The sequence below is a fragment of the Ornithodoros turicata genome, chromosome 4 (genome assembly GCF_037126465.1).
Source record: "Ornithodoros turicata isolate Travis chromosome 4, ASM3712646v1, whole genome shotgun sequence".
NCBI lineage: Eukaryota > Metazoa > Arthropoda > Arachnida > Ixodida > Argasidae > Ornithodoros > Ornithodoros turicata.
In genome coordinates, this window is record NC_088204.1 from 69,015,205 (window position 1) to 69,087,293 (window position 72,089).

Genomic DNA, 72,089 nt, shown 5'->3' on the forward strand with positions numbered 1-72,089 from the left:
CGGCATAGAAAAAAGTCGATTATAAATCGTGCGATACGATTTCTTCTGAAATATTTTGCACAGTTGTTGTGAGGAGTATTAGAAATCATAAGGCGGTGTTTCCCAGACATATGTTTTCGACCGGACTGTTACTTTAAGGGGAAATTGAAGGTAATTGAAACGGGTAAAGGTAATTAGTGCGAATTAAAGGAAATTCAGGATTACCTCAGTTACTTTCGGTAATTTAAGGGTAATTGAATTTATTGAATTGAATTGAAAGTATCGAACCGGAAGTCAAGTATAGACCGGAGGTGGACAACCGGAAGTGCAGAACCGGAAAACGAGTTGGCCCGGAAGTGGATACCGGACATGGAGTATAGAACGGGAAATGACAACCAGAAGTCGGGCTTAGACCGGAAGTGACAACAGGAAGTTGGGGTTAGACAGGAAGTTGATATCCGGAAGTAAAGTATAGACAGGAAACGTACGGCTAAATCGCCACTGAATTTTTTCTTCGCAGCTCACGCGACGTTTATACACATGCTTCAGCTGTGCCGCTGTACGTCACTCGTCACGTGAGCGGAGTAGTATACATCATGACGTCCTCTCTTTCTGCGATGCGCTCTTTTCACAAGGAGAATAGTTTTTAACAATGTAGGTTACCAACGCTCATCGTTCTTTCGCAGGAACTCATTTTATTCGCTGGAGAACATTCTGCACCGAAAAACAAAACAAATAAAAAATAAAAAATGGGGGTCACGTCAGTGCTGGTTTTAAAGGCCTAGGGGCACTACATAATGGGTTTAACAACAAAGATAACAGAAACAGACACGGAAATAAATGGGAAAAAATCAACCACAACAGAAAAAAAAACACAATGAAGTAAATATATATAATTAACAAAACCATAACAAGAAATGATCACTTCGATAAACGAGCATTCCAGAAATATAAAACCTGCTTTGCAAAAAGGTGTCATGAAAGGAAAGAAAAAAGTGATCAAGCGAATAGTGTTGCGTTGGTGAAGGAAAAGAAATGAATAGAATAGAAGGAAATTCTGAGAGTTAGGGTATATGCTGTATGATTTTACGTACTCAGAAACGGTGCGTTGAAACGAAGCATTATCGGCTATCTGCTTTCGCTTTTCTGTTCTTTTTTCTTTTTTTTTTACTTGAGGTGAGGCAAAAGCGTAAATTGCGTTTCAGGTAACTAGAGATTGATTTATATGGTATTACGTATGTGATCGTGGCATGATAGGTCCGGTGTAAGATGGGTATCATGATGTTTGTAGCTATCTTCTCTTGTTAGTTCAATTGATCCAAAAGTGTACACGTGGTTTATGCAGTCGGGTGATCTAATGATATTACCTTACTTTTGGACGTTTAAGTCGTTTTGAAGTATGGAGTGATCTACTTTGTTAGTTATATAGACCTGTATATGACACAGTCGTCTGCAAACAAGCGCTTACGGCTTAGAACTTATTAGTTCAGGAGCCACTAATATATATTCGAGAGAGTAATGAACCCAATATTGCCAATATGGAACCAGTATGGACCCGATATACTATTGCAGATGCCTACTATAATATTCAGAATGCGAATAAAATGTAACAACAGAGGCCAAAACTATGTTTACTATGCCTGAACATACGACAAAACCAGGCTGGCGACGTGTGCGGGCAGTTGTCGCGATAATCGTAGTCTTTTCCGCCAATCATGCGCATAGAAGATGCGGTTCAACATTTTTCATGTATTCTGAACAAAAAAAAGAAGAAGAACAAAAACGGGGTTCGACCTATATTCAGGTTGATACGTTATTTTCGATAACATGGTGTGATCAAATAAAAACGAAAAAACATGTATTTCCTAAGTCCTTCGCAGGACTTCCCAGCACTTAGACTTCGCACTCTATGAAACAGCTATGTATCAAGGCATAGGTTCAGATTCTGTTGCTGGTACTTCTTCCTAGAAGGACACCGGCTGGTTTCCCGAATGATTCACGACTGAATCGTGTCGGATCTTTCACTGTCTCGGATATTATGGAGTTATCTTCATCTGACAAGCCAAAGCAGCTGCAGCAGCAAATAAAGCAGTTGATTAACTTCTCTATATTCTTATTCTTCGCTGGAGAGCTCTGTTGAGGCTTGTCTGCATATCCGGTGACGAGGCAAATTACTAGGGCCACCAGCTTGAAATACATCGCTGCCCTTGAGAACGGCGTTGCTATCCGGGCAGGTGATTGGCGCAATGTATACTGCGTTTCGAGATGTAAAGGTTAACAGTAATGATGATGGCGCTTTACTGGAAGTGCATAATTAAATTGCAGTACTCTGTGAGAATACCAGTTGGTGCCATTCAAGAAGGAAGCTTACATAATAGGGCATAGGGCATCCTTGGGGATGCGTTTTCGTGTGGTCTGCACCAGGTTTCACACTACAACCACTGTAATGGCGGGTGCTTTAGATCATTTATGAATGTGCCAGGTTGAGTGCCCGACCTGGCACATTCACACCCGACCACATAATGGCGCCCCTGTTCACCTGGCGCCCATGGCACCTGTCCACACCTGCCACACCCTAGATACGCCACTGCTTCCAGGTACGTTTGGGTGACGCTACATCATCAACTCAGATCAACTACTCAGATTCAAAGGCTGCTCTTCAATGTATAGCCAACATGGGAATACGTGGATCGCTCGCCCCAGTTGTCACTGATATCCTCCATCAGGTTCAGCGTCTAAGCGATCACGGTCATCATATATCCCTGCAGTGGGTCCCGGGTCACTGTGGTTTGAGCGGAAACGAAGAAGCCGACAGAGCGGCAACGGCTGCCCAACAGTCTCGGACTGTTGTACCAACGGTGTTATCAAGAGGAGACAGGAGATCACTTCTGAATGAGCTCATCCAGCCACTAGCTCGCCAGCAGTGGAGTCGGGACATCACTGACAGGTCTCTCATGTATTCGGTGGATCCCACTACGTCCTTCTCAGTTCCTGACCGTTTACCACGCCATTTTACGTCCCTCCTGCACAGGCTTTGTCTCAGCTTTGCCTTCACTCCCCAATTCAAGTGCCGAATCATATACTGTGACAGCTGCCTATGCTCCAAATGTGGCGTTGTAGCGAACATTGAGCACGTCCTAATAGAATGTAAGCTCTACGAAACGGAGAGGCGGCAACTCTGTGCTCAGCTGAGTGGTGCTAGCCGACAGACGTTCAACCTGGCTGCAATTCTTGGCCCATGTCAGAGCCATGTCCAACACCGTCGAGGACTTCTGATGTTCTTGGAGTTCCTCTTGGCTACCGGCTTTCTCCAGACGCTGTAGGGTCCTCCCCTGCATCTCAAGGACCATTGGCGCTCCTTTCATGTGGCGCTTCCTTTTGTGCGACGTATAGCGTTGCGCAACCAGAGGACGGGAGTTCGACATAACTTCACAAAACTTCATTTTCATATTTCACATCGCATGCTTCTCGTGTAATGGGGTAGGGTACTGCTCTCAAGCGGTGAATCACCCCAGGCCATAGTCATGATTTTGTTGTTGTTGTTGTTGTTGTTGGGTGACGCTAGAGAAGGTTGGGAGACCAAGCGCAGTTTTTATTCCGGCGCGATGAAGGCGCTCAAGGGCCTGCCATTGTGTAGGCGCGAGGTCTACGTATGGCGCCACGTAGAGAATGCGTGACAAGATCAGGGCTTTGTGAAGGGTGAGCAATGACCGCGCATTGCAGCCCCATGATTTACCGCTGATTCTGCGTAGCAGGTTGAGCTTTTCTTTCCCTTGCAGATAGTCTCGTGCACTTGCTTAGACCAGCGCAGTGTGCTATCGATGGTGACACCAACATATTTACATGACGCGCATCTTGGGATGGGAGTGTTGTTAATGCTGAGGCTTGGGAAGTCTTTGGCCACGTACTTTCCACGGGGAATGCAGACCATGCATTTTGACTTCTCTGGCGACGCTTCCAGCCCTCTCGCAAGCAGCGCTGCATTGAGCCCGTTCAAGGCAATATCAGCTGTGTCACGAACTTTCTCCTTGTCCGTTCCCACAATGCGGAGGCAGATGTCGTCCGCGTAGATGGTGAGATGAAGGGCGTTCGGTGTAGGGCGGATTCCTCGGTGAACCCCTGCCATGATTAAGTTGAATAGTATAGGTGATAGAACACTGCCTTGTGGGACTCCTCGCTCAAACTTCTTCACAGAGCTAACACACCTGCGGACGGAGACGTCAAACGTTCTGTTGGACAGAAAGTCACATAGGTATCCCAGAAGGCGGCCAGTGACTCGAGCTGCTTCGAGCGCAGCGAAACATGCCGAGTGCGTTACCGAGTCGTATGCCTTCTTCACGTCAATGAAGAAAGCGAGAGCCAACTCATTGGACTCTCTCGCTTGCTTCAGGCTAGTAGCCACTTCAGCGATTGCGTCATACGCGCTCCAGCCCTTCCGGAATGCCGTAATGTGATCTGGGAAGCAATCGCCTCGCTCCAAGACCCAAGCCAGCCTTTTGTGAATTATACGCTCCAATAATTTGCCAACGCACGAGGTTAGAGCAATGGGACGGTAGGAGGACAGTTGGCTCGGTGGCCTCCCTGGCTTTAGGACGGGTATTACTCGAGCATGTTTCCAATCAGATGGGATGCATCCAGAGGTCCAGACGTTGTTATATAGTTGGAGCAGAGCGTCGAGTTGGTCATTGCCTAGGTTCTTGAGGGCCTGGTTAGGGATCCCGTCCGGGCCAACTGCACTGCGCCGCTTTAAGCCTTGGATGGCGGACTTCAGCTCGGACATCGTGTGGTCGTCGTCCGCCGGGGAATCATTTGCTCCAGTGTGGCTAGGAAAAAGGCGTTGGGTACTGCAACTTGCGACGCGAGCTAGATCACTGGCATAGTCTTCGGCTATGTTCTTGGGCTCCCCGTTTGACGCTACCGATAACGTGACAAGCGGGTCGACAGGCTCGGGAAGGCTTTCGATCGCTCGCAGGGTATACCAAACCTTCGTTGTTGGAGTGTGGGCATTGAGGGACCCGCTGGACTGTCTCCATTGGGTCCGCCTTAACTTCAAGGTATACCTTCTATGGGCAGCACAGACACGCCTGTAAGCGACCTAGTCGCCCTGAAGGCCGGTTCTCAGAGCTCGTCGCTGTGCTCGTCGTCGCGCAGCACGGAGGTTGAGGTATCGGAGGTCAGGGGGCAGGCATACTGGCCAGGTAGGATACTGCTTTTAAGCTATTAGCCAATGACGCCTTTACAGAGTCGAGCAAGGTATCTGCCGTAGAGCCGACCAGTCCTTCCCTGAACTTCACCCAGTTGGTAATAGTCTTCGTTTTCCTGGGGCCGTTACGCCTTCTTCCGCCTTCGCCTCTCGGTAGCTGCTATTGGAGCGAGAGCGTTCCCTTGCGATGTGTCGTTGCAACTTTAGGGATGGGCAGTCCCTTGATGTGGCGACATGACGTCCTTTGCAGTTTATGCAAGTGGGTTCAGATTCAGGGCACATCGGGCTCTCGTGGGAGGATCCGCAGTTGTTGCACTGAACCGTGCGCGGTAGGTACTCACGAACTTGCATGGTCAGGAGGTGAAAGCTGACACGCTTAGGAGGTTTCGGCCCAAGGAACGTTAGCCTCACCGCACCAGCGTCCCGTCTTATTCTTCTGGCTGCTATTAGAGGAGGGTCGGACTTAATGGCCTCCATAATTTGGCTGTCGGAGATGGAGGTATCAACTCCCAAAAGGACGCCATAGCATGAGTTGAACGGGCGGGGCTCATAGGCACGGACAGGAATGGAACATATGCGATTCAGCTGCAGGAGGGCTAATTTCGCAGCAGGGGCAACAACATCTACCGCTATAATGTTCTTAGCGTGATTCGGCCGAATCTCCTTAATTCTCCCGGGGAGCTCAGAAGTGAGGAATTGCGAGAGCTTTAAGTGGTTGAGCTTAGCTAGATTCGATTCCCGCTCCAGTGGCGCGAAGATGACTGTGGCTCCCTCGAGCGAGGTGATGCGTTCGATGTTGCGCTTGCTTGCCTTTCGAGCCCGTTTGACAACGTCTTTGAAAGGTTGATCCTCATCGGACGACTCGAGAGTGGAGTGGTCGCTTGAAGAGGCACCTCTCTTGACAGTGTGGCTGCTCGCGGGAGAGCCAGGTTCGGAGCTGTTCGCCTCTTCAGTAGAGGAATCCATCGGGCCCGCACAAAGGGCTCGCCGGGGAGCGGGCAGCTCGCCCGAGTCCAGTGCGCAGCGTCGGCTTGCAATATAGAGGATACCCGAAATAACCCCTGACAATAGCTATGAGTAATTCGCAGGAATCAGGAGCAGCAAAATCGTACGTCCGCACCTGTTAAAACAGAACTTCACCACATAGCACGCTCCTAGCCAACCATCATTTCGAATGATATCATTCTGTGTCTTGATTTGTTCAAAACAGGGGGGAGGCGCCTATCTGGGACAAGATAATCTGTGCCAGATAGGCGCCTCCTCCCATTTTCAAATAATCAATATACAGAATGATATAATTCGGAATGATGGTTGGCTAGGAGCGTGCTATGCGGTGAAGTTCTGTTTTTTTTTTTTTGATTGCGTGTTAGCGCCGCGAAGCAACTGTGGCTATGAGCGACGTACAGATGTGGACAGACGGAGAGAGGACAGCAGGAAGGAGTGGGGGACAGGGGGATTAGTATACGTCCTGGGCCGACTTCAGGGGGAACTGTGCCGACATTCGTCTGGAAAGTCTTCGGAAAACCCAGGGAAAACCTCAGACAGCACAGCCGGCGGTAGGATTCGAACCCACCACCTCCCAGTCTACAGCACGACCTTGGTTATCACCAACGAGCGGACGCCTTAGCCCACTCGACCATGCCGCTGGTAAAGTTCTGTTTTAACAGTGTACGACATAGAGTGAAAGGTTCAATGAACTTTTCCTAACGGCAGTAAGCAATTAAATGAACATGTCCAGTGTTCCTCTCATAGCATGAAGTCGTCTAAGGAACAGGCAGCGTTTTGACATGGCCTTTAAGATCATACGGGGCACCTTGCACGCCTGGCTAGCCTATTAGATTAAAGGCCAAATGTTGCATGGGAGACAATTCACAAACATGGAGTACACTTGACGGAAGCGCAGAAAGAAGTGCAGGGTTCGCCTTCAAGAAAATGCCCAACAGGATGTTGATTCTACAAAAGGAACGAATGAAGCTTTAGGGAGGACTCAAGCAAGGAAACCTGGTAACATTGGACTAACGCAACGACACATGCCAGATTTTTCTAACCGCACATACGGAGTTGTGGGGGCAAACTGAAAGAAGTAGTAGGAGGAGGTGTCGTAGGAGACCGGTGTCCACTACGTTCCATAGGTGTCTGGTTCGAACCCCACATCGTCTGGGCCCTTCGCGTATTTTTTCCCGCGCGGCACGTGTGCGGTGGATTGTCCGTGCGCTTATCGGCGGGGGGAGGGCTTCGTGCGCGCTTACCCTCTCACATTTTTCAGCCTGGGCCAACTTCTTTCGCCTTTTTTCTATCTCTGCCGTCTTGAATCGCAAGTTTTTTCCCAACACAACAGGTGTGAAGTAGGCGGTTTACATGCAAACATAGACATGCGAAGGATAGCCATACACAAAAGTACAAGCGAAAATATATTTATTAAAGTCAATAGTGTAGGAAAGTATGTTGTGACTCTCTGTGCAGGTGAAAAACCCAGCCAAAAGAACCTGAGGTAGAAGAAACACAATACGATACACGTAACAAAGGCTATACTTATAACAGGTATGATGCAATAGCATTGAAGGGGTATCACACATCATACACAATATTTTTGATTAATTGTAATCACGCAAGTTTTCAATTAAGCAGAACTAAAATGGTACAGCACATTTAATCAACGAATATACTTTTAATCAACATGATTGCAATCAAAATTACAAGTTTTATTATAAAAGGTCTCACATTATTATACGTGAGCACCATAGTGGCGTTTTAATTACAAAGTTCTGATAGATGTACGTAACTTTAAGAACAATAGCTAAGTTGGGTTGTCCATTCGTTTACCGACGCGCCTTTTTCACCCTGTGCCGACTTCTTTGGCGATGTTTTTTTTTAGCGCGCGGTGGGTGGTGCGCAGGTGAGGGTCTGTCCGGGTGCTTACCAGCGGACCGAAGCGGACCGACTTCGTTCGCATTTGTTTCAGGTGGCGCGTGGGCACTTTACATGCAAGTAGAGGCATGCACACTGACAACACCCGGACCGACTTCTTTGCCGATTTTTCACACTGGGCCGACTTCGTTCGCAATTTTTTAACGCGGCGTGTGAGTGGTTTACATGCAAGTAGGGACATGACGCCGTCACACCTGGGCCGACTTCTTTGGCAATTTTTCCTCCTGGGTCGATTTCATTCGTAATTTTTCCGCTACAACAGTTGCGCGGTGGACGGTTTACATACAAGTATAGATATGCAAACGATAACCATATACAAAATACAAATGAAATTTATTAAAGCCAAATAGGGGCACGAATTATGTTGTAACTCTGCGTGAAGGAGAAAAACCCAGCCAAAAAAGATGAAACGGAAGAAACACAATACACATAATAAAGAATATGGGAAGCTAAGTTGAATATTCCAACACGACACAATTAATTTCTTATAATGTGAATAGCACACATGCATGCGTGAAGAAGGAAAACTCAACCAAAAGATGAAACGGAAGAAACACAATACACATATTAAAGAATATGGGAGGCTAAGTTGATTATTCCAACACGACACAATTCATCAATTTCTTATGACGTGAATAGCACACATGCAAGGAACTAACATGAAACACAATCATCAGATAATAGAGAGCCAAACCCATCACGTAAACAAGAGATACATAGAGGAAAATAATTGAAAAACAATCTATCAAAACGAAAAAGATGACGAATTTAATACAGCGACTAGCACAGAGCTAACGCTGAATAGCAGAGAAACACTCTAGACGGCGCATCATCCACACGTAAACGATAGATACGTGCAAGGAAATAATGAGAAACACGATCAACAGCTAATAGAGAGCCAAACCAATGCACCATTCAGCATGCAAACAACAGGTACACAAAGGAAAAAATAATTGAAACACAATCTATCAAAACGATAAACATGCACGGATGAATAGCAGAGAAACACTCTAAACAGCGCATCTGCCAACTTGCAAACAACTGACTAGAAATTGATAGCAAAACAAGCTATCAAACAAGAAACATTACAAATTTAATAAATTGAAATGGAGGTAATCTATCTTTTTGAACTATCATAAAATCATCCTTGCGACCTAATCTAGTCGAACTATATACAATTTTCACCCTACTCAGGCACTATAAACATTACCTTGACAATCCAACATTACACTATCATACATGACATTATCCAACACACACCGTACAGTCAAGCTTTACACACGACAGCCAATATTTGCTACTTGAGCATGGTGGGGGTCACTCTATCCCTCCCTCTATACAGTCCAAAAGAAAGAAATGGAACGTCCTTTTTCAATCTATAGGGCAGGGAACTCTCTCCATTTCACATTCTTTCCTCCAAGTGGAAATATTTTTAGGACTGGTGCACAGAGGCAAAATGTTTTATTGATCAACTATCGCAAATAGATGTTAGCATTATTCGATTCTCAAGAACACCATAAGAATTCTATCAAAAACAAACAATAGCAAGAAAAAATCTAGGAATAGACATCAATATCAGTGCAAACTGGTTTTAGACAAACATTATCTAAGCAAGCGAGAAATATCATCTGCGGAAACAATACTCAATCAAAACGAGAAATATTGCATTTAATGTATTTCAGATCAGACACAACTATCATACATACATTGTTCTCAACTCACAAAATATCAATCGAGTGAACATCTGAAGCAACGAGAGAAACTCAAGTTTATTCACTTGTAATAGGAAAATTTATTAACGGTAACAAATACACATACCCGAACACCCGAAGCACAACATACAACAAACAGTTACAAGTATAGAGGCAATATTATGTACAATCGCTTCACAAACTATTTACACACAACAACTTGAGTCAACTTCCCGTGAGGCAATGACAATAATTAAAAATGTACAAGTTATGTCTACAGTCTATGTACACTCATTCCGGTGAGTATTTACATATGGAAGAAAGATGAAGAAACATGACAATGATGGCGGTGCGACAAATGAAATTCATGGAGGGAAGCCAACGATGCTCACAGCCCCTCGCCTCACAATAAGGGAAGGATGATGTCGCCACCTGCGTGTGAACTCAGCCTCTCCAATAGCGAAAAGTTCTCGCTGGAGTTCGCTCGTCAGAAGTACATGCACGGTCCTCACCAATACAAAAAGGGGGGTGCTGCGTTGACGGCGAGCTACAGCTCTGCAACGAGCCTGCCATAGCACGACCGTCCCACATGCTGTTAACAGTACACTCAGACAGTGTGCGCGCCTTTGGTGAAACTGCACTGGGCAACATATATTTGTCGAACGCCTGACCAGATGCCAGAACGTACGCGCAACGTGACAATCGAAGAGAACATGCATGTTAGACTCACGCTGGTTGCAGTAAGGACACGTGTCGGTAGAGGGGATGCCCCACGAACTGAGGCGATCACGCGTAGGCTGGGTACCCCAAGCAAATGACCACAGAACATCACGGAGTGGTCCTGGCAGCCAAACACATACAGTTGTCGTCCACGAGACGGCCGACGCCTGATCAACCCGCCTTCGGTAGCTGTCACCCGTTGCACTCTGCAGAAGCACTTTCGCCATCATAGAAGGCGAATAGGATGCGAGGGAGGAGGCAGAAACAAGAGCTGTCATCTGGTCTAGTATATTTCAATTCTTCGTTAGCAAACCTCAAAAACTCCACCATCAATCCCAGCAGCCCTTCCGATGTTGACGTACAAATATTTTTATAACTATTGTAGATTCGGCATACAAGCTCTTGCACCCTCAATTCCGTAATTTGAACCATATCTCCGAATACGACCATATCGAAGACGTATTGAAATATTGTGATAATAGAATCATTTCGCCGATCTTCTTTTTCGAAGCAGCTTTTGATCATGTCCTCCCATGACCTATGGTAACGAGTACAAAATCCATCCATCTCTTTGTTGAAACTTCCTCGTTCTGTGTTCTAGTGCACTTCTACACTTAATTAAATCATATCTGTGTTCATTTTATTGATTAAAAATGTATTATATTATCAGGTTTAGAATATTAATAATATCCCGCTGTGAGAATTATGGAAAAACACGCTATGTGTAAGGAAAAACGTGTGCTTTCAATGATTCTAAGTACAAGATCACGCTATAGAGTCCTCCCTTCCGTGTTTTGACTTGGGTGGGGGGTGCGTTTATAGTTTTTCAACTATACACCGTGTACCAAGACCATTGCAGAATTCCCCTACTCCCTGCGGGCGTAACCTTAATGAAAGTGTACGGGAACTTTATGGCTAGCAGCTTCTCTCTCTCACTTCGTTTCCACTAGTGGGTCCTGAATGAAAAAGACTTGTTTCTGTATAAGACTGCGGTATTTGCGCTGCGTGGTTAAGAAAATGTTTGCTTAAATTAATTACTGATTTGTCTTTGTTTCAGATGATCACTCGATTGATATTAATAAAAAATATTCTACTAGATACGAATTTATTTTTGAGCTGTGTGCGTTGATTTCCGCTATAGAAAGCTTTTACAATAATTTGCATTTCAGATGAGTTGTTTGTTTGTGGCTTCTGCGTGTAGAAATTATTGTTGGAAAGTTATCATAAAAATGATGTAATTAAATTTGTTTCTCGTGTTGAATTAGTATTGTTTCTGTCACTGAATAAACTTGACTTTCTCTCTTTGCTTCAGATCTTCACTCGATTGATATTTTGTGAGTTGAGAATAATGTATGCATGATAGTTGTGTCTGATCTGAAATGCATTAAATGCGATGTTTCGCGTTTTGATTGAGTATTGTTTCCGCAGATGATATTTCTCGCTTGCTTAGATAATGTTTGTCTAAAACCAGTTTGCACTGATATTGATGTCTATTTCTAGATTTATTTCTTGCTATTGTTTGTTTTTGATAGAATTCTTATGGTGTTCTTGAGAATCCAATAATGCTAACATCTATTTGCGATAGTTTATCAATAAAAAATTTTGCCTCTGTGCACCAGTCCTAAGAATATTTCCATTTGGTGGAAAGAATGTGAAATGGAGAGAGTTCCCCGCAATATAGATTGACAAAGGACACTCCATTTCTTCGTTTTGGGCTGTACAGAGGGAGGGAGAGAGTGACCCCCACCATGCTCAAGTAGCAAATATTGGCTGTCGTGTGTAAAGCTTGACTGTACTGTGTGTGTTGGATACCTCTGTCGTGTAATGTGTAATGTTTGTTTATAGTGCCTGAGTAGAGTGAAATTGTATATTGTTCGATTAGATTAGGTCGCAAGGATGATTTTATGATACTTCAAAAAGATAGTAGTAACGTGAAAGCACAGCTTTTTGTAAAACACTACCACTTTGTTCAGTACTATTCGCCACTAGACTCAGAGTGCTCTGAGATGTACTCGTGTAGCATTCGCCTGGCACAACGGCCTTCCACCATTGCCACTTATCCAGACAAATCGGTGTTGAAACATGTGTTGCATAAGCGTGTTTGTTCCAGCTCGTTTATTCAAGAATGAAAACCGACGGGGGATGCCGCTTCTTGGATTTCTTCAAACCTTTCTGGGACAGCTGTCGTCACAGGAAGCGGGTGTTGCCTTCGATGGTCACTGTCTGCCGGTGGATCCTGACAGGTTGATACATACGGCGTGTCCTCGTTGTTGATGTCTGGCTTGCAAAGTTTCGAGTAGGCGTCTTTGCAGGCAGAAACAGATGAAACCTCCGCTGCTACGTTCTTCGCAGCCCACATTTCACACTCTTGGAAGAAAAGAGACGGAAACATTTAATTCGTGATTCGTCACTTGAAGAGAGGTCCGGTACTTCTCATCACAAGTAGAAAAACATGTTGGTCGACGATATCAGTCATAGACGTATGAGGCGTCTGCTTTGATCCATGGGTCCAAATTCTTCCTATAATAAACCTTTGATCCATGGGTCCACATTTTTTCCATAACAAACCTTCACGCCTTCAGGATCTTGAGCTGTATGGCGTGTTCAAACATTTCTGTGTCGTGAAGAGAAGCGAAGTACACCTAACGCTGCAGAAATTTCATCTGTCAGGAAAGTGACTTTACGTACAGTGTATGCCTGAATGCTTCACTAGTGAGCGTCGATCCTTACCTTTCATCCCAGCCGTAAACTAGGAAACCTCTATGAAAATGAACCCGGAATGGCACAGCACACTCTTAGAAATGAACTTCACCACATAGCACGTAGCTCGCCAAACATAATCCCGAATGACATCGTTACCTCCATTGTTACCTACCTCCAACCAAACTTTTCTCCCGAATATTTTTCTCTGCTAACGGATCCAATGTCACGTTGAAAACGCTGCAGCCTTGTTCGTCGTCAAATATCATTTTGTAAATGAGTTCTGCGTTTTGGGAGAAATAATATCCCATCAAATCCTTAATAACAGCTAAGCACTGACTGTCACACAATGACATTTTAAAAACCGGGAGACGTAGAAAGACTGTACATGTTATAAGCTTCAGAACAAACGAAAACGCGGTGGGTGGGCTCTCGAAATATACGCACGGGCGGATCGCGCAATAGCAGGAAGCTCGGACTGTGTATGGAACATGTGATTCTCGAATGGGGGCCCTTCTCGAGTACTGGTGGGAAAATCGCTTTAAGCGTCACTACATAGATTCAATGGAGTCAACCTCTCTAAGACCACTATTGGTTTTCTCAATCACGCGCTTAATAAACGCCGAAATGACTTCGTCGCTGCATTGCAGCCCTCAGGTCACCAAGGCGCCACAATGAGCACATGAAGAGGTTCATCTATTGGGGGTATGTGAACAATGCAGATTACCGCTGGTGGTGGTAGTACTGGTGAAAGGGCTCGCCGACTTGTACCTACCATGAACTGTCGACAAATCAAAACGCTTAGGTACCGTTATGTCGTGGTCTAGGTAATAAAAGCGCAAGACGCGGTCAAACACACAGGAAGTGTCCTCACAATAAAGCCTTCCTCCTCCGAATTTATTTCATATAGAGTGTCAGCGCTATACCCATAAAACGAAATTCGTCAAAACGCGAACGCAACATTACAAAGCGTGTAACGTGATCAGGCGCGTGAGCATGCATTCTAATTAAACGGGGGAATCGCTAAGTCTTAGAAATCGAAGTAGAATTCATTTAACTGAAATTGGTTGGGCTTGGGTGGAGTCTTTATACTCGCTCCTAAAAGCATAATCATTTTTGGTTTCGCATGTGCACTTGCCTAGGTTGAAGTATCCTGAATTGGATACTGACATATGATTCCTCTTGTTGCCGCTTGGAAATGTTGCTATGTACGTTTCATTCCTTTGGCTGGAATGCGCATATGGTCAGGTCCAATCATGCAGCAAATACAGATCTCTTGAAAGTGAAAAGGAAAGATCACTTACTAAACACCCTTCTCATCACGATCCCCCATCATCGTCAAAAGCGTATCGTTTGAATTTCTCTGAAGGATTCTTCTGTATGCGCACACACTGTGTCCTCCAGGTCTCTGGTATGTCCGCCGCACCAAAAAGTAGACGTCGGTCAGGTTCAACGTCTGTAAACACAGAGTAAGAGTACGAACGGATAGTGAAGTTTGTTGTCCGGTGATTTAAGGTGCACGAGAGTTTTTGATGTTGCCGAATATGCGCGACATACAACAACAACAACCCAGCAAACCATATATATCCAGAAAACGTCTACAGGATATCCTATTTCGGACGTTGGGATATCCCACGGACTTTGCCACAGAACCTATTTACATCCCCGAGACATTCTGTGGACTAGCACTTCTTTGTCATTTGTAGATCCTGCGAATATCCCGAGAACGTATTTTTAGGATATACGGACGTACGTGGGACATCATGCAAGCAGGTCCACACATGCACTTGCTTTTAGTTGTACATATCTGACATGACAACACCACTCTGATATGTATGTAAATATATATGTATTTGCATACGTAATATGTACAATGTTAATTTTTACGTGAGTGTGTTGAAATAAATGCCTCGAACATCAACAACAGGTCCAAAATTCGGGGAATGTAGTAAGCCCCGCCAGCGTTCGACCAAACTCTGACGTACCGTCCACCAAGGCTGACCATGCTACCACACGTGCTTCCACCGTAAAAAGAAGAGCAGGCTCTCTTTTTGTCCCCTCCACCGCGTACACGAATTTGAAGGGAGCATTCACAACGGTTTATGCTGACAGAATGCCCAGAGCTTATACTGAAATAAAGATAGTTGGGGCAAGTTCGTTACGTATTTGGGCCGTGATACACCTGTAACGGTGAGGAGGTGCTTCTTTGCAATTAACCCGTGAATCTGCAGAGACATGGTATAACCAATAACGTTTCTCACATTCCTTCATGCCAGATAGTGTGTTTTTAATTCAAGCTATTGTCTAAAATAGGATTAGCTCCTGAGTGGAGCTATAAAAATGATCAAATTCCACTGTTGCTTGACGATCGTTACGAATATAGATAAATACTTTCACGGCTAGCAGCACGCGAACGATGGAAATATATAACAATTTTGCTTGTTCCCCCCATCCAGTTAACATTTACTGAAGTTTTTGCTTGCTCTAAGCAGAACAAAAATGTGGCTGTCGGAACAAGATGTCATAAACTTCACGTTTATTAGCATATCTTCAGTCAACGTCCTGGCGACGTTCCTGTGACGTTCAACCAGTGCCCAAAATCTCGTGTACTAGATCTTTCATGGGTATCCAAGGGATCTCCAGGCTTTTCCTCCATTCAAATGTCCAAAGCGCGATATCCTGCAGACATACCTAGGACATCTGTGATTTACTCGATAAAATAGAAACGCGAATGTCGTTCTGGGACATCCCACAAATATTGCATGGATGTCGAGATATTCAGGACGTTCACGACCTTGTAAGGATGTCCTAGGGATATTAGTGGTTTACTGGGAACAAATAAATCATGACTATGCCCAGTAAACCATTTATATCCAGGCAATATCTATGTGATATCTAATTCTGGATATTTGGATATCTGATGGAGGTTCGTGAGGATCCAACTTACATCTACGTGACGTCCGTGAGATATGCATTTTAACCCTCAATGTCCCCGCAAGGTATTTTAGTGGATATCTGGACACAGATTGGACGTCACAAATACTCCTGACCTAAAATTTAATATTAACTTGCGCTTACTTACTTTTAGTTTAATACATATCTGAGATGACGACGCCACGCTGATATAAACGGAAAGCACATATTTATTACCAAACGGCCTGGGGTGATTCACCACTTGAGAGCAGTACGCTACCCCATTACATGAGAAACATGAGATGGGAAATATGAAAATGAAGTTATGTGCAAGTAAAACTCTTGAACTCCCGTCCTCTGGTTGCGCAACGCTACGTCACACAAAAGGAAGAAGCACATGAAAGAAGCGCCAATGGTCCTTGAGATGCAGGGGAGGACCCTACAGCGCCTGGAACAAGCCGGTAGCCAAGAGGAACCCAAAGAACATCAGAAGACCTTGACGGTGTTGCACATGGCTCTGACATGGTTCAATAATTGCAGCCAGGTTGAACGTCTGTCGGCTAGCACCACTCAGCTGAGCACAGAGTTGCCGCCTCTCCGTTTCATAGAGCTTACATTCTATAGAGGGACACATGCATGACTTTATAGAGGAGAAAAAGCATTAAGATTCAGTTCCGTGCCTGGCTGTCGAATGGAGTAAACGCATTGTTCTGCGCTCCTTGGTACCCGTACTCTGTGTCGATTTGTTGAGTGCATAGTCCTCTTATTAGCCATTGATGGAGTTATGTGTTAGGATATTTTGTTCGTTTGCAAGTCTCATTTAGTAAGACTTTGGAATTCGCAATAGTTTCATATGCAATCGTTGTAGAAGAATAAAGGAAATAATCTTGGGATAGTGATTCAATAAATAATGGGTCCCCTGTCTATAGCATACACGTCCTTGAGCCATGCAGGTGCATGATGACGTCACGCAATGGCTTCATTGCAGATTGACCTTGTCCAGTAGTGTCGACTGACCGTGTGAAAAAAAAATCGGTGTAGCCTTGGGACAATGGGATGACGTCACAACCAATGAGCAAGGCAAGAGGAGGGCGCAGGAATGCTCTTCTCTCTTAGCTTCTCCCAGGTGGTCGCCGCAGAGGGCGCTAAGAGCGCGCGCATGCGTAGCGGCAGCGGCGCGGCGCCCCAGTCACTTCTTCGCTGGATCTCGCAGAGTGCAGACGTGTCCTCGGTCACTCCGCAGTCCCCGCGCGGCGCAGTTTTTGTCAGGCTGTCAGATGGAGCAGTCGCATTGGTCTGCGCTCCTGTTGTGGTAAGCTGATTTGTTGTGTAACTAATGCTTTCGCCAACTTTGTCCCCGTTTTGTTTGCGATTTTTATGCCCGTGCACGTTGGGCGCTGGTTGCTGTTGTCCGGGCATCCCCGCCATTTTCTATCTTCTTCTTCCTTGGGAATGAGAGTAGCGCAGGCATGATTCTTAATAATTCTGTCGTGAGATTAGTTGAGAAAGCAACCACTAGGGGGGTAGCTGCGGGACTTTATACAGGAGAAAAAACCATTACGAGTCAGTTCTCTGCCTGGCTGTCGGATGGAGCAGTAGCATCATTCTGCGCTCCTGTTGTGGTGGGATGATTTGTTGTGTAACTAATTCTTTTTGTTGATTGCTATTGATGGTTAGCATACTCTTTGCTTTCCCAGCCTCTGTATTACGAGCGTTTTTCTCTTCGCATGTCCAGAGCTGTCCTAACCTGCCCAGACATGTCATGATGACGTCACAGCTGACGTCACAGGATGTCCGGAACTTGTGGTCATAGCTGCGATGGTCAGCGGCCGTTCGGGACCGCTTTCTTCAAGATGGCATCGTTGATCTTCAACTAAACTCCTTCTCTCCACTCTATCTCTATCTATTTTTTTCTTTTTTATGGACTCTCGTAGTGCACAACGCTCAGCTGGTCTGGACACGAGTTAGACACTCCCCAAATAGTGTGGTGACTCCCTGGAGGGTGCTGATTAATGTGGGGGGTCCCAATTAGCTCTAATTGCTAATTAAATCATGTTCAGGACAGTTGAGCATTGTGCACTATGAGAGTCCAGTACTTATTACTACCACCGGCGCATTTCTTGCTAGACAGAGACGCACTCTGTATCTGCACGCGATTTCTCACCTAGATAGAAAACAACGAAATTGCACACCGGCTTGACGCAACAAATAACAATTTTAATGCAGACGTTTCGTCTCCCATGCGGGGGACATCATCAGTGAAAGCAAAATGAGAGGCGACCGCAACCAGCGGATTACTTAACCAGGTCGGCGAACACTTCGGGGAGGGGGCCGCGATTGGTATTACACACTGAAGGTTCTCCTCGCAGGTGCCATGACTCAAGCAGTTTCCTGGGGCCCCACCTTTGTTCCCTAGCTAAGGTCACAGCATTCGCGTAGTCAAAAGAGTGATCGTGTTCCAACAATGTTCGGTGAGCTCTGTCTTAGATCGCGTTGCGTTTGTTGAGTTGCGGACATCTCGTTCGTGCTCTTTTAGTCTTGTACTGCGCTTGCGGCCCGTCTCTCCAATGTAGGACACCTCGCAACCGAGACACTGTACTTTATACACAACATCCGTCTGGGACTCAGGGGGAATATGGTCTTTTGGCTTGGAAATCAGTGAACGAAGTTTCAGGGAGGGCTTGAATGCAGTCTTGATTTTGAACGGGAGGAGGGCTCGCCGAATGGATTCTGATACACCTTTGACGTATGGGATGGTGACGATGCCGTGTCGGATGCCGTGTCGCAGGCTCACCACCGGCCTGATTCAAACTTCCGTTTACCGCAAGCCCTGTGATACCGGTAATTTCCTGAATTTCGAATCCTACCATCCGATTGAACACAAACGCAGCGTAGTGAGAACCCTGCTTCAACGCTGTGAAGATTTCGCCTCCTGCCCGGAACAACGTACGTCCGAGGAGATGATAATCAAGGAGTCACCCATGAAACGAGGATACCCGCTACGTTTCTTTGAGAACACACGAAAACTCATGCACGAACCCAGAACCCGAAGGAAAAACGATTTCCGACACGGCATCGTCACCATCCCATACGTCAAAGGTGTATCAGAATCCATTCGGCGAGCCCTCCTCCCGTTAAAAATCAAGACTGCATTCAAGCCCTCTTTTGAATACGCGAATGCTGTGACCTTAGCTAGGGAACAAAGATGGGGCCCAAGGAAACTGCTTGAGTCTCCTTGCACCTGCGAGGAGAACCTTCAGTGTGTAATACCAATCGCGGCCCCCTCCCCGAAGTGTTCGCCGACCTGGTTAAGTAATCCGCTGGTTGCGGTCGCCTCTCATTTTGCTTTCACTGATGATGTCCCCCGCATGGGAGACGAAACGTCTGCATTAAAATTGTTATTTGTTGCGTCAAGCCGGTGTGCAATTCCGTTGTTTTCTATCATGACTTCTCCTGGCTTCTGGAATATTTTTGCATCGATTTCTCACCTGGCACCAATCACATTATCTCCAGCCCATCGAGTAGAACTGCCGATCCTCTACGTTCGAAGCGGCAGTTTCCCGTCTAACAAGCTGCACACCATGCCCACTGCGCACTCCTCATATGCACCACCTATGTGGACTATTTTACGCCTACAGTATATACAGACATCCCTGGCCCAAACCCTTGCTAGAGATGATGAGTTCAGGTGTTCCTTCTTGATACGAGCTGTTAATGAATGGAAGAGTTTACCAGATCATATCGTGAGAAACCCCAATGCAAGTGATTTTCAGCGTAAATTTGAGTCACATTATTTATCACTCCATTACGAGGACACATAAGTACTGTATTGTTATTGTTGTAAAAGTTGTATTGTTGTATATTATTATTGTATAAGTTACCGTATTGTATATCCTAATCGACTGCCTTTTCTTCTTTGCAACCCTTTTCTTTCCTCAGCGTCTTAGTGTAATGTTGAAGTGTAATGATGTATTGTATATTATGCCCTCCTGCTACGCATGCCTCGGCAGAGTTTGCAGTACAAATAAATAAAAAATGGACAAGTTCAAGACTAAAAGCAGTATTCTGAGTAAATACTGGTGGTCGTCCATTGATAAGGACGTCAAAGGATACGTTCAGGGCTGTAACATTTGTCAGCGCTTCAACAGACAAACATCTAAGCCCGTGGGATATACTTACATCCTCGATCGATTCCCACACAACCATTCACCACAATATCCGTCGGTCACATTGGTCCACTTCCAGAAACAGGAAATGGAAACAAGTACATCATTGTATGTGTTCACCACACTACACGTTTTATAGTAACGCAGGCTATCAAATCCACAGCATCGTCACACATCATACAGTTCATTAGATTCGCACAACTTTTATGGGGCCGGTTTATCGGCCTCGCTCAAATATTCTTGCATGGTGCTCGATATTTGTGCACTAATACATGTGCCACTCTTTGTGAAGTAGCATAATGTCTTCCACTACGTCTGTTTTGTTTCGACCATTACGTTATGGGTATGGAAACATCTTACCTTCAAGATATTCGTGTTTTGTATAGCAGGTTGTTTTCTTCCACGATTTCGATTACTTTTTGTGGCTGCACAATGACATCCGATAAAACAAAGCACCAGGGCCAATGGCATGAGGTACACCATCGTTCTCCAGAACGTGTTTCTACGCCAATCCAATCTACGACACAATTTATATTCCGATCCCAGGTACCACGTGTCGAAGACCAAATGCTGTGTTAACGAAACTTAACTCAATTGCGTTTTGACTTGATAATGGTAAAAATATAATGTAGTTCTGAAGGAAGACAAAACAATGGCACGTTTTTTTTTTCTTTTATAATATTAACTCAGTCTCACCATGTTTTCTAACCGGAAGGGACTAACTGGAACAACATTTACATTTCGCGAAACCAGCTCAGGTTCCCAGCACACCTTAGGTCATTCCAGTGTTCCGGACCACTTAGCAGCTCCAACTCAGCTGTCTAAACCTAAATGATCGTCGTGTTTATAACGGATACGTATTTCAGTTAAATTTAAATGATTCAAAGCAATATCAGGTTCTCTGATGCCTTACGTGCATCGTTACAGACTACTGGTTGCGGTTCACGTGAAAGCAAACAACTTTAACGATGCACTGAACATACTGACTGCACAATACACAATAGCTGACAATAGCGATCCGATCCAATAGCTTTCGTACTTACGGTAACGAGCATATCATTTTTCAATAACCCTTTTCTTTATAGATGAGCCTGAGTTTGTGCTCGGTTATCTGTAACGAGCTTTATCTTTTTTGTAATTCCTTGCCAGCGCCACGACACAGGGTGTGGCTATCAGCGGCATACAGGTGCGGAGGGATGAAGAGAGGACACTATCCAGACAACACAAAATGATCCGAGAAACGTCACTGGGATGTCACAATGGGGATGGTGCGGACATCTCAGGGATGTTCCAAACACAACCTAAATATGTCCGAAAAATGAAAAAATGAGACACCGAGAAATGTTTCAAGGATATCCCGTGGATGTCCCTGAGGGATGTGCTTCAGTGATGAATGGGATGTCGCTGAGAAGCCCCCCCCCCCCCTCGTCCCTCTCCCATTTTCAGTGCTGTTCTTTCCACTTTTTAAGCTATATAATGTACAGAGCACTGCAAGCAACATGCACACACCTTGGGTAAACATGACAACATTTTATTGTTCCTTTTGATTAGCACGTGTTACCAACCAGTATGTTGATCATCAATAGTTTGAGGCTAATAAAATATCACAGTTCGAGCAAACACTTGTACAGGGTTATAGCTCTTTCCTTAAAAAACACAAATCCCACTAAAAATGAGGGGTTACAGCTGCTGCTTCTAAAGGAATTCAAAGAGGCAAATAGGATGAAATGGTGAGATAGGAGAAGTTTAGGCACATTAGGAGCAAGTATAGGCATTATAATATGCAACATTTACAAAATCCTTTCTGCATCACACCACAGCGTCGAACGCTGATAATGCAACTTAATTGCAGCAAGGAAAAGGTGACACAAAATTTCAAATGGGATGTAGTAGTAATAACTGCGCGTAGTGTTTTGTTCTTCTGTAGTAAGGCAAAGTACTGTACTGCGAAAACACGCAAATAGTTATGTAGGGACCCCTACACTGCACTGCACTGTGCTGAGCACATCAGCAACAAATAAGACTAGTGGAAAACGACTAAACAAGGCACTGTACGGGGCTGCAAAAACACAGAAATAGTTATGTAGGCACCTCTACACTGCACTGCGCTGAGCAGATCAGCAACGAACAAGACTAGTGAAAACTGACTAAAAAAGGCACTGTAGTGTGGTGCGAAGAAACGCAAATAGTTATGTAGGCACCCCTACACTGCACTGCGCTGAGCAGATCAGAAACATATAAGACTGAAAGGTGACTAAAAATTCGAAAACATGCAAATAGTTATGTCTGACAGTGAAAGACAGGTAGGAGCTGCAACAAAGCAGCACATCAGCAGCATATAACATACTGCACAAAAAACAATGAGGTAAAGTTTGTACTCCAATAAGCCACACAGTGCACAGTCTGTCACAGTCTTCACACACCAGCTTTTGCTGCTGCCTCTCATCTGCTTGAGGTGCGTGGCGTAGCCACGACATGGCTGCACTCTCCACTTCCTTTAGGGTATTCTCACCAGGATCGCTGGCATTTCCTACCAAGCAGCCTGCAAGTACACAGTGAGTGAGGCATTTCTTACAGAAAGAAGTATGGATAAGAGATAACAATTTCAACATATAAACACATCCTGCAGAGAGGGGAATGTAATTATTCAACCAGAAAAAGCAAGTGATGTATCAAAACCAAGGTTATTTGATAATGATTTTGACCGAAAGTCTGTCCTATAGACCCCGGCCGTCACACGTCACATCCAAGATATCATTGTGATAGGGAAAGAGTGGATCATTGGCAAAACAAATGCACGTTGGTGTGGCCGTTGTGGGGTTTGTGAGATATGGTCAGGGTAGTATCTGCCTCGCACGTGAAGTTTTTCTTCCTATCACCTTCGCACAATGTCATCCTTCAATAAAAACAATCCTGACAACAACGCATGTCATTGGCGGCTGCCAACACGCGTGTCTTGTTTTGCAAACGACAGATCTCGACATCTGGCATTGTGACAGATTGCTCGCAAACAGTAGGTCGTCTATTTCTGTGCAGGCTACGTTGTTGCTGAAACGGTAGGAAAGCGCGGACTCCTCTAAATTGCTGTACTCTTTTTGGCTGTGCCAAATACGTGTAAAATTTGAAAGCATAGCCTTCATTACCCTAGATTATGTGCGCCACATAAAATTCCTGCGTCATGCAATGCTGATGATGATGATTAGTATTTTAATCGCGCAGCAGCGACAAAGGCTATAATGCGCCAGAACGTTGTTAAAAGTATGCATTCTAGGCAGTGTGGCACATCATGATCATAGTTTCAACCACAGGGGGTGGTTCCCTTATCTCTGCTCAGGGTCTTTTTGGCATGGAGAATACGAAACACCTTGCACTTTTGCATGCTGGTAACATTGATGACAAGGCGTAAATAACCTCGACATAATGAAATTCACAGGAACATAACATCTCTAGAGACAAACCTGGAGCGGCATGTGGGGCAGTTCAGGGGCACTTCTGGTATGGACAGCTGAGGGAAGGGCAGCAACGAATATGTGGCGAATACCGCTGGCTGCAAGTCAACGATACAGAGAGAATTGAATGTACACGTGATTATGCAGTGGTGTCACAAATGGGAGACATGGTGTATCAAAAGCTCATATGCAATATCAAGAAGAAATCCAGTGAATATGGAAGGAAACTGTCTGAAAAAGTATTTGCTGTTGCAAAAAATTCCACATTTGTACAAACCGGAATGTTCCTGGTACAGTGTGTGGGGCAGTTCAGGTACACTTCTGGTTTGGACAGCCTAGGAAGGGGCAGAAGCAGAGGTGGGGCAAATACTGCTCGCTGCAATTCAAGTATAGAAATAACTAAATGTACAGGTGAATATGCAACGATGTCAGAAATCAGAAATATCACATGCTCGTAATAGAGTGAAAGAGAAAACAGAGTGCGTGCAAAGAAATAGACCAGAGCAGTCTTTCCTATTGCAACAAATCGCATATCAGTACAAACCAGAATGTTCCTGGTAGAGCATGTGAGACAGTTCAGGTGCTCTGAAGCTTGATGCTGCTGTTACGCTAGGCATATGAGATGGTCCTGAAAAATATTCCTATTTTAATACCAACACATGCACAAACCCTGCTCAGCACTATGAACAGGACTGTCAGAAACCTATGAAGGGAAAATCACGTTCCCTACATACCTTCAATATACCCTACTGGGATGCAGCTCCAATGAATCATCCTTTTCAACTTCGCTATGTCCACTGTACGAAGCATTGGGGCTGTTTTGGCTCTCTTGTGGAAAAGAATATGGGAATGTTGGTGGCGTTATAAATGATAGTGTTGATAGTTCTGTATAGCGTTAGGTAACAGTGTTTAGGTAACAGCTTTCTTGCACCGCTTTCCTTAAGTGACGGTGAACAGTTTGTCTGGATTTCTCCATACTGAGGTATCTCTCAAGGCTATGCAGCTCTCATTACAGCGCTCATATATTCCAAAATGTCACCTCGTCTGCAAAGCGTGAAGCGGGAGACGCGCTTTGTGTTTCAGCTGCATCTGACTGTCGTGGTCATAACTGGTCACGATGCGCCTGCATCCACAATAGTAGTCACATAACATGCAGTTCAAGAAGTGTGGGAAGTCTAAATATACTTACTTTTGCTTGTCATTGCTCACGAAACTTTCATAGCACCCGCTCACGCCGCGCATCACACCAGACGCCCAGGACAAAGGCTGCGTTCCAGAACTCACCCGGGTCGACCCGAGAGTAGGGAGTAGCTACTCCCCGCGTTCCAAAACCTACTCGATGACGTCGCGACCCGCGTTCCAAAAGCGGGTTGCCTACTCGAGAGTAGCTACCCGAGGTCGACTCGCTCTACCCCCTGTCAGAGGGAGTAGGTAAGGGTAGTGCCGTCAGAGCTGTCGTCTGCATTGTAATCTACGGTCGTCTGCTTTTGCTGCTGCTTGTCCCGGCAGCATCATAAAGGATGCAGGAAAGTTCCAGTGGCGATTTTGCGACCTGATGTTTTCTTCAGTGCAACATACACGGAACTATATACAACACACATCAGATCGTTGCATGTGAGGGTCGAAATCTGTTTCTATGCGTTTTAGAGCTAGCTGCGGACGGGAACAGCGCTACCCTTTCTCGGAACGTGCGGTAAATACCCCTAATTCGTGGCGTGAATGCCTTACGAACCCACGCAGGTGTCCCCATACCAAAGTCAACAGCGTCACACTAAAGCGAAGCAGCCGACAGCGGTTCTTATGTCGCGGGGCCCAAATGTCAATGTCGTCTGCTGTCGCCATGTTGAGAATCGTACTCGCGCCCGTTCCACGCGTTCCACAACCTGCCCGAGGGTTACCCTACCCCCATAGTCACGTGGTACAACTCTGTCACGTGACCAACTCCTACTCGAGGGTTAGTTGTGGAACGCACCCAAAGAAACACCGGAACGGCCGGAATCAGATAGCTAAACGGCTAAACTTCACTAAAGGCACATTTCTCCGCCGTAGTAAACAAAACAATATTGTTTCCTTATTTTTCGGATGCAATAGGATGTTCTAATAATTCAGAATCAATAATTCTTATTTTTTCTTTTCATTATTTGGGTTTTGAGCGCCAGTTGCAAACGTTCTCGATAGATGGCACAGCGCTCGCATCTCTTACCCTCGAATTCTCTGACAACCCCCTTACCACCGCTTTCCGTACCGCTCATCGCCGAACGTCCCAATGTAGCTTCAATGGGGCGATTTCGCGGATTTCAAATGCTGCGTTTCAAACGAACATCCTATCAATGTACCAGAAACCTCGCATGTGGGACTGCGGATGTTTGGATCTGTTTGGGATCTGTCCCTACAAAGTTTCGTGTTGTCTGGGTAGGAAGGCATGGTGGACAGATGGGGTTAGTTGCCGCTCAGGCAGGTCTCTTAGAGAAAACTGTATGAACGGTCTGTTTTAGCTTGGCATTGCACATGTTGTTTTTATCGTGTACAGCACCACGGTGCGCTAGCTTTCTCCGGGCCTCGTAGTATGGAAGACTACCTCACTATTGAGAAATAATCGGGAATAATGACGTAAAATAGTTACTCCACAACGCCGCGTAAAATTGTTGAAAATCGCTTATCCGTGATCCAGTAGCCAAAAATGAACAAGGGGTTAGGTAGCGGAAAATGTAACGTGCTCTATCCACGTTAAATCCTCGCACCCACTGACAACACCAACAAAGTAATGAAACCGCACTCTTAAAAATGAACTTCACCGCATAGCACGCTCCTAGCCAACCATCATCTGGAATGATACCGTTATCTGCCCTGATTGGTTGAAAACGAGACGAGTACGCCTTTTTTGTGACACTTATGCTGTTCATAATTGTCACAAAAAAGGCGTACGCCCACCGTTTTCAACAAATCAGTGGTGATAACGATATTATTCGAGGGTTTTCCTCAGACGCTTTCAGACATATGTCGGCGCAGTTCCCCTAGAAGTCGGCCCAGGACGCACATTTCCCCAGGGCGTCAGTCGTGACGTTGCCCACATACGTGAGGCCGACAACGGCAAGCCCTTTCAACATCACCACCACCACCATCATTTTTAAGAGTGCGCAACACACACACACACACACATAAAATCTCTCTCTTAAAAATGAACTTCACCACATAGCACGCTCCTGGCCAACTATCATCACGAATGATATCGTTATCTGCCCTGATTTGTTGAAAACGGGAGGCGTACGCCTTTTTTTGTGACAGTTCATGAACAGCATAAGTGTCAAAAATGGCGTACTCCTCCCGTTTTCAACAAATCAAGGCAGATAACGATATCATTCGAGATGATGGTTGGCTATGAGCGCGCTATGCGGTGAAGTTCATTTTTAAGAGTGTATACGTGGGTGATGGTGGGGTGGAAGAGCCACTGCACGTGGGACACTGCCCATTGCTACTGGGAAAATCGGCAGACGACGGAAACTGTGCAAGGCGCATTGGCGGCTTTGCAGGAGGAGGTGGTGGGAGGTATTCGGCCGCCGTACAAGAATCTTTGCGAAATCAAACGGGCGATGGTCCATGCTGAATAAACGCCGCTCCATAAAGAGGCGTTGAAACCGCAAGCGTCTGGTGATACATGGGTGTTTCCACTCACCCAGTGTGACGAATTGAAACCTTGTGTGACAAGGTCTCCACCTCCCCCATTCCTATGCAAGTGGTACTGTGCATGGCTGTGACTTGACACTTAAAATGTGGATGTTTGTTCTTGTCATATCTTCATGTTTCTTTTCTTTTTTTTTTGCATTGGATTCCCTACAGAATGTGTGTAATATGAAATACTGTTGACTCACGTCACAGGGCGGACGGTTTCGGAAGTCCCCTTACTTGGATTACGTATTGATCAATTTCCATTGTCTGAGTCAATAAATTTGCCATTCCTCCTTGTGCAATAACACGAAAAAGGTTCACTTATGCCATTCTCTACGGATGCCCTTATCATTGTTGCTTCTTGATACAACTGTGCTCCGCTTTCGTTACCCTGATGTATAATTTTCCTCCTTTCCAAAAGCAATCTTGTTTGTATTCAATATAAAACATCATGCATTCAAGTAATCTATAACTTGGGATTATGATTAGGAGACACGCGAGAGAGGAAGCAGGTGGCGGAACGGCAGCAGCTTAATGCTTCTTGCTACGAAGACCTACGAAGTTTAATATTTATTGTTCCTCGTTGCGTGCTTTCATGTTCTTTAATTCCTGCCTGTCCTAGATATAAGATTTTGCCCTTTTCCGTTCGCTGCTTATCGTGCATATTCCTTTGTTCGCTAAAGACGATGCGTGCGTGGATATCATCGTCTCAAGTTCCGATGCATCCACCAGGGCATCAAACCCCAGGCGAGGTAGGGATTGCTGTCGTCATTATGTCGCGTTATCGTTGCTGCGTCTGTGTTTCCAACTGCTTTTCGTTTGAGTCATTCGGTATAGGTTCATCGAAAGTCAAAATTGCGCAGGGAGATGGGTATTTTCATCAATGTGAACCTGCATGGTAAATTTTACCTTTAAGAGTACGGATGAACACGTAAAGCATCGACACCGCAAGCACTGAAAAATGCTTTTTATACTTTTTATGTGAGTAATAGCGCATGCAGTGCAGCGCGTGTATGGTATAATGAACCGTGAACGTGTCACAATTATCCGACTTGACAGAAAAGCAATAGTAACTCTGCAATAGAATGTGTATTGAGAATATGTATGTGTAGAATGTGTATTGAGAACGACAACTCAATCGAACATCAGTATGAATTGAGTTAGCTCAAAAAGAAATCAATAGGAATGTTATACCTCTGCCACACGGGCAGTTTTCAATGATCGTTGATCTCAATGGTCATTGAACACGCGCGTTGCGTCACCAAGCCGTGTAACGTGTCACCGTGTAACGTGTCAACTTCGCGTAAAGCATTGGATCCAATGCTCCCTGGAATGTTGACACGTTACACCTTAGATGGCGCTATGCGCGTGTTAAATGACGATTGGTTTCAATGATCATTGAAGAATGCACGTGTGGCAGGGGTATCATTGTACAATGTTCTATGGAGACTGTTATATATAGCGGCACAGCTATGATCATCACGGGGTTCACGTGCATCTGCGCACGCTATTGTTCGATCCTTTGGGCCGACCCCTGGTGGAAATGGTCTGCAAACCCAAATGATTTATGAAACCTTTTCCACTCTAAACCACTTACGTACAAAGTGGTTTCAAGTGGTAAAGGTTTCATAAACCACTTGGGATTGCAGACCATTTCCACCTGGGACATATTCGGTTGCTTGTATTTCTTTTAGACATTAAAGTAACTGCATCCTTTGCTTACACCACACTAGCGACGAAAGAGCTCTACAATGTCCACGCAGGGCGCAATCGACGTCTTTGATGGCAAGTCCTGGTCGCTGTGGATTCAGCGCCTCCATTTTTACTTCGAGGAACACGGCATCGAAGATCAAGTGAAGAAGAGTGTACACCTCCTGACGCGATGTGGTCCGGCTACTTTCGAGACTGCCAGAGCTCTCTTAGCCCCCTAGCGTCTACAAGGCGCGCCATTTGCGGAGGTCGTTCTTTCACCGCACAAGATCGCTTCCACCCAAAGCCTTCAGAGTTGCTCAACCGCTGCAAGTCCCTACGAAGAGATCGGCGTGCGGGAGAATCAATCTCCGACTACATTGCTGCGCTTCGGTTAATGGCAAACGATTGTAATTTTGGTCAGCTCACGGACTTCGGTCACAACCTGCCCAGTCAACACACTATTGTAAATTCGGCGAAGAAAAAGTTTAAAAGTTTAATATCAACAAGATGAATGTTGAATCGACGATGAAAGCGAACGTAAAATCATCACGTCAAAGGTCCGCTCGGAAACACGTTGATTTAACAAGTGCCGGTCAACGTAAATTTATCGTATATGAAATGCAGTTTATGTGTGAATACAATATACCAGACTGTACGACATGAGAGCATAAAATAAACAGCGCTTGACAACGTTTCTGCAACGCTGTCATGACGATAAAAATTACACGTTCAATGACATTTTACATTTATTTTAGTATATTCCCTTAAACAATTTGAATGTGCTTTTAGGCATCCCACAAATAATTTCGCAGGAAAGTGGGGAATAGAATCACTTTATTACCCAAAGCACATATGGCATAGCCAACCATCATCTCAAATGATATCGTTATCTGCCCTGATTTGATGGAAACTGGAGGCGTACGCCTTTTTTGTGAGGCTTATGCTGGTCATAATTGTCACAGAAAAAGCGTACGCCTCCCGTTTTGAACGATATCATATGGATAACGATATCATTCGAGATGATGGTTGGCTACGAGCGTGCTATGCGGTGAAGTTCATTTTTAAGAGTGTAGGTGCTGACTTGAACTTGCTACAGCCCTCGTGTTTATCTTGGCTGGTGGTTGTGCGGGGTCCTCTGCTTATCTGTACACGTAAGCGCTTAGACGTTGCATCTGTGCAAGATCGTGAAGTGCCAACTGATGTGCTATTCATGCCTGTGTGAAGACGACTTTGTGGTTATATATGTTTGCAAACCATACAGCGTCAGTTTATACAGATCACGATGACAATATCACCACCTTAAGTAAATTATGTATGTTATTTTATTCCCCACATTCCCACCAGCAATGGGGTAGAGTATCGCCTGTGGCGATGAACCTCCCCACTCTCCAAAGCCAAAATAAAGTTGTTGTTGTTATGTAAATAAGAAGGATCATCGATGTTACTCACCTGTATAATTTTCTCGTGTCCTGCCTGCTAACGACGCAACTGTAGCCTATGGTCCTGTGTATGAAATAAATAAATGGTCGCTAGTCGCCTTATAGACGGCTACCGATTTCACTGTCCTTCGTGTTTTTCAATCTCTGGAACTCACCGGCCAAGTTGAAGTTCCGCCGTCGAAGCACACTGAGAAAAACGACAGAGAAATGATACGGACATATTAACGTTAGAGAATCTTTCCATTTACGTAGCATTCTTACCTGCAGCGCATTAGACGGTAAATGATTTCAAGCTTGCACAGAGAGACACTTTCCGAGTCCTGAAAGTACATGTAAGATGAACTACAGTGAGTCGACCGCAAATTAACCGTAGTACAAGCACGCTAATGTGCCTACAAGCATAGCCATGATCGTTTTCATTTTCATTAACCCGGTGCGCTGAATCGACTGGAAGAATAATAGTCTCAAACGAACGCTAATAAACAAAGACACCACGGCCGTTTACCTTTATTTTTTATTCCCCTCGTGCCAACGTATATGAAACAGCTGAAACAACTTGATGAAACGTATATGAAACAACTTCCCGATCGCAGGTTTCGCGAGAGCTCGACTTCGATCTATCATGAAGCCTCCACGCTGCCTGCCTTCGAACAAGCTGTCCAGTATCATGTCCCATTCTGCGAAGACCGGGCACATAGCACGAAACGAGGGCACAGAGGTCGTTACCTTACAAAGAGGCTGTGTTTCCTATTTGGGATTAACCTCCTTGGTGTAGACGAGCAGATAACAAGGCAGGTGACATTCCACCATACGTTGATAAGCGGCAAACAAAAATGATTCCGCCTCTTTTTTCCTGCCCTGTGTTTTTTCGACCTTCTATCTTTCATGGGGGCAGGAGCATGTCCTCCTCTCCACGAATCTTTGCGTCTGATTTGGTGCGCCGTTGAATACCCGAAACTTTGAAGCCTCAATTTTCGGGACTTTTTTTGGGCAGTGCCATTTGCAATATCGAGCGGATTTCTTAGTGGATCTGACTAAATTCGCTACGGGCTCTCTAATTCTGTAAAAAAAAAAAAACGGTAGGTTGACTTGGGAAATTTTGGAGTTCAATTAAAGAGATCAAATTATTTTAATTAAAATTAAATGAAAATAACTTTACAAGGTGGCAAATTCGGTTGCCACACAAACGCCGTTTACTCCGTATTTTTCCGTCGCCCCGTTTTTTTATAAAGTCCGAATGACACGTTTTTGAAACACCCTGTATAATGCACGTAATGAGGCGCAGGAGCCATTCCCTTCATCCTAGCACAACTGTAGAATTTTCAGGTGACAGGGCCCACATTCTCGGGGATCACAGGGCCACCAACAGCTGTCGATTTCTGAATGCAAAAAAAAAGGAACTGTTAACGATATGGTAAAGCAGAGCATAAGCAACGTTAATTGACTTAATGCGCTACGTAAGACACTTGCTATCGTTACGCGCAGACGTGTCGACTAACGACAAAATTCGGGGAGCCAGGCGTACGCGATACATGCTGTTTTCCTTTTCATGCACACCAGTGTATTACACATCAGACGTATTCAAATAGCAGAATAAAACGCAACCAGTAACGCGATACAGAATAGCACGTCAACCAAGTCATGACCGATGACCTGCAGAAAGTGATGAAATTCGCGATTCCAATGAACTACAGGTGGCGCCCCGAAACTTCCAAGATGGCGGACGAATGGAGGTCTCCCGAGCGAAGCAAGCGTAGTCGACAAGGTGTCTGCCTATAATTATGTTCATCTGTTTCAGTTTTTAATACCCACAAATGGGCATGTTTCATGAAAAAGGAATTAACTTTATCATCTGGTCATCTCATACTGTGCAGTTCAACTCAGAGAAGTAGGCAAAAAGTTCCCGTCCTCGAAGTTTGCTTACAAACGTCGGGAGTCCAGTGAACGAAGGAGGCATTTTAGAATTTAAGAAGGCAAAGCAGGGATATGTTTCCATGAAGAGTGACATTTCATGTGTTTTCCAATGTGGATTACTAGTCTGCAATACCATGTTTGAGTTTCTCCTCCGGTAGTCCCTCGTATTTACGTGTGAGTGTTGCAATCAAGGGAACAACAGCTCCGTTGGAAGTGCAGTGTCTCTATTAATTGATACTTTTTGTCGGAACATAAAGTAATCATAAAATTGTAATGCACAAGTTAACTTTCACATGGGCATTTGCAACAGCCCAAGATAACACTTATTTTCTTTGCTTCGTGCGGTGAAGATAGCGTGCTCATATGACGTTAGCTCTGACCCTGATGTTTTCAGAACTCTGTGTCTGTATGTCAAAGGTATACGTGAACAATACATATTTTGAAAACCCTTGGCGTTCACGCGTATATCTGACAAGTTGTCTTCACTTTACGCCATACATGTGCAGCTATTTAACATGCATTATGCTGTGCGGTGAACATCTGAGCGCTGGAAGAGACGCTCTCTCAAAGTGAAGTATTCGTTTTCTCTACCGCTCTTTGTATTTACATACAACTTGGTGTGATATTTTTATCTTTGCGAGTCATTCATTGATACGTGTGCGGCACTAGACAGAAGCTTTCAATCCCAGAGAACATCCATAGTGGATGCTTGTCTGCGCCGCATTAGTACGGTGATATTGTTTACTTTGCCTGAGGTCTGAAAATGCATATATATCATCACGACAAAGAAATGCGGGTCCCTCGTTTGGTATTACTAAGATTAATATTAAGGTAGTATCGTGGTAACAGAGTTGGTCCGGGAACTCGGTCGACACATGGGACCTCCGTTCCGTTCATCTTGATTAGGGAAACAATTAAAAGAAAGCGTGGGGCATTTTCAGCAGGCTGAGAATAAGTTAGTAGTGCAACATTCCTCTTTTCGATGTCGATACATTCTTTGCTGCCTGCAATCTGTCCATAAGCAAGAGAAACGTGTATCGCCGTACTACTTCCCTGTCCGGACCCGCTGCCGCACCTCCACTCGCAGCTTTCTGAAATCGTCGCCCACGGCTTCGCTGGTATCGCGAATACGAGACATGGCATACCTCAGTTATACACACTGTTAGACGGCAGTATTTAACGTCTGATCACTGACATGCATCATACGTTCGTCTGCTTACCTTTCATTCCGGCGTTCATCTATATGGCTCGAACATCTTCGAAATCCACGACATGAAATCACCGTCTGCCCACATAGACGCCAGCTGCACACGGTCAGACGCGTCAGCTCGTCGGAGGAAACGAACGCGACCGAATCCACCTGTAAAATGAGCCTCAGCCAATCATGATCGAGAATGGTCACGTGGGGGACCGGAGCCAATGAAAAGCAAGTAGCGGGAATTTGGCGGGAAATGCCAGCGGCGATACTATTTTGCGGCGGCGAAACCTGCTTAGTGTGGCCAAGGGATGAAACTCGAGAGTTCACTTGTGGACTAAAGTGAGGCGCTGCGAGCTTTTCATGTCATCAGACGTCATGAAACGTCAGAATTTTACGTCGAAGCGCGAGTTCTCAACCGTCACGAGCCCATTGGCTCCTGAGGCCGCTCCCCCGGTATGCGAGCGCTCATTGGTTGGTTTGAAATTATGAACATTCCTTGGCGCGCTCAAGCCGGGGATCCGGCGACACCGTGTCGGCGGTGCCGGAGGAACCGAGCAGCTCTCCGCAAATTTTCGAAATGTGTTGGATGCAGTAGGGACGCAAGCAAAGCATCTATGCCTGCACCGCTTTGGGTGGTTTTTAGTGTCCTTCCCTAACACGTTGTCGATACAGACTCTGAAAAGCTCGGTGCCTCATGGATACTTCTGCAAGTCAATTCAGTGATAGATAAGTGGAAGGCAGGTGTGCTTCGGTTGCTTTGGTGCGACAACGATTCAAGAAGGACACGAATACTGCGTTTTTCCGCTACCCACTCGATGACAGGTAAGTCAGTTCCTATTCCATTCTGCCGCTTAGCATAGCATAGCGCCACACCTGTGGCATACGCAGCATTTTGGCAGGTAAAAATTTTGGTTTTCATTTTCCTGATCCCTATTTTTCTTGTTCAGGTATAAGCACTCAACCGATATCTGCTTGAGAATAGCATCTGCATGGATACAGTAGAATGGATAAGCCACTCAGAGTGATTGGAGCATCATCTTTCGGCATAGCAGCCGCCACAAGTTCCTTTCTGGCGGGCCAACCAGGCGCCTACAGAAGCAGCAAAGGGATATGGACATGTTCTCTGTCATGCCGGATCTCTGAATGTGTGTGCCTGTGCAGCCAATATACTGTTGTTCTACTGTAAAATCTTCCACGTGAGACATCAGCATCAGTGAATGCAAAGTTGCTTCGGCATATCATTCGAACTTAAGAAACAATGTTCATATCACGTTCGTGTTTTGCACAGCTAAAACAGGCTGCAGTTTGTGATTTGGAAATATCTATCCGGAAAAATAAAGCAGTTTGTGTAACAGAAACAGCCAACGCTTCCGCATTTTGTTATTTATTTCACTCGACGCGAACGAAAATGCAGAACCGTCAAAATGGGGGAGAGGGTAGAGAACAGATGAGAGAGGGAAAGGGGAAAGGCACCGCCAGCGTCACAGGTCACCCATGGAGACAGAAAAAAGCAAAGCAAAATAGCTACTCAACCGTCGTCCAACGATTGGCCCAACGCTAGAGGTCACGTGAGTTTTTCCCGACAATAGAAATATACTACACGTTCACCCCTTGGTGTGGCTCTTCTGTCGCTGGCGCAGCTGAACTAAGTATCCCTAACTGGCTGCGCGATATATGTGTAAATATTTGGATGCTCATTGGTCTCCGAGAACTGGCGTCAGTCTTCTTTCGCGCTGATTGGGCGAGAGTCATTTGACTGAGGCGCGAGGATCCAAACGGTTGGTCGAACGGACTACAACCGTTGTGCTCGCAGACGCTAGCGGGTAGTTTCGAGGGTTCTGAGTGCTTCAGATTTAGATTGTGGAGAACAGTTATTGTGAAAACGGAACTGCGCATCCAGCTGATCGTCACAACAGCGGAAAGACGAACATGACAGGGAATCCCTGCACCTCAAAAGGAAGCAGAAATCGTGAGGAAGTCGCACTTCTTCGAATGTCCCTCAGGTCAATGGTAAGACAAGTTTGGTTACTTCTTCTTACCGAAGGAAGTAAAGCAGGTTTATCGTGTGAAGTGTATTACGTACAACGTTTACGAGTCATTCTGTACGTTAGAGGCGTTTCATAGTGCAGCGCGTTGGCGTAACTTGGGCGTTTCGGATATGCCGCTAATTAAATTATATGTGTGGACATGCTATAGTTGCCCCTCATGCATTGTCGGATCCGTCCATTCACTGTGATCTACGAACGTTTTTGACGAGTGTGCTTTGGTGTTCAAATACGAAATCAACATCGATTGCCTATTCATAACAGTGATTTTCGTTCGGAGTTACGTATCATCAATAAATTGTTGTTATTGTATTTTTTAGCGCTCCCGCAGCCTTCGGCAACAGCGACACACCTGGCCCAGCTGTTTTCGAAAACTGTACACCTTTACATAATGGGTCTGCGAACTGCGATTGGCTTTTGAACTGCTCTTCGGTGTCGAAGCACCTGAAGCTCCAGTGAAGCCTGTTACAAGACGTGAAAAGCACTTCCAGTGGAACCCCGTGATCTTACCTGCTGTTGCTTCCAGCCTTGCCACAGCTGTTGCGGTGGCAAGGGTGATTCCCTCTCCCCAATAATGCTATGTGGCGCTTGCAGCAGCAGGGTGTGGGAGATTTCCTGCGTACGTCAAAGGAACCCCAGGTGGTCGAAATTATCCGCACTCCTACCCTGCGGCACGTGCAGCATGCCGCCACACAAATTGGCTGACTGACCTAACGTGTAAATCTACTGCCAATTTGAAGTTGCCTGTTGTTTTTGGCACGCAGCATCTCGAACAACAACAACAGATATATTATGACGATGAAGTGGGGAGGTTTGCCACTCTAGGAGTGGAACGCGAGGCATCTTGAACCGCAGTAGAAACTGTGCTATTCACAGGTCAGGGTAGCAGTTCCGTTCACAAGAACAATAATTCACTTGGAGCTAGTCGCCCTAGCAATTGGAGTCGTTGCCGGTAATCGTTGCGGACGAACCTGAATCGGGCTTTGCTATATGCTGAAAAATGCATATGTGTAAGATAATCAACGTCTGTATCCCTAACGCTACGTTTTCGCCCGCCAGGTGAAGATACCTGCATGATATTGGAGGCTGTGAAATATCCGATATAGCTCACTCGGGGATCACTCGAAAGACCATTCGGTGTCCACATGGAAAAGAAGCTGACTGAACATGTGCTCGTACGTCTTGACTCGTAGCTAGTTGATTGGTAGAGTTCGAACTCTGGAGACTGATATGTTTATTAGTGAGTCCTGCTAGGAATTTATATACACAAATATATCTCTTTCGGTTTTATGTGATACTGTTAACAAAATGAACGTAACAACTTCAATATAGGCCGATTTCCCCACCAACAGTACCCCGAAAATATCAAACGTTATGTTATATGCACATGATCGGCGGAAAAGACCACGAGCATCGCAAGAACTGGCGGCGGACTTCGTCCTTCCGGTTTCGTCTTGTATACTGTCACAGTGAACCTAGCTTGACCTCCGTTGGTTCCTTTCATCTGCATTTTCAATACAATTTATTAGGGAAATAAGCTTGCTTTTCTCGTATAGCAAAGCTTGTAGAGTTATTTTGCCGAGCTCTGCTCGCACTTAGGGCGCGGTTTCACCAACCCAGGTGAACATTTGTACCGAGATCAGCTGTCCCTCCACTTGAATTTAACCCCTAACTCTGCTTCACTAAGGGTAGTTATTGTCATTGAAACATTCATTGTGTCACTAACTAACATTGCTAAATAGAGCTGAGTGCTAACTGCAAGTTTCAGCGAGCTTTCATCTTGGTTCAAAGTTAACGGGCGTTGGTGAAATCGGGCCATAAACATTACCCCTGTTCTCATGGGCGTACCGAGAGGGGGCAAGAAGGGGCCGTGCCTTCCCCCCCTCCCTACCAGGAGGTTCAAAGTCACTTCTGAAAATTGTGATGTTTTTGTTTGTGATTTTCCTAAGGTGTCATAATAATAAGAACCTCAGAACACCCCAACAATCTATATAGCGTGTCTCTATCTGTCTCTAGGAAAAGAGGTGAGGGTGTCGCCCCTCCCCTCCCACAGAAACACTTTGGGGTCCCTCGACGACACCATTCCCACCGTAACGTCGCGTCGGGCGTCACCGTGTGGGAGCTGGGCATTAGTCCGGGACAGCGCCCATAGAACTGAATTCTGCTGGTGCTGGCGTGTGTCCGTAGCAGGGGGACTACGTCGTTGTCCACAGACTGTCACAAGAGTAACGGGCTAACCTTCCATTACGGGCAACAGACACAGACAAGAAGAAACGTTGGTGGATCAAGTTTACAGAATGAAATCATACGTGACGTAAGCTAGGTGTGGACTATATTTTGCCGTCTCTGGGGAGTCCAGCTGAGTCGAGACACCCACAAGTGAACAACGGGGCTCAGGTCTACTCTTCTGTGACTTTTGAGACAAACTTGTTCTTGTGCGCCGCCCCGACTGTTCCTCTGACTTCCTCTGTCTGTACCTTTTACACAGCAAAAGATTATGTTATGACTCGTAAGATATTACAGACATGTGCGAAATGAAGATGAGGCTTTCTTGCATTTAAGTAATTAAAAAAAGTACTGAAGAGAGTGGCTAACAAAAAAAAAATATAGAAAAAATCGTTCCATGCAGTTAGCGTTTCCATGAAATCTTCCCATTTTACAAACACCGGAAACTAAGACCGGATGCGACTAAGGTAGGTTTTTGCAATTTGCAAGTGCTAATTGTCGTTAAATAGTTGAAATGGCAAGGTACATTTGCATCGTACATCACACATTCTTCCGTGAGGTACATTGTTAATTAGACTGCTTTGAACGACACCTATTTGTATTCTTACTAAGTAGCGCAACATAATTATGCCCTTCCAGTGAACCACTGCAATCTTTCCTGTCGGGTTTGGTACGTGGCCCCTACAAGCGCAGAAGAAATTGCGCCGTTCACCCGCTTGGATAGCACCGCCGTTCTCAAGAACAGCTAAATGTACTTCAAGCTAGTCGTCCTAGCAATTTGCGTCGTCGCCTACTATCCGTCGTCGTCACTGTCGCCGTCGTCGTCGTCGTCGTCGCCGTCTTCATCGCCGTCGCCGTCTTCATCGCCGTTGCCGTCTTCATCGCCGTCGCAGTCTTCGTCGCCGTCTTCGTCGCCGTCGTCGTCTGAAGGTCCTAGTGGGAATCTGGACGTATGGGAGGTAACAAACTTCTATGTTCATAACGCGACTGTTTCGCACGCCACAAGAAGGTAACTGCATTATATTGGAAACTGTGAAAGATACGATACGGCTCACTCGAGGATCGCTCGGTGAACCATCCGGTACCCATAGGAAAAAGTATAGTTGCCTGAACAGAGTCTGCGCTCGTATGTATTGACTCGTTGCTGCTTCCGAGTGAGAAGTCTACAGAGTGCAAAATCTAAGTGCTAGATCATCCTGCTAAGAACTTAGCAAAATTATCTTTATTTCGTTTCTATACAATCACATAATGTCTACGAAATAACGTATTAACTTCAATATAGGCCGATCTCCCCCCCCCCCCAAAAAAAAAAGAAATACACCCCGAAAGACCGCCAGTATCGCAAATTGGCGACAGACGTCACCATCCTGGGTTTGCATTATATACTGTCTTACTGAATCTAACTTGACCTCTGTTGCTTCCTTTTATCAGCGATGTCAATAGCATTTAGTAGGGTAATAAGCTTGACTTTCTCGGGTAGTAAAACTTCCATTCCGTGACCTGTGTGCCGTTCTCTACGGTACCAGGGAATCTGGTACTGTCTAGTTAACATGGACTTTCGCGATACGCCAATAAATGCTGTGATGATTATTTGTGTCCTCCATGTCTTACAAAGCGCATATCTCTGGAGTGCGCTATTCAACTTCGTTGAACAAAACTTGTGTACCAAGGGTGGTTCCACAATGCGTCCACGCTCCCTCTTTCCAGACGTATAACCAGTCTAATGTCTTCTTCTTACTGAAACGCACATACCAAGAGCCGGGAGGACCTAGTAATTGCAGGTACTCAAGCGTTATCCGCAGACATGATGGAAACCACAGCCTTCTACAATATATGGGAAGTTATAACCAAACGCAAAAAAAATAGTAAGTAAGGTTTCTTTATTCACTTGAGACTTCGTAGTACGCTTCAACTCACCTGTCCGAATTGCAGTACCAACTACACAGTGTATGTAACTGCTACAGCAGAAAGCGCGCATGACGGCGCGCCGAAGAATCTTATGGGAGTTTCGTTCTTTGGATACACGAACCCACGTAAGTACGCAGAAATCACTGGGAGGAAACGTGCTATCCATACGCCGATGCGCAGGTCTCAGCTCACATATATGCATACACGAACAGTTATACACACTATATATATAAACAGTATATATGTAGTAGACTGACATACACAGTTTATGCAGTAATACGTGGAACCACGGATCATTGTTATTTCAAGACAAGGTAGCATTACTGCCAGTTGCGTATTTTTTGCGAAGTACAGAAGAGTAGTGTATACTACTCTTTGGGTGGCTTTTTGGTCGAGCCACCTTGTTGGTCTGATCCCAGACGTTAAAGAAGCTCGTATGTGTTTTGTGTAACGAGTTGATACAGTTGAAGGCGTTTCCTTAGGATTTTCTGAGCCTTATTTCTTCCAATATGCAGGCATTGTATTCAAGCTTGTATATGATGATGGAAATGGCTGTTCACTTCTCCAAGTAATACACGATAATCGAACTGGTGTCGCGGAGGACCAAAGGTTAGTTGGAGGTAAGTCTCACGGAAGAACAGTAATATTCAGTCTAGTGTGCACCATCGAGACCAACCTCAGGGTCCAAAGTAAAATGTGCAACAACTTTAGCAACAACACGTTCTCAGGTTTAAGAGTAGGTACCTTACCGATATATTTTACAACCAGATTGAACTTGGGAAAATCGCTTTTAAGTAAGGAACTCTCTGGTACTTTCGTTCTTCGTTAAGGAATGAAAGACATTAGGGAGTTTTAGTTGGCCACTTCTGCTCCTCCGATAACTTTCCGACTCAGCTTTCCGCAAAGTGCGCATGCTTATACTGAGTCGGAGATCTCTATCGGCTACGAAAAATATAGGAATCCCACTCATTCCGAATTTATCGGACTTCTTTCGTGCGAGTTTTCGTGCTCCCACTCAGCTGGAGCATGCGCAAAGCATTCGCTTACAAACAAGATGGCTGACAACAACAGAAACAATATCGTTCGCTTGCGACGTGCACTGCGAACGATTTTCGTCTGCAACTTTCTTGAAATCATGGCTGGGCGACAACCACGGGTACAGTAGCGGATGTTCTGAAGAAAGGACAGTGGACTGTTGACGAGGCGTAGTGTGTGTACTTCACACCTTGTGTGTCTTCCCCCGTCTGGACGCCTAAGCCTAAGTGATGTGCATTGTTTCGCAGACTATTTGTGACAAAAAGCTGTTGCCGGCGCATAAATGCGCAGAGAAACATTTAGCAACATTACGTGTTCCACAGCCGTCAATACAAATGCTTGTAACACGCGTTTCATACGCATAATGTAACTGGATACTAGTAAACGAAGTTAAGATTTTTGCGAACAGATGGCGTCCCGCTTGATTTTCCGTATCTGTGGGTCGTTCTCGGTGACTCTTCGTCGGCAAACTAAAACTGCGGACAAGCGCTTTACGAATCATTCCCACCGACTTGTGAGTCGTATCTGTTTTTCGGAGATCGTATCGATCGGCGTGTTATCGTAGTGGGAACTAAACTCCCTATTCATCTGGACACCCGGGCATTGTCTTCTTCACAACCGACAGTCCAGTGGCGCTAGGATTGCAGCGTTATGTCTGTGCGTAGCTAACTATAACTGATGCTCCAATGTCGCTTTCATAGCGACAGCTGTTAAGAGTTGTGGGAGCCTATTCCCACTCTCGGGGGCAAAGCCCGTTCATTCGACTCCCGTGGAAAGCGAGGCACAAATGCAACTACAAGATATACTTAACAACCGCTGCTTTAATGACTCACATGTTACAGTCTGTTCCTGCGCGCTTCCAGGTCCACAGTCTTAAAGTTCGAAAGGAGACATTTTTCTGAGTCTAGAACCGAAATTTTACTTTCGTCGCGCGAGCGGATTTCTCGGGAGCGAATTTAAACGGAGCGGCGAAGGGAGGACAGCTGGCGCCGCGCCGTGACGAGCTGCCGAGCGGAGACACAACGGGTAACTTGACGCGACCACGGCCGGCTCAGCAACACGTCAGCGTGATGTGTTGCCGAGCCGAGGAATCCCGCCAGGAGCATGCGCCGTAGGATCCCGCGTATGCGTTCATCGGGAGTGGAAATCTCCATGACAGCAGCTTTCGCGCGATCGGCAGATTTCGGCAGTGGCGGCAGGGCGGCAGCCACAGCGCGAGCTCGCGGCATTACTTGCCATTGTGCAACAGCGGTGACGTAACGGGGAACCGAAGAGCGGTCCGTACAGTTACACCATCGGCAGGGAAATATGTGCGGGAGAGGAGGAACGCGGAAGAGACATTTCCAGCGCGCGCTCCTCGCAGAGTGGAGCGATTTCGTCCGGAAAAATTTGTGGCATATTAGTTTCTCTGCGGGAAGAACAGTTTCCATCGAAAAAAAGTATGGGCGTTCGGGAAATTTCATAGTCCCTTTAAGGTCCGTTACCGTGTGCTTCCACGTCCACACTGCGTCAAAACCCTTCGTCGTCCTCCTTTTTACCACCTGTCTCTAACTTCCTCATCGTCCTCCAACCTCCCAACTTCTTCGTCCTCTTTTTCCCCACACTTCCCCCCTCTTGTGGTAACTACCACGAACACTCAAAATTCAAAAGTTCACGAACGAACAAACAATAGTTCAAAAATCTTCCAACATGTCAATTATGATGTCTTCCGGGGGATCTGCCCGCTGAGGAGCCTCCCGCAGCAGTTCGGGGCGTAGGCGTCGCAGGGTCGCTAGCGCTGCTGATACGTCTCCGGCGGTACGGGCGGCGTCGACCCTGGTCCTGTGTAGCAGACCTCGACGATGAGTCGCCCTGTGTATTTCTGGGACGTTGCACATAGGGCACAGCAGTCTTTGTTCTTCCTCGGACAGGGGAATCGGTGGATCGCGGGGGTGACGGTCGGACAACGCCAGTCCCAAAAAAGGTGTAGGTACCGAAGCAGGATCTTCACCCCGGAGGGGGCGTGACTGCGACGACCATCTGGAGCGAGCCACCCATCCAACAGGGCGGTCTTCCGCCACCACCGTCCAGGTGGCCACTGAGCGAAGAGCAGGTCGTGACGGCGAACGATATCGTGCCGGTGGTCCGCTTGATCCCGGGCGGCCTTGGGTAAAATGGAAGTCCCGGGCGCCGCGTTGTCTCGTACGGGGAGGCATCGTAGTCTGCCAGGGAAGAAAAGGGGAATCCGGTGAGAAAGCAATTTCAAACCGTGAGAACCTGAAAAGGCTCTCCCCCAGAAGATTACAGCTGAAGACTGCGAAACAGAAATCACACCAAAGAAAGACCAACTATACAAGAGCACTAGGATTTAGCGACTAGGATAGTGGCAGCTACGTGCGCCTCCTGCGGGGACGCAAACTGTAGCGACTGGGAGCTGGTCCGGAAGCGGAATCCTGGACCAGGTCCTGGGGAGGAGACGGTTGATGATCGGTCTCCTCTCCGTCGGGGTCTCGAAGGTGGTAAGCTTTCAGATCCGAGATGTCTACTGGCCCAGTTTCCTCGCCGGTGTCGCAGCGACGAAGCCTGTAAGTGAGGCCGGAGGAGCACGCACTTACCTCGAAGGGGCCGTCCCACCTATCTGCGAGCGAAGCTGCAAAGCCGCGTGACGCATCACTAAGCGGGTGAGTCCGTCGAAGGACAAGGTCACCGACGCTGTAGGTGAGATTCCGTCGTCCACGGTTGTGCTGGCAAGCCTGGTCCAACCTTGCGACGTCCAAGTTCTCCCGAGCCGTCCGAGCTGCGACGTCCAGTCGGCTCTGGAGGTCCTCAGCGTACCTTGAATAAGGAGGCTGGGTACTGCCATCCCGGAGGCCCAGAGCATTCTCTACTGGAAAAGGAGCCTCTCGTCCCAAGTTCAGGGACGCCGGGGTGAAGCCTGTAGATCTGTTGACCGTTGTCGGTGTAGCGAACGCCAGCTCAGTCAGGCGAAGATCCCAATCACAGTGGTGCTGACTAGTAAAAGCAACCAACATCATCTTCAGGTTCCGATTAACACGTTCGGTAATATTAGCCTGAGGGTGATACGGGGAAGTCTTCTTGTTCTGAATGCCTAAGACAGCGCAAGAATCTGAGAACACCTTACTTGTAAAGTAGGTTGCGTTGTCAGTGATCAGCTGAGCGGGAAACCCGAACCGGCAAAAGGTGTCGAGTAGTCGTTCCCATACTCTTTGGGAAGTCAGCGTCCTGAGAGGAAACAGCTCAACCCACTTTGTGAAGTGATCAGTAACCACAAACAGGTACTGGTTACCTCTAGGACTACGAGGAAAAGTTGCTATCTGCCAGGGCCTATTGCTCTGAACCGGCTGTAAGCGCCCGGGGGGTAAACCACCACGAGGTTTTGCTCTCTGACATATCGGACAAGTACGAACATACTTAGTTACGTCCTGCCTCATTCCTGGCCATGTCGCAACACGACATAACGTTTCATAAGTTTTCCTGCCACTGCTGTGACCTGCTAAGGCCGAGTCATGAAAGTAACGTATGAAAGACTTACGCAGCTTCCGCGGCACTACGACTCTGAATGGGGATGTACCGTCATCGTCATCCGCCTGGGGTATGTACCTGAACAGGATGCCATCCTCGCCCAGCAGATAGGAGTCGTGCCGTCCGTCAGACGTTCCGGTGTCTGCCGAGACCTGCTCAGCTAACCATTGAGACACCCGCTGACAAAGGCCGTCCGCTCTCTGAGCGTCTAGGAGCTGCTCTCTGCTCACGACCGTGCCCCAGGACGAGGATCCGTCCCGTGCCACTTGTGCTGCTGCCAGGAGTTGAGAAGGCGCCTCGGTGCCTACCTCTTCCCCCTCCGGTAGAGGCGCACGGGATAGTGCGTCCGCTACCACGTTCGTGGAGCCCCGCCTGTACTCCACGTTGAAGGAGTAGCCTTGTAGCTTCAGGGCCCACCTGGCAAGACGTCCAGCTGGGTTGTGGAGCCGCTGCAGCCATGAGAGTTCCTGGTGGTCAGTCTGGACGGTGAAAGTGCTGCCATCTAGGTAGAGATCAAACTTCCTGAGAGCGAAGATGATCGCCAAGCACTCCTTTTCCGTGACGGAATAGTTCCGCTCTGCCGGATTCAGCGTGCGACTTGCAAAAGCCACTGGACAGAGAATAGCGTCATGTTCCTGCAAGAGAACTGCGCCAACACCATAATCGCTAGCATCTCTTTGCACAACAAACGGTTTATTTAGGTCGGGCAAATATAGCCTGGCCGTATTAGCGATTGCATGAGATAGAGCTCGGAAGGATTGTTCCTGCTGTTCTCCCCAATGCCAGCGTGTGTCTTTGCGCAGCAACTGGTTAAGCGGCTGCGCTAACTGAGCACAATTAGGAATCAATTGCCGGTAAAAGCCAACCATACCTAGAAAACGCTGCAAGGCTTTTACGTTACCGGGAACCGGAAGCTCCATGATTGCCTTTAGCTTGTCATCGCTAGGACTGATGGTGCCTCCGTCCACCACGAAGCCGAGAAGGCTGATCCTAGGCGATGCCAGCTGTACCTTGCGGGGGTTAATGATTAGCCCCGCCTGTTTCATCCTTGCAAGGACGATTGACAGGTGTTCCAAGTGTTCCTGAAAATTTCTGGAAAACACTACGACATCATCCATGTACGCCATCGCGAAATTGTACTTCGCATCTCCTAATACGGTGTCCATCAACCGCTTGAAACTGGCTGGTGAGTTAGACAGACCGAAAGGCATCCGTACGAACTCGAAGAGACCCCTATGACAGGTAAAGGCTGTCTTCGGGACATCCTCCGGGGCAACTTGGATCTGCAAGAACCCTCTGCTACAATCAAGCGTTGAAAAGACCGCAGCGTTGCCCAGGGAATACATGATTGATTCGATGGACGGGAAGGGATAGGAGTCCCTTACAGTTACTGCGTTAAGTCGACGATAGTCGACGCATAACCTTGCCGTACCATCACGTTTCGGAGCCAGGACGACAGGAAACGCCCAAGGGCTCTGGGATCTCTGAACTGCACCGGTTTGGAGCATTTCTTCTAGAGCAGCGTCTAGCAAAGCACGCTTATGTACGCTCAAAGGTCTTGGATTACAACGCCAGTGCCTAGCGTTACCCGCGTCTATGCTATGCTGTAACAGAGACGTCTTACCGGGTTTTTCCGTAAAGATACCGTCGTACTGCCGCAGTACTTGTTGAAGCTGACGGCGCTCCTCCTCAGGACCATGGAATGACCCCAAGACAGTCGGGAGTGCAGACGGTTCGGTGGAGACTGCTGCAGCTTGCTGTGCCGCGCAATCGTCCGCTGCCGTGGCGAAGGGCGAGCCGTGGTATACGTATCCTCCATTGGGCAGGTCCAGCGCCAACTTGTGCCGGATGATGAAATCCCTGCCCAGGATGACGGGCACTCCCAGGCCCGGAAGGTGGACGAAGCGCTGCTTTCGCCGTCTCCCATCGAAATGGAGCCAGGGCACAACTGCAGATTGTGCTGGAATGACGTCATTGGAAGCAAGACGGAGGGTGACCTCAGTAGTCTGCAGAACTACTTGTCTTTGCAGGCAGTGCTCGTAAACACAGTCGCCGATGAGAGAGAGTGTAGCTCCCGTATCGATAAGGGCGATGTAATTTCTGCCCAAAATGCGAACTGCGACACTTGGTTCTCTGTCCTGAATGCCATTCCGAACAGAGAGAGCAAAAGGAGCTAATGCGTCTCCTTTGGTTGTCTTGCTGCTTGCAGAGCCAGCTTTTGCATGATCAAGGCCGCTGCTAGCGACCGTTCGTTCGCTCTCTCGGCAGATAGCCGACGTCGTTAAGCGAGCGTTCATGGACATCGGCTGCGGCCGTTTCCCGTTGGCATATTACGGGTATTCGGCCCTCGGTGCGGACAGTCCTGATTGAAATGTTCGGGGCTGCCGCAATTCCAACAACCGGCGGACCTTTGCGGCTGCGGGCGCGGTAGACGCTGCCGTTCCCGCTGCCTGTCCGTAGTTTCGCCAGCTGTGTTCCCGGGTTGACCACGATAATTAGGCAGGACGGGTCTGTCATGGCTCGTTCCTGCGGGGATCGCCCTCTGTCTATGACGGAAGGGATCAATTGCTCGGCGGGATGGCTCCGCATAAGGATTGCGGTGGTGCTCATCCTGTCCCACTGCAGGTAGGCGTTCGACCAAGGCTGCTCCCGCTGACCACGCACAGCGTGGTTCTAACGCCCATTCAGGCGGCGGCGGGGGCCGATATTCGAGTTCGGCTAGGAGGTCGCCCTGTATGGTACGAGCCTCCTGCGCCAACGCTTCTAGACTATCAAAGCGATGGGCTCGAAGGTAGGGCCGGAAGCGGGGGTGCACTGACGGATAGCCCATGCTACTCGCTGCTGCTCTGTTGCAGTTGGTTCTGCTCTGCTGTACAGCTCTTGCAGGGCCCGTACGAATTCTGCCAACGTCTCATCTGGATGCTGAGTACGTTTGTGCAGCTCCTCCAGGATACGATATTCGTAATCCGGGGGAAGGAATTCGTCCTGCAGTCCTGCAAGGACGTGAACCTCGACTGCAGTCGGAGCCAGCGGGCGGCGTCTCCTACCAAAGCAACCTGCAGGATGCGTAGGATCAAGACCTCGTCTGAGATTCCCATACCAGCCTGATAGGCGGTAAGGTCATCTAAGAAGTCTGCGACTGACTTTCTATCGGTATACCCTGAGAACGTAGGAACAGGGATTGTCATTCGGGCGGGCGCTTGTGCCTGCGGCGGCGAAACCAACCCGGCATCAAGGCGCCACGTCATCAACGAGCACAGCTCTGCCATACGTGACAGAAGCTCTGCCGTTGCTGTGGTGTCTGACTGTGGCACTGCAGGTACCGTAGTCGACGTACCTTGGGATGGAGGCACGGCAGGTGCCTTCACATCGTTGGCCGGTCCTCTCGGCTCCGTAGGCGCCGGGGCGACGTGTACCGGCCGCTCCTCCGAGTGGGACCGTTGGGGTACCGGAGCTCTTGCTCCACTCCGGAGGTTGTACCCGCGAGGCGGTGTACGGTCCATCAGCTCCACGGGTGAGGCACTGGGCACAACTAGAATACTCAAACAAAACGAGCAGCAAAAATGCTGCCCCAACAAAGCGAGATACAAAGAACAAAAAATGAAAGAACACGAAGTAATTGAAGTACCACAATCTGGCGGTATCACACTGAAACAAAACTTGACACACTAAAATGGAACGAAAAAAATAGAACGTGCCATGTCCTCCACGTCATCGAACGAACGAGCTCGGGCCCCACGTCTTGGCGCCATTTGTGGGAGCCTATTCCCAGTCTCGGGGGCAAAGCCCGTTCATTCGACTCCCGTGGAAAGCGAGGCACAAATGCAACAGCAAGATATACTTAACAACCGCTGCTTTAATGACTCACATGTTAGTCTGTTCCTGCTCGCTTCCAGGTCCACCGTCTTAAGGTCCGTTACCGTGTGCTTCCAGGTCCACACTGCGTCAAAACCCTTCGTCGTCCTCCTTTTTACCACCTGTCTCTAACTTCCTCGTCGTCCTCCAACCTCCCCACTTCTTCGTCCTCTTTTTCCCCACAGAGTTCAATTTCGTGAGTATCCTGTCTTGTATGTCGCATCGCCGAAAACCCAGTGAGAGGAAGCGAAGGAACGAAAAACGAGATAACAGATATTACGAGACATTTTACAGCGACAGCTGTTATATCGTTTCTCGTTGATCACTTGCAACCTCGATGTCTCCGACGGGATCGTGAACGGTGCCACCGCCATTCTAAAGCACACCGACTTTGACGAAGAGGGTTTACCTATGAGCGTGTGGCTTCACTTCGAAAAGACGCCACGGGGACATATACAGCTCGTCGCTGTCGCTCATTTAATGCCACTGTAACTTGCACAATATCTGCCAGTTCTTGTCTTGTTTTTTATTTCAGCGTAGCATTTTATGTAATGTGCAATCGTTCGTAACGTCACATTCCCCCACGTAAACAACGAGATTTGGCCGAGGCAGACCAACAATTAGGGACGACACAGACAAGTAAGCCTCAAACGCCCAGAAATTAACGAAATGCAAACAACTCAGGGAAATGAGGTGCTGACGCCAGGAATCGAACCTGGGTCTTCTGATTTCCGGTCAGATATGCTAACCGCTACACCACACCAGCATTGCTTACATTCCCCCATTTCCGTGCCGCTAATGTTTCGCTATACTACTGACGGCGCGTCGCTTTTATTATTTTTTTTCGCAGTCAACAACGTTACTGTAAGTTTCAGGCGGTAACAACACATCAACAAGTGCGTAATCAGGCCAAGTTGGTGCTTTTTAAGATTTGACAACCCAGCGTGAGAGAGATGGCTAGTGCTGCCTTTATTACAGATCGGAACTGTGAGTGAAATGTTATGGTCAAAGCAAACAGCACAGCATTGCGGAATGATCGACTGTTGAACATATGCTGGAGTTGCAGCATATGGAAAAAACACACGTGAGACGGAGTTGCTTTTAAAAATTCCTTGATGTGTCATTTCTTCCTAGCGTGTGAACTGTGGGCCACGAAGACCGCAGCGTCCACCATTAACGACGGGTCATCTTGTAAAGTGGAGTATTCGAAACGATGCACAAACATAAAAAATGAAGATACGCCGTACACGGAGACCTGCGAGGATCCACCTTCTTGAAAGTAATTTTATGATTTGCCTGTGGACGACAGATGTCATTTAAAGGCTCCGAAGGACGACCCAGCACCCATTGCTGGGTTTAACGTTGAAAATAAATACATAAATCTTTGAGACAAAGCGATCTCCCTGACCGTGATTTCCTCACGCTAATCAGAGAAGAGAAGGACCTTGTGACAAAATTACGCAGGAGGTGTGAACGGTAAGGCACTTGTTCTTTTATCTCGATGTCTTCAAGCATGCTTCAGCAGCCCATCACGAATGAACGTGTCACGAGCTGAAAGGTTTTGTATTTCCGTCGAATTGCTCGTTACGAATTCAGATAAGGGTATTGTACTAAGAATTGGTATTCTATACGAGGCCTATTGAGCAGCACAGCTGATGTACTCCAGGTTCACTGTGTACGTTGTAGCGTGCTCAATGGCGAATCTAAATCATCTCTTAGGCGCATACCGTCTGTTACGGCAATTTGGCTTTGTCAGCAAAAAGCTATATAATATTGGACGAAAACTCTGTTAGCATTGAAACGGGCGTAAGCATGACAGTGGGTGCCGTGCATAGCTAGGCGCAGTAGGGTGTCAAAGCAGGGTGCTCATAGCTAGTATTCAGGCACCATGGTGCAGTCCCAGGCTAAAATATGAAGTGGTACCATTTCAAGGTGGTTTATTGGACAGGCCCCACTTTGAATGTGGCACCCCTGGAAAGTGGAACCAGTTTAATGAAGGGTCCACTTGAAGTGGAACCAGTGGAATTGATCCTGTGGTCCCTTTTTCTAAATGGTCTTGAACCCGGCCACTTTGCAGCTAGGACCACTGAATGCATGGCCGAAAATAATGCGTAGAAATGCACATGCTGTTCAAGTAAATATCGCTTATTGTACTAAAAGCATGCACTAAGTAGTAAATAATAATCAATACATCTCTATGTACGTACTGCGTTGTAGTGTTGGGGTTACTGGCTACTGTAACAAGCTACTTTTGACTTCACTCGCTGCTTTTGAGCTCCAGTAACCTCTTGAGGAACTCGTTCATTTTTAGATAACTTTGTCAGAGTAACTAGGAAGAAGTTCAAAGTTCCTTTTGTTCGACACGTGCCGGCGCTTCTGACACCATTGTTGTTACACGGCGAACGTTACAAATTCTGTTTTGACTGTACATTACGAGGCTCAGGTGTCGCTCATCTTAGCAACGAGCAGAGTACTTATAATGACAGCGGGGATCGTGTAGTAGTGTCAAAACTTTGCACGGTCCTACCATGCATGACTACCATGCATTACTGAAAACAATGCGTAAAAATGCACACTTTGTTCAAGTAAAGATTGCCTATTGTACTAAAAGCGTACACTGAGCACGTCTCCGTGGCCACTCACTGTGTCTACAGGCATATGCCTGTGTTGACAGTGCGCAGCACTCACGGACCACATCGTGGCGTTTTGTTGACCGCCTCACATCTAGTACCTTCTCAGAGAAGATGACACCTCTGTTTTCCATGCAGGTCACGACATGTATTCCCCTCTTCTTCACCATATATACGTTCGGAATCTTTTCTTATCATGTTTCTGTTCAAGTTCCTCTTAAGTTTCTAAAACGAAACATCTAATTAATAGTAATCAGGGCATCACGGTCAGCACTCATATCTGCTAACATCAGCACAAGCACTATTGTCTAGCAAGTACGCTAACGTCATAAGAAAATGTTTTCGATATATTGTCTAACATGTGGCTGAAAGCGCAGTCTGCTCTGGTGTTGCACGCCAGGATCCCTGGTGCTCCACTGTTGCACATTATGCTGACTCGTCCATTCGATCCCATAAGGTGCTTGGTTCCTCAACCCACTCACAAGGCTACAAGATGTTTTGCTTGGGAACTTACTAGACTCACACCTCAAAGGTTGTCTACTGCAAAGGAATCCCAGCTGTTACCGGGGGGAGGGGCAAGAGCCGTCTTGCTATTCAAAAAAAAAAATAAAACAGGAAAAGGGGAAACGAAAAGAAAAGGAAGGAAAAAGAAAAAAGGGGAATCGAAACAGAGGAAGGAAAGATAAAAGAAAAACGGGGAATCGAAAAAAGGAAGGGAAGAAAGAAAGAGAAGAATAAACACTAGCACAACGTTACATGCCGTTCACGAGTCCTGAGACTCGGAGAAAACCGAGGAGAGCAGGAGGCTGTTAATTGTTGGCAATACAGTATATCGCCAGAAATAGAAACAGACAAGTGCGTGTAACAAAACTGTGCATATTATGGCAGATGACACCAGTAGGGGTGATTTCATCTGAATTCAGGCAAGCCCGTTCGTCGAGGTCCTTCCATTTTGTTACATATTTTTTGTGTGAAAGCCACATCTTTGTGATGACATTGGTAAAATTTCGGACTTCAAATCGGAGCGGATGCCGGGAAAACAATTGAAGCGAGCACCATGGTGCCTCATCGGCATTCCCAACAATCTGTGCCAAAACGTAAAGCACACTTCACCAAATTGGCCTGGGCATCAGGGGAAGCTTGAAGCACAGGCCCCATAGAAATACATGTATTAGGCAGACAATGTTGCCTATAAATCTGTTGGCGTAGGTAGGACGGCAAAGTTCTTCCGGATATCAAGTGAAGGGTTCATGGTGACTACCTTCACAAAATTTGATGGCGATAGCACCATTTGTCTTGGTTCCCCAATGACTATCGCTAACACATTGATCTCTATGGGGAAAAGGTGACCGCTAGGGAACCGACAGTTTTGCGTCTACAGGAAATGGTCTGGACGGCAGGTACCTTAAGCCATGTAGTCCCAGAATCAGGGAGAACTCTTTCATAACGCGAGTAACGTGGGAGATATCGGCTGCAGAAGTAGCTCCCCTCACGTCCATTCGACAACGTCGTGCATTCAGGCAACCGACAGTTCCGATGGTATGTGGAAATTGTTTGGACGACAGGTACATTAGGATATGTAGACTTGAAATCTTGGAGAACTTTTTTACAGCGCTTGTCACGGAGGAGATACATGCTATAGCAGTAGACCTCGCAACCTTGCTTTGACAACTGCGTACATGTGCGAAAGGACTGCAGGAATCTATGGAAGCTGCTTGCGTTATTCTGACATAATATGGCCGAATGGTCAGTTAAAGTGGATCTTACCGTGGACTATTGTCCAAGAAAAGGCTGTTGTTGGTGGTCAACCATACGCTGCGGGCAATGCTGGATACACGGAATACACAAATAAATAGTTTTACGGGTACAACTGCATTTTTCGAGAGAGACATGCAGGGTGCGGATCGGTAGTTATTGATTACTTATCGGTTGGTTTCTGTTGCTCGCCCCTCAGGGTCAGTGACACCATGGCGTCCACGAGCATGCGAAAATATCTGCGTTACTTGAACAACTTCAAGCATGAACAATGTGCTCCCGGTACCGCGACGATCACTGAGGCAGAGTGTCTAAGTTGACGGTGTTGAAAGTCTTCGGTGACTTATCGAGCGTAACAACAAGTGTAGCGAGTGTTTCGATGTCCAAACACGCCGTTGTACGTGATACTGTCAAGCTGAAACGAAGACAACGGGACAGTTGACAAGATAAAAATTTGAAGCTTGTAACGTGTTAGCTAAGAAGTGTCTGCCACCTAAATCAGTACTGTGCATCAACTCCATTATTCGGTACATTTGACCTAATTAAACTGAGAGAAATCTACAAAGTGAGGACAATGTCTTTTATTACTTCAAGTAGAGCGCCCCAGATTTCGGTCACACCGTTTCACTAATAAGTATGCGCTTTTCGGAGGTTAGCCACAAAAATTTAAAGGAGCATGGAAGTGACCCCAAAAATATTTTTAGTTTTTCGCTACAACGTCTTCTACAACAAATAAAATGAGCTGCTGCGAAAGAACGATGAGCGCATGTAACCCAGAGAGCACGCGCAAGACTCTGGGGTCGGATTCACAAACGTGATCGTAAGTTACGCTAAGATGCGCTAAGACGTCGTAGCATGCGACGCGCGTACGACGGCGTCCTAAGCGCGATTCACAAAGCTATCGTAGTGGAGAGGGTACCCGCTTTAACGAGGAAGAGGAAGTTGCTCGCTTCCTGTCACGTGCACCTCGGAGAGAAACAGCCAAAGGGTGCGAGACTATGTTTTCACTATGGTAACGATGACGAAAATTTGTAATCGCACCAATAAGAGTCGTCCCATTAGAAGAAGACGAAGTTGTTCGTCCCCAAATGTTTTGTTACTGCCACTGATCTCGATTGTAAAAGACTGGATCGCGGATAGGGAGCGCGAGCGTGCGGCAACCGGCCGCCATCTTACTGTACCCAAAACAGTAGTCGCCGCAGCGATCATGGCAACTTCTTGCAATTACGGTCGTACCAACCGTACCGGCAAGGATACAGGGCCGAAATTTCTACAGGTGAGTAATTCTTTATCAAGGAATAAATAGGCGTCCATTCTGTACATTTATTTGACATTCTGAAGTGTTTTTTTTTTTTTTGCGCAAAACCAGCACTGGGTGCAAGTTGTTTGATCGCTCTTCCGAGGTTCAATCGAACACACTTGCATTTTACCCGGCGGCAAATACAGTTTGAGTGCATAATATGCTGGAGAGAACATGTTACACTACACTGATAGTGGTGTCATCAATATGTGCGAGCACTCGAGCGCTTTTCTGCATGCATTGCTAGCACGGTACACGGTGTTCTCTACGGAAGCAAGTGCACAGTCATTTCTTTGAATCACTTTCGCGCACAAGTTCAGTATTACGACGTAATGAGACCAAGAGAGTCAATCTTTTTCATGTCTTGGTATTGTTTTGTGCCTTGGTTTGATTTGTGACAAAGAATCCTACGTAACGGTGGTGTGGTGTGAATTATGGATACCGCCTTTGTGTCTGAGCTATGTTGTCAGCTTTTTGCGATAATAATAATTTGTAGCCTCTCATGTTATTTGTAGCAGTGTGTAAGGTAAAAAGTGGTCTCTCGATACAGGTTCCCTCACGGGGGCTACCCAGAGGATCGTCTGTGCAGTGTGATGCGACCGAGCTTGCAGATAAGTATCATATGTTCCACATCCACGGGTTCCTACTTCCTACACGGGGAGGAACCACCTCAGTGCACGCACTGTGGTGAGCCTCTCTCAATTTTGCACACACATGGAATGTTCACATCATGGAACACATCACTTCAGAGAGTTTTATATACACCTTAGGCCCCTTCACCCAGCATTGTGTCTTGGTGATGAAGCTATAATTCTTTTTAAAACAGCGTTTAAACATTGCAATTTTTAAAAGATATCGGGATTGTAAACCCTGTTTTAAACTGATGTTTTAAACATGTGTGCAATGCTTTTACTAAACAACATATTTATTTTTAACTAGTTTCATCCTAACCAGTGTTCTCTCCTTCACAGCTGCCTCGATATACTCAAGAAATGGGTGCAAAATCTGAGCAGTGCCCACAAACTTCGATCACCCCAGCACCTCCAAAAAATAAAAGCATATATGTCACATGAGATCTTTAAAGGTATTCATAGTATATCATACCTTGTATTAACTGTTGTAGATCTAGCCCACCTCTACAGTATACACACTCAGGAATTAATACTTGTTGTGGAACTGTGATCATTGTTTCAGTTAATAGGCATGTACATATATATGCTATAAGAAGAAAATTATTTCTTGAGAATGCACTACTGCTGATCACATTCATGCAGCTGTAGGTTTACCTTCGGCCTCTTGGAACTCTCTGTAGTTGCCTTAGCTGGAGGAGTGTCCTCCAGCATGTCAACTACTTGCAAAAATATTGACGTATTTAAGATTATGACACAGTTTGAAGGATTTCAATTCAGGAAATTTGCGGTGGCAGGGCCTGCCAGAGTGAAACCTACTGAATATTTTATGGTGTCGAAGTGGCGGTTCCTTCAGGATAGGAATATCGTAGATGGGAGCGTGTCCGTCCTGTGTAGTTTTCCCCCTCTTCGTTGCTCCTCACACTCAAGGAGACGTTTCCGTTTAATCGTATACACCAGCTCGCTTGTCTACTCTACTTATGTTCTTGAACTTAACAAAGTGTTGTTTGCATTAAGCAATTTGTAATACACTGAACACATAGTCAGCAAAACAAAAATTTAAAATTCAGCATGCATGAAAATTAGGTACAACAAATTTACATAGTGTACCTGTACATTGTCATTCCTGAGATATATATTGTGATTGCAGGGAGGTCACAAAACAATAAACGTATTGTTTTGTCACCTCCTTGCACATTCATTATATCTTGAAATGCATATATGCAAGAATAAATGTTGAACTTGAAAAATATATATTCTCTTTATTCATACACTCTTAAAAATGAACTTCACCGCATAGCACGCTCCTAGCCAACCATAACCTCGAATGATATCGTTATCTGCCCTGATTTGTTCAAAACGGTAGGCGTACGCCTTTTTTGTGACAATTATGAACAGCATAAGTGTCAGCATAAGTGAACAGCAAAAGGCGTACGCCTCCCGTGCGGTGAAGTTCATTTTCAAGAGTGTAGAGCATAACGTCACTTATCTTCTTTACAAAAGCATATCGTGTTACACCTTTGTCACGCAGAACGCACAACCAAGAAAGCCATCTTCCACTAAACATCACGTTTGACATGATTCAGTTGGTATCATTTCATAGACAGGGTACACCAGGGTTCCAGTTTCAAGCTCCAAATCGTCATGTTGCAGTTTGGAAACCGTACATTCGTTGTGCAAGTGAGCCCTCGCGCATTAAAATGTAAGATGCGAGTCACTGTTAATGCAAAGTGATTCCTATGAGAGAGACTGACGTTGAAGAAAAGCGTGCAAACTGCGGAAAGTGTCATAGAGAAGATCTTCAGAAATCGTGCCTGGTTTCACGGCAATGCTACCACACTCCCTTTTAGATGACTATGATAATTATTGGAGTTTCAGATGTGCAGCTGCATTTTTTTGCAACTTGCTCCACATAACAAGCATGACAAAGTCAGCAGTGGATGGCAGGCCCCCGTCCCTACGCAGCTTTGTTCACGCTGCAGTTCTACTCAGCAAAAGCATGTGAGTACGCGAGAAGGACATTCAATTTCACCTGCAAATAATCAGAGCAAATGAAGGAAGAAAAAAACAAAAAAGAAGTGCTGTACTTGAAAAGGAGATAAGTCTTGTGTCTCAAGGAGGTGTTACCACTTACTAAGTAACTTATTACTTAGTAGTTACTTACTTACTTGTAAGTTTACGTACATCGATACCTCGATTAACTGGCCTAAGCGTGATCTAATTGCGTGAAGTAATTGTTTGGGATGCTTCGGTGTCTTCATATTTGCGAGGCATTACGTCGAAGACACCACTGTCGTTCACTAAAAGACCCTTTCTTGCTTGATATAAATCACACTAATCGCATACGCCTGTCTAAAACAACGGCTGTGCTTCTACGGGGCGATTTCTTTCTACCATGAGGGTATATCCTTTCTGGGACCGTTCTTTGTGGAACAATTTTTGTCTAGAACGCAGCACGGGAGATTATTACATGGTTGTTGTTAATCCCACATCGTTTCTTATTGAAATATTGGCTGGGAAACGTGCTGTAGTACAATCCCCAGCGCTGCACTACAGTGACGGTCTAGTTTCGGAATGCAAAACATAACGTAATTAAGAATCGAACGCCAGGACACCTGTGAAACACTGTTAGGATACATCAGTATACTGGCAGCTTACAAAATTGTGTGACGACAAACAACGATCAACGCCTACAGCGCAATAAATACTCACAATCTCTGTTGCCTCACATTGTTTTCTATGGGCACACACAGCGCTTTAGGGCCTCCAACATGGCGGCCCGAATGCGCGATCCAGCGTTACTGCACGTGCGGTAGCCATAATGGATGCCATGCAATCACAGGCGAAACGCGTTCGATGACACAGCAAATATATTCCAAGTATGTTCGTCTCGGCGAGGGGGTGGGTGAGGGTGTTTTGTAAGCGGTGTTTGGCACTCAGTTTTGCAGCTTTTATGGCTTCTTTTGCCTTTCTTGCAGACAATTTGGAGGGGTGTTGGGGGAGTCTTAGTGGGGTGTAGGGGATGCTTGAAAAATCCCTGCGACCCGATTTTACGGACCCCAAAGTTGAAGCATTTGTTGAAGGTTACCAAGCAAAAAAGTGCCTCAATGTCACTTCGGGGATGGTCTCGAAGGTTCTGTGGCAAAGTGCAATGCGCTGGCGCGTATTACGGAGTCTTTGTTTGCCGTCTCCAAATCCACCGCTGCCAAATAACGCCGCCATCTTTCTTCGTAAGACTGCTCGGGAGCTCTCACACGATTCCGCCGTAAGCTGCGAAGATTTTGCGACGCGCGCCCTTCGTGAATCTACACTTCGTCGTAACTTTCCCGTACGACGGGGTTACGACAGATTCCGTCGCACGAGCTCTTTGTGAATCCGACCCCTGTTCCGCACAGCTTTAAAGAACGCTCTCCACATCCGAAGAGCGCCGAAGCGTAGCCGAAGACGGCGTGACGTATCACGGGCTACAGCACGTGACCAGTGACGTTCAACGGCACAACTGAAACATGTATAAGCGGCGCGCGAGCCGAGATGAAAAAACAAAGAAAAAAGGCACCGAGCAGCTTCTACGTCACGCGGGGCTCGTGTCTCTCTCACGCGACTGCCGTTCTTCGGCTGTCTTTTGTAAATTGTATTGCGCAGTGACATTACGCCGCTGATCGGAAATATTTTGCATAGTGACTCCTTGTGGACAGCTTCACAGATGAAGCAGTGTTTCGAGTCATGTTAAATGTCACTTCCATGCTCCTTTAAGACTGCAGCTGACAATCGCCGCTCATCCGGCGTGCTGATTTTTCAGCTTCCAGCATGATAAGGCGAAAATAGCCTGCTGGTTGCCGCCAAGAGATAAGCTTGTGAAGGTGAAAAAGGTGATAGCACTGTCCCAAGCAGCACAATGTACTGAATGTTGAGTGCAATAGGGGTGAACGGGTAGGTGCAAGGCCTTGAACAGACTCGTGAAACTAAAGAACTTGATAAGACGTGATAAGACACATACCGTCCACCCCTATTGCACTTGACTTTCAGTACATTGTGCTGCTTGGGGTGTTCTAGCTGCGGGCTCCTCTCTCCCCTTCGCGCGAAGCCGGCAGCTGCCATGATAGAAAATCTGAAAGCGCATTGCTGAGAGGCGTGAGGTTTCAGGTGTGGAACATTGATAGTAAAAGAGTTGAAAGGCCTTGAAAAATGTTCCTAAATCTGACAATTTATCCAGCGGAAATAAATAATTCGGCTGATAATAGCTTATGCACACCAGCGGTCTGGGTCGCAAATAAAACTTGGCGTCATGCAACCAGGTTACAACTTTTACCTCAAGCATTCTTTTCTTTTCTAGAAAATGCTAAGTTACAACTAGTATACGGGCGTCCTCATCACCGACAGGAATGAAACTAGTTTTAAGTTATGTTAAGTTAATGCATCCTATTAACACAGACAACTGTCCGGCAGTACGTACGCCCTTCAACGCACAGCGTTCTACACAGCATTCTGCATAACAGACATGGCGTGAACTTCACAGGGAGGGTCATGAAAAGTCAGGTTGCAAACTCCTCCGCCTGTACTTTCTGCTCGAGAATTCGTTATATGATATTTATTAATGCTAACATGTCGGCAGCCTGACCTAGTCCATGACGCTTCTTAGTAAGTGAACCTCGTAAAGCGCCTCCTATTTTAACCTCTCGTTTTCGCACTACGGCGACCTTGGTGGCTTGGTTAGTAGCGTGTCGGCCTTCCAATCCCAAGGTCGCTGGTTCGAACCCAGACGAGGAGGCGAGCGATTCGGTGGCGGGTACGGATTGTATTCGCACGCCGTCCCCGGGAGGGACGTCAAGCCGTGTGCCCGGTGTGTGAGGTTTCACGCACGTTAAAGAACCCTCGGGTGGGCAAAATTAATCCACAGACCGAGCACTATGGCGTCGCTCATGATCTCAGTTCTCTCGCGACGTAAACCTGGAATTATTTTTATTAATAATTTTTTTACACTACTTTCGTGGCACCTTGAAAAAGTAACCTCGGGAAAGCGCTTCTTAAAACGATCATCTATACACTATGAACGCATGTATGCACCAAGCTTCATCGTCTTCTTCGCTTCTTCTTCGGCACCCGCTTCCGTTGTATCCAGTAATACACACATACAAAAATAAAGAAATAAATAGTGATACTATTTTTAAATATTTATTTATAAATAAAGCAGCAGTAACATTTTTACTTGAACCGCTGCGACAAGCAGTCGGTATCAAATGTCTGTTTTCTTTTCTTTCTTTTTTTTTTTCCTGCCTTCTATTTTAGGGAGGTAGGCGGAAAGCCGGCCAGTTTTCGCGCGGTGGTCATTCGCGAACAGCGCCGACGAATGTCAATGACCGTGTGGTAACGACCGTGAGGGCTCCAAAGGTTGTGCCATTAGTGCACGGAACATAATACTGTGAAGATATGTGCCAGTCAGTCGTATGTTGTGATACTGTCGTTCAAGGGGATCGTTTTGGCCTTGACCGAATCACCACCTTTTACAGTTCTCAGTAATTTAGAAAAAACATTAGAAAGCATGTAATAGTAAATTAGGCAACTAGTGTTTCTTTGCGCTGATTACCTGTAGTGAAGGTGTTCGATGTTGCTTTGCGCGAAATATATTTGTTACAGTGTTAACATTACTTTTTCGGAATAGTTGTGGGCAAATCCGGGTGTGCCCGCAATTTTCACCGCGGGTGCAGATTCTGGTGTAGATTTGAACACCCGCGTACACCTCAAGTTATTACCGCTACCCCTTCTGGTGTGGTGTGCTAGCGAAACATCGCGAACTTGTTCCCCGTTAGACCACAACTCTAAATAATCGTGAGCCGCCAAGCAGTTTAGTGTGTGACATTCCGCTCCAACGCACTGCGACATCCAAGTTTTGTTGTGGTACGTTTGTTTACCTCAAGTCGGCGGGCTGCGCCCTTTTTTGACAAATTCCAGAATTCCTGCAATTCGAAATCACAAGGAGCCAAGCCTTCAGTCACGCGAGCAAATATGTCCAGGCCGCAGACGCGCCATGTGCTTTCATTCGATACGACGGCAATTCTGTTTTCTGGACGTATCTTCCGTTCCCACAATTAACCACCAACACCACGACGCCGTACACGTCTCTTCGAGCAGATAAAATGCCACAACGGGAACTAGCAGCTTTCATATCCACTGCATATTATCCGGTCATTATCATCGTTGACAGGTGACCTAGCAAATGCATTCATGGGCTGCGTGACATCAACAAAGCACGCTGGTGCAGACCTGTGTCCGGTTTGGCTGTCGTGGTTCCACCGGGTTTTTCGGGGTCTGCGCCTGACATGAAGGCGTACGCCGGCAATGTGCCCTACGAAGTCGGTTGACCAACCAATATTCACAGGAGCAACATGTCGTCAAGCGCCCCATCATACCCGACATCCCGATTTCCCCTCCACCACTCGCAGATGCGCAAACATTGCTTGTGAGTGTGGGGCACTCAGAATGTGTGTAGACACACGAGTGACGTATAGGCCAGCATGCTTCCCATTTAGTGGTACTCTGTGTATACGCCCGGAATGGGCACGATCAACTTGAGTCCTAACTGTGGCCTTAAAACATACTCACTGACATTAGTTTGGGCATACAAATACGCACGATTCCCATTTTTGTGTGAAAACGTCGCTCAGACGAAACGTCCCCACGGAGGCACTTACGCGAGCGGAATGCCGACAGCTTTCATTGCTACTATCAGTCTATCCTAAGGCCTAGTTACCCTGCACAGCCTGGGAGTGTATAGGTGAAGCCAAATCAAGTTCATGTCACAGATTGTTGGTCATGCGAGCACTCACGCCGAAGTTTGAGACACCCCTATGCGCCCTACGTTCAAGTGACGGGGATGACATTTTTTCTACTCGTTCTCTACATACCGGACTGTAACTCTGTGGCATAGCCCGATACCTACTGCGGCCCGTTCGCTTGAGAAAAAATCGCAAAAACGCCGCAAAGCGCGTTTTTGCGTGAATTTTGTAGGCTTCCTGCCGCGTAAGTGGGCATTAGACCTAAGTGATTTTTACCCTGAAAGATAGCCCATTAGGTGCTCTCTCTAACGGTATGCTGTTAAAGATTGTGAATGATAAAGATAAGGCGGTATGAGGGAGCAAACCGGGATCACCCTCGAAAAATACGCGGATCGATTTCTCGAAACCCCCACGCTTTGTTTTCTAAAAAAAATATAATTCATTCATCATTCTATTGCCTTTCAAGCGGTATAAATTTTGTAGGGACTAAAAACGTTTGACAACCATATCATAGCGGAGCGAAGAGGCGACACATGGTACGCAGTGACATCTCACAGGCGTACGGCTGGATTAATACACCACAGGCGTGCTCTAGCATCTGTATATCCACTTTACCATTTATTTCCTGCGTTCCCACATGCAAGCGAATAATTCCAAACTATTTCTTGTACCACCGGGCGTATCCCCATTTCCGCAGTCACGAAATATCATGTTAAGAGGACACAGGTTGACAGACAGCTACTTAGTATTTATTCTTTACATGCAGTTTACTCTCTGTTCCGCGTACAAAATGTATTTCACATGACACGTAAAAGGTGGCACTGGACATCACGAGGCTCGTGCGTCTGTGATTTCACGAGGCACAAGATCACAAAATTGAAGTAGATGAACTGCATGTATCACGAACCAGCGAGTCTAGACTACGGAATGTTCGGATCCTGATATTTTTTTCGAGAAATCGATCCGTGAAATCGGCGTATTTTTCAACGGTGATCGCGGTTTGCTCCCTCATATCTACTCATATATACTCACACTTGCAGTGTACGTAGATTTTTGCAAGGCCTTCGATACCTTATGCCATGGCATTCTTCTGTACAAATAGGACCACTATGGACTCAGGGGCGCTTGTCAATCTCTTATAACATCATATCTTTTGAACCGGACACAGTCAGTAATCATTGGTGGCCACTTGTCTCTCCCACTGCAATTAATTTCCGGTGTACCACAAGGTAGTATTCTAGGCCCTCTACTATTTAACGTTTACATCAACGATATAACGACTATTAGCATAGAACCAACATATGTTATTTATGCTGATGACACAACTCTGCTCCTCAGCTCCACGGACGCAGATGAACTGATCTCTGTACCTAACTCAGTTTTAAATAACCTTGCTAACTCGACAACCGCAAACAAGTTAACTACAAATTGCTCAAAGACTAAGGCAGTTCTGTTTCATCCCAAAAATAAAAACGTGAATACGACCATAGAGCTGACGCTATGTGGCACGGTCATTGCCATTGTCCCATCGTTCAAAACGCTGGGAGTTCATTCCTCAGAAAATATGACATGGAACGCACATGTCGATTATCTCACGTCACAGTTATCAAAAATCATTGGTATTGTCGCAAGAACTCGCTCGTTCCTGCCGACTGACATTAAAAAGCAAATATACTAAGCCTTATTTCACTCACATCTTACACATTGCGTACTAGTCTGGGGAACCACAACTAAAAGTAACCTAGGAAAGATTTTACTTTTGCAAAAGAAAATAGTTCGCAATATCATGAACATACCGTACATATACACACAACTGAAGGTGTTTTTGAGGAACTTGGTATAATCAAAGCGCACAATGTTTTCCCTTACATGTTACTTTGCGCACACAAATATAGAAATGACATATCCAAGAAGTTCCTCGAAACACCATCAGAGATCCAGCAAAACTGTTCTAGTGGCCTGATCTGCCCCCGTGATGCTAATCAATGGAAAGTCCCCTTTTGCCGTACAAACTACAGCAAGCAAACACTCCGTTTCAATCTGCCATCTGTTCTCAACACATACTTAAATATTGCACATGATCAGAACGCAACAACAAACACACTAAACAAAAGCTATTTTCGAACCTTCTTCGTCAATCATTAGTGCACTGATACGGTTAATTCTCTTCTTTATTATTTCACATTTTGTGTCAGCCACTAAAGGTTTTTAAGTACCTGCAAGTAGCACATTCTATTGTGGTTTAGTATTGTACAAGGACGTTTGTGGGTTTTTAATTATTTCAAGTGTTGGTAGTTTGTTGAACAATGTCTGTATAAACACATGCTGCTGGTGCTGAAATTAGGGCGTCGGGGCCTTGCCAAGTTGCTTAAGCAACTTTTTGCCCAGCCGCGTTCCATGTACATAATAGTTCATGGTAAATAAATTTCAATTCTATTCAATTCAATTCAATATCGCCTTAGCTTTATGATTCACAATCATTAACAGCATACCGTTAGAAACAGCACTTAATGGGCTATCTTTTAGAATAAAAATCACTTCGGTCTAATGTCGACTTCCCCGACAGGAAGGCTACAAAATTAACGCAAAAATGCGCTTTACGGCGTTTTTGCGATTTTTTTCTCAAGCGAACGGGCTGCAGTAGGTATCGGGCTATGCCACAGAGTCCCAGTAAAAACTTTTAAATTTTAAAATAGCGCTAGATCTGACTCAACGCAATACTTGTCGTAGATTTTCTATGTAAAACTCGGGTTGTAGAAAAAAAATAACTAAATAGAAAGGGAGCAGACAGAAAGAAATAATTTATTTGAAAATCAACGACACCATCTTGAAAAAATCACTCCGGTGCGGGCGATACGCCTTATTCATAAGTGCTGCCATCTCGTGGCGGCGGCTGGCGGCGGCGCCATGTTTGAGTATTCGGGCGGTCGCGCTATATGCGATTTCCTGTAACGGGACCAGCTGGAAAGTCGAGAAACTTGCGATTCAAGCTTTTTAGCATGGCAGGCGAGCAGGAAGAATGCACAACCGAGCTCACGAAGCTAACGTTATACGAACGTTTCTTTCGGAGAACTTCGTTATTGTCTTCCACAACGCGCAAACAACATCGGGTAAGCACGCTCGGCGTAGCTGCAACTTCATGACTGAATCTCACGTCGAACTGCGGAATTTTGGGGACTCTGTCGCTTTTGTACATATGAATACTCAACTACTTGCCCGAACTTTACAGCAGATTGTTCTGATGCGGTGTGTTACGCAGGTACGTAGCGGGTCCCTACATGCGCGTTTGTGCACCATGGAGTGGCGATGGATGATCTTACTACAGGACTCTCTACTTAGCTGCTGGTCCTGTTCAGCAACGGAATAAAAAAGCATTTGAGCACCTGTGACTAGACACATTTTGTGTACCTTCAGTAAAATATCGGATGTACTTTCATACTCGCACATGTCAGTAACCCAACAAAAGGCGAACGGATTCATACTTTTTTAGATGGAGGTTATGTGGAGCTGACTGTTCACACAAAGAAAGAGGACGAGCCCCTTTCTTGGAGACACAGAAAACCAGACTTTCTGTGATGATTTGACGATGTCATCGCATTATATGCCTTTTTTGTGTGTGTGGTGCAAAGGCAACGGCACATCAGAAAGAGCACATTGCGTTTGCTCTGAAATCTGATGTGTCGTACTTGGTTATCTGCTTGGTACATAGCTCTTTTTTAAAAGCAATTATAGCAACAATATCCAAACGGACATGCACCACTAAGAGTGACAGTGCACAAAGCTCATTTTCCCAATCATCTTCTAAATGCTGGTCTGGCCATGTTTTCCCCATCTCATCATCGTATCTCTATTTGTGTGTGTGTGTGTGTGGTCTGGCAGCACGCTTCCACTGGAAATTCAACACTCCTGCACATAAATAAAGTCTTCTGTAGCTCGCGTTTAGTATAGACCTACTTCTGAAAGAAGCTGCCGTCCCGTGACACGCCAAACAACCTCAATCTAAGCATGTTCTGACTGTGAACGTGTCATGTGCCTTTTTAATGATTTTAGAGGCAATAATAGCGAACTGAGGATTTACCTTATCGGTATTCGAGCCAATATTGCCCCTTTTGGGTGCACAGTGGCACGAGCAGTAATGTGGAGTTGCCGGTCAACCTCCCGTGATGCCGCGTTGCTGGCGATAGGCCATAGCCTTCTATATTTGAGAATGCCTGTTCAACGGCGCCGAGATCAAAGAGCACCGCCCGTCCAATCCGTTTCCGGCGCCCACCGCAAGGGGCGCTGCCTCCCTAGGATACTGCGCTGCGATTGCCATGCTTTTCTATGAGCGATGCTGCATCGCGAAACTAATTTTATGTGGCATATTTTCGGCATTTTAATACTACAACGCGAACTAGGGCTTACGATAATTAGTTGAGAAGTTGATAATAGAAAAAAAATAAGCGCTAGGTTATTTTCGAGGGTGTTTAGTGATGAAAGGCGCAAACGTCGGAGCCGCAAAAAATATCAATTTTCCGGCAGTAAGATGTTTCACGTCGAATTGTAGCTGACGTTATGAAGCAGAGGAGATTATGTGAACATGTTGTATTATGACTAGGGAGTGAAAAGGGCTGATGACGACGGATTTTAGTATGGATGCCCCGAGATCTGAGCGAGCTTCACGAATGCACAGATCATCATAGAGCAGCGGTGTAGATTATATACGCACAGGATGTGCGACGCCAAAATGACAGTAAAAATATAAGCAAACAAAATACAGACAAATTATTTATTCGGTTATATAATTCGGGTTATACTCCGCCCCGCTTGTTATCGCCTTTCTTCATAGTTTTAGTGCCTTCGGTGAGAGGGGCTTGGAGGCGAAAAAGTTTGCCATGTCATTCTTGTCAGTTACTCCGAGAGCAAAATTTGTGAACAGTGTGCGGAAAAACTTGGTAAGCAACGCTTCCAGAAGCTGCCGGTTATGTCAATAGGAACAGAGCATTTTAATACTTCCCGCTCATTTAATATTTCAGTAGCATGCCCCCTCTTTGCCAGCATCACTTGAATGTAGATTTTCAAGCAATGTATTTGTTGTCCGATGTATTACCTTCCTCGTAATGCTTTCTATGCCGGAAGCATTTTAAATAAAAATGAATAAATAATCTCACGGTGGTGGAAAGCAAAAAGTACAAGAATAAAATAAAGCCGTTTGCAATGCTGCCAATGCATGCTCACGCATGTGTGCTTTATGTGTGCCTCGTGGCCGGGAACGCATAGCCGCGAAAGAGTGGCCACGAACAGGTGCGCTATCGTTCGTATCGCACATCCTCTGGCAGAGAAGCGCATTTGCAAGTTGAAGCCGTTTTCACGAAGTTAAGTCTTGTGAAAAGAAGTACTTGCTTTAGGAGATTTAAAATGATTTAGCCAAATAGTCCCGGGGGATGAGCAACCGCGGTATTTTGATCACCCGCTTCTCCTTTTTCTTTTTTTGTCCGGCGCACAATAACTGCACCTTGACGTAGCGGAAGATGCTGGTACAAGAGGGCACGACAGCAAGCAGCCTGCTTCTTTGTAACGATCAGCTTTAGTATATTTCTTGAAAGAAAGAAATCAAAGCGCGGAGTTAACACCATTTCGTAATTCCTGAAGTAGTTCGTTACAATAATGTGTACACATGTACGTATGCAACAGCAGCTGTCAAACCTGTAGTCCACGTATTTGCGCATACAGTTCAAAGCAAGACGCAACTGCAATTTTACATAATGTGATGAAAAATACACATATGACACCAAGAGCGCCGGCAGCCGTTGGGTTATCCACTTTTCAATTAGGTTTTTGCGCAGCTCAGAATCAATATCCCGAGCAGTCGAATTTCTTAAAAAATACCTGATTTAATATTAATAGATTTCCCAATCATCCATCCCAGTAGTGGCAGTCGTCAACGCATATTACTACTAATTGCGCGAGCGCTCCATAGCATTTGCATTGAGGAGAACCCTAGGATGCGAGCGCCCCAAGCGGCGCGGTGCAGAGGAGGATAGGGGAGGAGGTTGAACTGGCGCTTCGAGGCGAATGAGCAGGCATTCTCAAATATAGGAGGCTATGGATAGGCGATGTAGCGAAAACCGAAACCACCGAGAGCTATACTCAAACATGGCGCGTAAACGTAGTCTCCGTCTCCGTACATAGATGGCGCGTACTTATGCATAATTCGTATTGGGCATCGTTGTGCACGACGGTTGCAGAGGCAGGTGGCAAGCTAGTTGCAAGATATCAGAGCAGATGGCGCCACCGTCATCTCGATATGCGTGTAAGAGAGAGAGAGAACAACAAAGTCCTAGCGGCAGGTAAAAATGGCAACACTGCAAAACAAGTCTAAACATGCGAGAGCACGGAGAAAAAGCTTAAAGGTCAGCTATGCCGATATCCCAAATAGTCGAAACGATTGTGATATTCTGAAAGCCCACATCCAGCTCTCCCCAAAATGCACCTTCATTCTCTCAGTTCGGTACAGTACCATGTCAAAAAAATAGATAATTCATTCCGAAACACACATGGGCGCAGCCATTTTTATGACGTAGATGCGCCCGAACGGGCATTGTGACGTGTACGTGCCTTCGTACTTGTCAGTGGATTTCAGCTACGGCTTCTCGCGGCTTCACGTATCTGTGCGTGAAGATGGCGGACATCCGGGTTCCACCGTTCCGCGATAAGTAAACATTGCAGCAGGTGCGAACCGATTCGCGAACCAACCTCTGTGCGATGTTGTGACTAGAATTCCTCGTTTCTGTTTTGTGAGCACGTACAATTTGTATAAAGTCGCATCTGCGTTAGCCTTTTTATAGCACTTGCCCATTGTAGAGACTGACGTTTCGACAGCCGTGTTAGCAAGAAAATGCCGACAGCGTTTTATTCCTGCAGGAAAAAATTGAGCTATGTATTTGAGAAACCGCATACTACTATGGGACAAGTTTTACGTACGATTTATCAATGTGCAACAGCGCCGACGATGGTATGTAACGACGAGAGATGTAAAACGAAATACAAATCACATTTTAAACTTTTTGTGGGATTCTGTGCATTTTCCAGAAGCTTTCTTTGAATCACACACTCCCATGTCACGCTGCGTTGTGTGGCACGCTACAAACTACTCCATTTTATATCTAACATCTGGATATTGTTTGTAATGAGCACCATCGCACAAAAACATGCACACGAAAGCTTCAGTGTCCATGTGGTTGCACACTATGCAGACGCAAAAGAAGTACCAGAGCACATACTGCCACTTAGAAATGGTATTTTTATAAATGTGGTGCCTGAAAAGTTAGGGCATAGCATAGGTCCTAGAAATCAGGTGCACCTTATCCTTCTGTAGAGTGCTCTTTCAATTCACAACTAAGCCCATGGGGTGCAAAAGTCTTAGAGGCAATTATGTGACTTGTCGTCCTGGGTGACATCACTGGCCAGCCTCGGAATTAATTCCGTGCTCAGGAATTATTGTACAAATCACTTTGTATGTAGGACATGATAAGCAATATGTAAGTTGCAACCTTGTCTGCAGCATTCTCGATTACCTCTTACCTTTACAGTTAGAGACACGTTACCAAACCATTTGCAAAGGGCACTCTTACAGGGGCCTTGTAATTTGAGTTTTTAATTTATAAAATTTATAAAAATATAAGTATACAATATGTAATATGAAATTTATATAAAATAAAAATAACATTTTCATAAAAAGAATCTATAAAAATAAATAAAACGGCTTCATGGAAACAATCCGTTAGCATACCCATTACACATAAAGCACAATTATATATGCTTGGACATCATCTAATTAATCTTCTGAACCATATGTGTGGCTGCATACGAAATTTTTTATGCGCATGCTCTACCTTCCTATTCCTACATGTGCACACGAATAACACTGAATATATGTGAAGGTGCAAAAAGCAACGCTAGACTCTACCATCATTGTGCCCCTTTAGCTTTTCCACATTTATGTCTGGTGAACAGGGAATATCTCACTAGAAAAGAAGATATTTGTGCATTGTTTGACAAGCAAATAAATATATTTATTTACATTTTCCATCAATCAACAATGTTGTGACCTGGTGCAAATATTAATGTCAACAAGGAAAGTACTTACATCTTGTGCGATAATGTCAGGAACACAAAAAAGCTACATTTGAAACCACTCTTACGTCGAAGTAGTAGTATTTGTGTGAAGCTACGCAATTCCTGTCCTGCAAATAATATAAACCATATGTTTCATCTGCCAGCGTGATGATTCCCTGAAAAGCAATTCACACTTGGCGGGAACTACCGGTTGAAACCTATCCCTGATATGTGTAGCCATCAGGGAGGAAACCCAAGGGCTGCAGTGGAAAAGACAAACACACACGGGCTATGTTCTCACTGTGTATCAGCTGCTCTGGCTACTAAGAAGAACATGTTCCAAATTAATATAACATGGCTTGACATTATACGCCGGCGAGAGCTAACCAATAAAATTATTAGTTAAATGTACAATACGTAAACACTTGCCATAACATGACAGTTTCCTTCCTGCATTCATGCGCTACCATTCAACCCACATAAACAGTGTACAGTGTACATAGTATTTTTTATAGCATTACACATCGTTTGACAGGACTTGAACAAGATTATATAGCACACAATAAAAGTAGAGTGAACATAATATGCAGAAAAAATGGCTAGGAAGCAAGCGAGCTGGTGAAGATGATGCATATGTAAAACCCCGAGACTAGGGAACACAAAGGGACGTGTTTGTGTCTGTCCCTTCGTGTTCCCTAGTCTTGGGGTTTTGCATCATGCATAATGTGCAGCTTTCCATTCACGCTTAATGGCCGTAGCAGTAATGCATGAAGGCCACTGCTAAGTTGTGTTGAGAAACACCACTTTATGTTTGCCATGTCTAAATGAAACGTACCTGACCTGATCCAAATTAACCGTTCTGAGTCTAGAACACACAAAGAGAAAAACGCAACACATGCCACAACATTAACAGATAGGCAAATGAGCTGTGGCGAGCTCCACCTTGGGACAAAGTCAACAAGTAATTCACCAAAAGTCAATGAGCGCCTGAAATGTAACATCTCTGACTGGTAGCAGGACGGTCCACGTTCAATTCCTGGTGCTAGCACTGACTGGCTTTTTCATGAATTATTTGTTGAAGTTTCGATGTGTTGGAGAACCATTCGTCAACCATTGTATCCTCATGAGGTGATGAGGGTTTGTCATCCCAAAGAGACTCCCTTCCTGGCATGTGTCCTTATGGATGCTCATCACTGCAGAAAAGAAAAAGCATTTAATGACAAGAAATGGACAGTCGTATTTACTGTATAATGATTGTGCACAACAGAAAGAAGACTTTCGCACAGAAGGCTGTACTTCTTGACGTCTAACGTCAAGTTACAAAATTCCAGAATATATGACATGTTGTAAGGTAGATAATAAGTAGAGTTATTGAGTTGTCGAGTTGAGTTGAGGAGGGAGTTGTACCCCCTTTTTATTTTATTATATATGATTGTATAATTATTTTTATGTCTGTGCCAACCGTCGCTCTCTACATTACAACAAGTTTTATATATTCTGGGATTTTGTAACTTCATGTTAGACATTAACAAGAGCAGCCTTGTGCACGAAAGTCTCGTCTCATTAAAATTTAGATGCTCTCAATAGTCTTCTTTCTGTTGTGAATCTCTATCGCAGCATACCTGCACATTGCTGTTCTACGTACTGTGACTTTGCAGTAAGAGTATGGACTTTGGGTAAAAAGACTACACAGCACTGCTCAGGTATTTTTGCCTATCAAACAGTATGTACGTATGCAGTATGCACACAGTATTTGTGCACCGGACCCACTAAAAATGTAGTGAATGTGGCATTGGCCACGGTAATGCACCAAGTTGAACACAATTATTGTAGAATCCAGGTATTTTAGCTTACATGTCAAGCCAGTACCACATCCAGTGTGAAGTTGTGACAAATAAATAGTTTCCATTTTTCTTAGCTCTCAGAACACAGACAGTGAATTAATAAGAGTAGACAATGTTAACATGAATTCTGGGCTATTCTTCAATTGAAGATTCACAGATAGTAAAGGCACCTTCCTCAATGGACGTTGATGACACCGAAAATTCTAAAACATTATCAGAGGCGACATCAGCTTCGGTGTGTCGAAGGATTGTATGTTCAACAGTAATCTAGCTAACAGTAACAAAAACGTGCAAAAGACAAATTAACTGAACTAATGTAATATGCCTTCTATATCAGACAGTGAAGCTTGTAACACCCCATCCACAGGAACCAGTGTCCAGACAGCAAAAGTGCTTGAACTGGGAGATAGCAGCTAATCGGAATGGCGACCTTTGTTTTCCACCCTGAAAGCACAGGTTGTAACTTTGAGGGCAGATTTAAATGTGGTGTCAAGATGTCTGCATGCGAGTGCACATGAAAAGTTGAACATAGGTGAATACTCAAATTATAACACCACATTGTCGTACCTGTTGGTGTTGGTAGACTGCGACTAACGTGTCAGCAATTTCTTCATGCACCAGATGCAAGCCAGATCGTGCTTCATTTCCGCCTTCAGCGTGCACCTGTGATAATTCAGAAGTTAGATTATCAATACTATTGTGTTGTTAATCGTGGTTATATCAGAGTAGGCGCAGTAGGACAGCTGCACAATCGATTCATTAAGCTTGCTATTTTTTATATCTGAACCTCGACTTACCTTTTTTGCTCTCGT

The 72,089-nt window shown here is 45.8% G+C and overlaps 2 protein-coding genes, 2 long non-coding RNA genes and 1 other non-coding gene across 6 annotated transcripts; 1 reads left to right on the forward strand and 4 right to left on the reverse strand.

The window, feature by feature from the left end:
• Positions 1-5,269: 5,269 nt before the first annotated feature.
• On the reverse strand, positions 5,270-6,148 carry LOC135392541 (uncharacterized). Its single transcript, XM_064623249.1, has one exon. The coding sequence runs from the start codon at positions 6,146-6,148 to the stop codon at positions 5,270-5,272; it is 879 nt and encodes a 292-aa protein (XP_064479319.1).
• Positions 6,149-14,140: 7,992 nt separating this feature from the next.
• On the reverse strand, positions 14,141-33,789 carry LOC135393390 (uncharacterized). Of its 2 annotated transcripts, XR_010422608.1 has the most exons (6): positions 33,681-33,789; positions 30,808-30,866; positions 30,702-30,733; positions 30,557-30,610; positions 14,526-14,677; positions 14,141-14,448 (listed from the first exon to the last, which is right to left on the reverse strand). It is a non-coding gene; the product is annotated as an uncharacterized LOC135393390 (long non-coding RNA). The 2 variants fall into 2 exon arrangements; XR_010422609.1 differs by lacking the exons at positions 14,141-14,448; positions 14,526-14,677 and adding an exon at positions 29,842-30,321.
• Positions 21,816-24,609, reverse strand: LOC135393389 (uncharacterized). Its single transcript, XR_010422607.1, has 4 exons — positions 24,484-24,609; positions 24,027-24,377; positions 23,759-23,847; positions 21,816-22,842 (listed from the first exon to the last, which is right to left on the reverse strand). It is a non-coding gene; the product is annotated as an uncharacterized LOC135393389 (long non-coding RNA).
• Positions 33,790-35,395: 1,606 nt separating the features above from the next.
• LOC135393392 (uncharacterized) lies at positions 35,396-49,637 on the forward strand. The gene is made up of 6 exons (XM_064623842.1): positions 35,396-35,668; positions 38,569-38,888; positions 39,637-39,794; positions 39,862-39,962; positions 40,353-40,457; positions 49,384-49,637. Exons 2-6 carry the CDS (start codon positions 38,679-38,681, stop codon positions 49,524-49,526), a joined length of 717 nt encoding a protein of 238 aa, XP_064479912.1. The 5' UTR covers positions 35,396-35,668; positions 38,569-38,678; the 3' UTR covers positions 49,527-49,637.
• On the reverse strand, positions 48,944-49,015 carry Trnas-gga (transfer RNA serine (anticodon GGA)). Its single transcript has one exon. It is a non-coding gene; the product is annotated as a tRNA-Ser (tRNA).
• Positions 49,638-72,089: the final 22,452 nt, after the last annotated feature.

Excerpts from the sequence above, each read along its gene's own strand:
- LOC135392541 (XM_064623249.1), bottom strand. The coding sequence starts at position 6,148 with ATGGATTCCTCTACTGAAGAGGCGAACAGCTCCGAACCTGGCTCTCCC.
- LOC135393392 (XM_064623842.1), top strand. The coding sequence starts at position 38,679 with ATGTACTTCAAGCTAGTCGTCCTAGCAATTTGCGTCGTCGCCTACTAT. Across the intron at positions 38,889-39,636 it reads GGAATCTGGACGTATGGGAG|ACGTATAACCAGTCTAATGT; the intron begins GTAACAAACTTC and ends CCCTCTTTCCAG. Across the intron at positions 39,963-40,352 it reads CTTTGGATACACGAACCCAC|GCATTGTATTCAAGCTTGTA; the intron begins GTAAGTACGCAG and ends TCCAATATGCAG.